Genomic DNA, 72,089 nt, shown 5'->3' on the forward strand with positions numbered 1-72,089 from the left:
TGGCGGCGCGGTGGCTTCACAAGTGTGACGTCATGCGCAGTCCAGTCATTTATATAGATCAGTGGTGGTAACAGACTGTAGCAACAGTATAAAATAAACATAGTGATTGTTTAATGATTGAAACATAATGTCTAAAATATTTTATTACACGATTAAATAAAACATACTAAACCTAAACCAAACTAAACTAAACTAAATCATGATAGGCTTATTCGACTTTATGCGGCGCAGCAAGAATCGACAGCGAATGACGTCAAAGTACCGCGAGAATGATTCGCGAAATCATAAGGAGGAGCTTGCTTTCAAATCGCTCTCGCGGAACTTCGACGTCATCCGGCTGTCGATTCTTGCGGCGCCGCATGAAGTCATTGACATGCTTGTGGGCAAATAGAAATACGTTCTGCTGCAGAGTGGGCGGGACCTAACGCGTGTTGATGTGTTCATGTTCGGTTGCACATTATTATTTACACCCGTTACTAGGCAGCAATACTCGATATGGCGGTAAGAAAACAGTTATTATGAGATTAAATGCGTGCTTCTTTACTCGATTAGCACTGTTCGCATAATCTCGAGATGTATTTGTATTCTCAGCGGTTTGTCTCTTGCTCAGGGACATCTTTATTTCCTACGTTGACGGATTACAGATGCACGTTGCTTGCGTATTGCACTTTTAACTATTTATCGTTTACTATTTCTTCAGAAGCTTTCTTTAGACAGCTTTTTAACGTTTTAATACAGTCTGAGCATGAACTTCGCGTAAAGTGTGTCTGATGATCTGACATGAAGTCAATGCAACTCTGAATAATCTCAATCCATGGCCACCAAAATGTCATCGCCCAGGTATTTTTACAGTTTCTACTGCGGTGAGGATTTGATACAGCTGAAATAATAAAATGTGAGTAAACGCGTGTGTTTGTCTTTAGTGATGTACGGGAGAAGATAAAGAAGAAGCGGAGAGCATTGCAGGAGTCAATGGGAAGAGTCAGAGATGATAAGGAGGTATAAACAACACAAAACGACAATGACTGCTTTCATAAAGACTACACTAGTTTTGTACACTTGCTCAAGAGTCTAGTATACAGTCCGATAAAGTGTTGTATATCGTTGTACAGTACACTACATCATGGGACTGCAGACTATATCCAAGCACTGCTTTTCAATAAAAACTGTAGGCCAGCACATATATGCCATCGGACATTACAGTGCATTATAGCGTTGCATACTTTACAAACAAGGACTGCATTCCAGATAAATCATATTAGATTGTTTACTTGCCAAAGAGTCCAGTACAGCATGGGAAATTGTTGTATAGTAGCACAGCACAGTACAGTATAGTATTGCATACTACAGTATACACATAAAGTCTGCTATTTCTGATTACTACTGTGTGCATAATTATTATTTTGATCACATTTTTCCAAGCATATTTTATCAATTCCAAACCACATCAATACTAATATTCCATATTTTTAGTGATATATTGTTAATCATGGCTGGAAGTAAAACTCACCTTATATTCAGGTGTGCATAATTATTACGCAGGTTTTCATTCACAGTAAAATGAGTAAAAAAAAATATATATATAAAAACGTAACTCCCAAGTCATTAAATTCCTATGAGAAAGATGCAATGCTATAAAAATTGCAAAACTGGCGTGGCCATTTGACAAAAAATGCTAAATGGGGCAACAGGGTCACAAAACTAGGAATTAAAAGTTATTAATAAGTGCAAAAGATTTTTTTTAAAGTGAAATAAGATGATGAATTAGTTCAGGATTCTTTTGGTCTCAAGTACCACCGCTTTTCAGAACTGCAACCTTTGCTGGAGTTGCATAATAGTTATGCACAGTGTATACCAGTACTGCATACTTGCTTAAAAGCCCAGTTTACAGTAAAGTATTGTAGTACATTATAGTTTTATTAAATACTGTACATACCTAAAGGATTATTAGGAACACCATACTAATACTGTGTTTGACCCCCTTTCGCCTTCAGAACTGCCTTAATTTTACGTAACATTGATTCAACAAAGTGCTGAAAGCATTCTTTAGAAATGTTGGCCCATATTGATAGGATAGCATCTTGCAGTTGATGAAGATTTGTGGGATGCACATCCAGGGCATGAAGCTCCCGTTCCACCACATCCCAAAGATGCTCTATTGGGTTGAGATCTGGTGACTGTGGTTGGCCATTTTAGTACAGTGAACTCATTGTCATGTTCAAGAAACCAATCTGAAATGATTCCAGCTTTGTGACATGGTGCATTATCCTGCTGGAAGTAGCCATCAGAGGATGGGTACATGGTGGTCATAAAGGGATGGACATGGTCAGAAACAATGCTCAAGCAGGCTGTGGCATTTAAACAATGCCCAATTGGAATTAAGGGGCCTAAAGTGTGACAAGAAAACACCCCCACACCATTACACCACCACCAGCCTGCACAGTGGTAACAAGGCATGATGGATCCATGTTCTCATTCTGTTTACACCAAATTCTGACTCTACCATCTGAATGTCTCAACAGAAATCGAGACTCATCAGACCAGGCAACATTTTTCCAGTCTTCAACTGTTTAATTTTGGTGAGCTTGTGCAAATTGTAACCTCTTTTTCCTATTTGAAGTGGAGATTAGTGGTGCCCGGTAGGGTCTTCTGCTGTTGTAGCCCATCCGCCTCAAGGTTGTGCGTGTTGTGGCTTCACAAATGCTTTGCTGCATACCTCGGTTGTAACGAGTGGTTATTTCAGTCAAGTTGCTGTTCTATCAGCTTGAATCATTCGGCCCATTCTCCTCTGACCCTTTAGCATCAACAAGGCATTTTCATCCACAGGACTGATGCATACTGGATGTTTTTCCCTTTTCGCACCATTCTTTTTAAACCATAGAAATGGTTGTGCGTGAAAATCCCAGTAACTGAGCAGATTGTAAAATACTCAGACTGGCCCGTCTTGCACCAACAACCATGTCACTCTCAAAATTGCTTAAATCACCTTTTTTCTCATTTTGACATTCAGTTTGGGGTTCAGGAGATTGTCTTGACCAGGACCACACCCCTAAATGCACTGAAGCAACTGCCATGTGATTGGTTGATTAGATAATTGCATTAATGAGAAATTGAACAGGTTTTCCTAATAATCCTTTAGGTGAATGTACATACTGTATAGTGACTGCTTTCCATATCAACCTAACTAGTATTGTATACTTGCTAAAAAGGCAATGTAAAACTAGTTAATTATTTTGTAGCATAGTGCAGTGCCATAGTATTGCATAATATACACGACTGGCTTCAGTAAGATTATAAGCTGTCAGTATAGCATAATTTACTGTATTGCTGTATATATATTGTGTTTCATAAAATGTTTAATCGCTTTTTAAAAAAAATGTAAAACTTAGGGATACCTGCAATAGACATTTGTATTTGCATTTGTGCCTATCTGACGTTACTAGATATGTGAAATTAGCAATTTGTCACACAGAAGATGTGGTATAGAATAAATTATACCACACACACACACACACACACACACACACACACACACACACACACACACACACACACACACACACACACACACACACACACACACCTGTGATGGCTTGCATATGAAGGCTGTGCTGATCTGCTGTAGGCTTTGGTTCCATCAGACTGGGGTTTGTCTAAGGAGAATGATCACACTACGGTGGAGGTTGGTTCTGTTTTCACAATTTCAGTTTCCTTTAACCTTCTAACCAAATATACCAAACTTATTTCTGCTGCATGAGTCTTTTCTTGAATGTTGCACACGTTTTCTGTGATGTTCTGAGGTGATAAAAATGAAAATTTTGTCATCATGATGTTTGATACAAACATCTCTTTTCCAATATTTTTCAATAAAAATAATATGGATTTGTACTGTCCAGTTTAAATAAGAAAGCTCCATGAAAGTGTCATTAAAGTAGCATATACTGTATGTGCTATATTCCAAGCTTAATGGCTTTGGGAACACAGTTTGAATATACAGTACAGTATTCAGACCTGCCACAATGGCCACGTCACCAAATGAATGAAGCAATTTAAAAGCTTCAGTGGGATTGAAATGCATAATGACTTCAGTCTGGTATATTTCACAATAGCAAAAAGTTGTTTGGAGCTTGACATCATACAGTACATCATCACACATAAGAAGCTGTTTGTGATTCACAGAATACAGAAAATAATTCAAACAACAATAAAGATAAATAAACAATGGCAAAATGCTTATTTTTGAGTGAACTACCTTTCTTTTGTGCTAAAGTCTGCTGCATCTACATCATTTTTCCTATAGCATGTCTTTAGTTTGGGTGTTTGTTTTATGTAATCTTATATAATCTAAGACGTAAGTATTCTTTTGAATATTTAATAGTCTTTGTCATTCTTCTTGTCAAGCATTAATGTCCAGATAACAACAAACTGATTTTAACCACTGGGAAAAGTAATGTGTTGTCATTTCAACTCTTCAGCTTTCAACTAGGAATTTCAACGTTACACCCTATACCACCTTGAAAGTTTTATTTCCTTTTTTTAACTTTATGCAAAACTTTCATAAATAGACAACACTAGTGAAACTGACAACACGTAATACCGTTCAAAATATGACAGTATGTTTGTTATGCTGTTCATTATTTATGGCAAATTATGTGAGCATATGTTTTTATCAGTGTGTTGTTTAAATGGTGATATTAGGAGCTGGCAGATGGAGAAGATCCCGGTGAGACACTCAGACGTTCGATTAAAGCAAAGCACATGAAGAGAAAAAAGAAGGTCAGCACTGTAGTAACTGTACACATTTATATGCATCTTTTAGTATCAATAGGCCTGTGTTAACGTTTGAAAGTCCTTTATAGACATTTATTGACTATTTAACAATCAAAATCTTACCAACACAAGTTTGCATACTAACATGTGATTGCATAAATGAACCATTTCATACTTGGCTTTCTGAGTGTCATGACTTGTGTGTTCCAGCTGCTAAAGGAAATGGCCCTGGAGTCTCCTCCAGATGAAGTAAAGATGTTGGATGAGGTGACGGCAGTACAAGAGGAGAAAGAAGAGGCTGCAGTGCGATCTCCTAGAGGTGAGAGTGTGCCATTACTGTACAGGTCAGAAAACTTTCATTTTACTTTGGCAACTAGTTTCGGACTGATTTATACAACTCTTTCTAGCATTTTCTCTGCTTATTAAGAAGCTGTTTTTAAACAGAATCCACTCTGGAGGCTGGACCATTGTGTGTGTTAGGGTGTTTTTTCACACCCAAGCCTTTGTTCTGGAACCTGGTGCGTTTTCTCACTTTGTTCGGTTTGTTTAGGCCAGAGGTGCCCAGACTAGGGCCAAAGTTGGCCCGCAATTAGTCTTGCGTGCTTTTTCTGGACAAAGCCCGCCCATGAGCTGTTTGACCGACATGTCAAACAACCAATCACAGTTTGTTTCATCTAGCGTCACGTTTCGGACTCCCCACAATAACGAGCCGGCTGGCAACAAGTCAGTTATTAAAATAACCAGCCGCAACCGAATAGCATCTAAATAAACAACATTACTCACCATAGGACAACGTTGTGCACTTCATCAACAGCCACACCAATGAGACGCTCCCGTTAAACATCTGTTTGAAGCATATCTCTCCACTTTTTAACACATACAAGCAATTCAGGAGAACCAAACTTTTTGACTCCACTAACTACCTCAAGCTAAACTCTTGGACGTCTTTTAGAGAGTCGATGCTGCGAACTTTGCATATTTTTGAGAATCCAATGTTTAGCTGATCATGATAACTGCTCATTATTATCCACGTGAACACTCTCTTCCTCAATGGAATGTCAGAGCTTTGTTTTCCAGGCACCGAAACTAATCGCGAGATTCGCGACACTCGCGTCTCCTGGAAATCCGTTTTTTTCAACCAATCAAAGACGACTTTAACATTCTCACAGGGTTTCCAGAAAAGTGTACGAAAATAATCAGACGTTCAGCCAACAGTTTGTGGGCGTGACGTCTGAGGCTGAGACTAGCCCGCAATGACCTTTAATTTTGCCCGTCATGCCATGTGAGATGGGAAAAGGAAAAAAGATTAATGTCATTGATGCAGATGTTTATATTTCTAATTAAACATTTTCTAGAATGTCTCATTTTATTTGTATATTACAAATTATGATGCAAGGAATTAAAGTCATTTTTTTAATGTACATTTATACTTGAATGTGTATAGCATGCATCACGAAACTCAACAGACTTGGGTACCATAGGCTAATAATGGAGAGGTCGAGGCAGTGGCACAAAGTGATTTCAAAATGATTTCTTTTTTACAACAGTTACCTTTGAAAATAAACTGCATTAGTTATGCATAAACAGAGTAATGTTTACTTATTTATTTTTAAATATTAGAAAATTATAAATTAAGAGAATCAGGACACCGCAATATTTACTTTTGACCCATGGCCCTCAGTCAGGTTTGATTTTCGGCCCTTAAGTAGGAAAGGTTTGGGCACTACTGGTTTATGCATATGTGTGAACACAGCAATCACGCTCAGATCCGCAGCAAAACAATCGCTCTGAGAACGCCTGAACGAGGTGGTCTCAGCACGATGCAAGCAAACTCTGGAGCGGTTCAGTATAAGTGTAAAATCAGTCTGACCTAATGGACCAATGAACAGGGTTATTGTTTTATTAAAGGAAAACACCACCGTTGTTCAATATTTTACTATGTTCTAACCTCAACTTAGACAAATTAATACATACCTATCTTTTTTTAATGCGTGCACTTAATCTTTGTACAACTTGTCGTGAATGTGTTAGCATTTAGCTTAGCCCCATTCCTTCCTTAGGATCCAAACAGGGATGAATTTAGAAGCCACCAAACACTTCCATGTTTTCCCTATTTAAAGACAGTTACATGAGTAGTTAAAACCAAAGTCTGCTTTTTCCTTTAAACATTTTTTATTTGCTCTTCTGCGCATAGGTACATGGTAAGAATGTTGTCCCGCCTAAGTTTAGCTTCCTACTCAAAATGAGGAAGTAATAACAGCAGTTATTAAAAACCCAAAATAATCCTGCAAAGCAGCTGTCTGTCCATCCTGGCGGATGACGACTTTGAGCGAAATCACGAAAAATAAACAGATGCACTCTGACCAATAAAAGGAGAGTTTACTCGCATGTGGCTTGTATTAACAAAGTTTGGTCTGTTTGGAAATAATATAGCCTTGTGAATGCAAACCCAACCAAGATAAAATTGCAACGTTGTAGCCGTTTAACCCTTGGTTTCGAAACAAAGCAATTGATCTGCAGGTCTGAAAACACCCTAGGAAGACCCTAGCTGGCAGGGTGGGTGGAAGAAAATATGTTGGAGAGACAGTCCAAAATGTTGTTGTCACTCCAGTAAAAAAAAAATTAAATCATTGTGAACAGGAAAGGATTATGCAATTATGAATATTTTAGACTTATAGCACTTACAGACCACAACACTGTAATTTTCACACTTTCTCTAGACCTTCCTCCTCGTCCAGTCATAAGGCCGGGCTCCAGCCAATCAGAGACCTCAATGAGGCAGAGGATGACTGAGAAGCTGAGAGCAGCCAAGGTGAAGCTTATACAGTACTGTATGATCAATGCAAAGAATAAGCAAACTTTTATGTAAAGAATAATTGATGAGAATTCTGCTGCACACCCAAGGAGTGTGCATTATTTTCAAATAATTCAAAGGACCGGAGTCAATTATTCTGCTTATACCACAGTTACTACAGACATTGCTAGGACATTGCTCTGGTGGTTATTTTAAGACATTTGACAGGTTAGGTGTTTATACATACATGTGGCACTTTTTTCAACCAACCAGAATAAAGCATTCAACAGCCCCATGGTATAATTCATTATAATTAAATTTCACTGTTGTGTCTTTCCTTTAGTCTAAAGCTGCTAGTCTTCTAGAGCAAGAAACCATTACTGAGCCTGTCAGTCGCCTGCAGAGTCTACGAGACAGAGAAACCCTCACTAGATTCGACAGAGATGTAAGTACAAAGATGTACTGAAGTTTTTAGTCTATCTTAGTTTCTTCTCATGTAAAGTCTCTGTAGTCATAAACCAAATATTGTAACTACACCTTGATGTTTGTTTCACAGCAAATAGATGTGATAATCACAGACATTTGCTTACATTCTGTTTCATTGTGTCTTCTTCCAGACTGATCTAGATGTACGAGTTGATGAAGACTCATCCTTTGCTGCCAGGTTGACGTTTCGGGATGCGGCCAGGCGTGCAGCAAAAGAAAAAAGAGTAAAAATTTCCTCTTTATTGCCGCTATGTATATTGAGATGCAATAGTAAAAACCTCTTGTTCTCCAGGACTTCAACAGTCATCCATTGATTTTAGACAGATTTGGATGAATTTTTTTCCTTGAATCGATTGTGTTTTGGAAACTGTACAGGCTGATGCTGGTTTGCCGACAGCTGAAGAGGCATACAACTTCTTCACCTTTAACTTTGACCCCGAGCCGCCAGAGAGACAGCACCATAAGAGAAGACCGGCAGAAGAGGACGAAGAGGCTGAATCAGGGGAAGACGAGGAGGAAGATGAGGAAGAGGGTGAAACAGAGAGAGAGCACGATGGAGAGCAGTCAGAAGCCAGGGTAATATGGAGTTTTGCATACATTTAAAGAATAATCCTTAAAAACAAGTATATCATATCCATAGACAGAAAGTCAGTTACATACTTATTCATCATGCATCTAGGATGAAGATGCCCCACTAGTCAGAGATGAGGAAGAGGACTTGTTCATCATCGACCAATCAGAACAAGATTTCCTGGAAGTGAGGAGGGCAGAGTATATGGGGTACAGCAGGCAGTTGCAGAGGGAGAGAGAGATTTTCTTTGTTCCGAGCATGAGGCCAGGTACAGCCAATCAGCACTTAGAGCCTACAGAACACACAACCTTCCTAAAACATGAGAAGATGATTATTATAGTTTGTGTTTGTGTGACTGTGTTACAGTTCCTGCTTCTGATAAGTTGCCAGAGAATGTGCGACCTCGCTATCTGGAGGAGGAGGGGCTGTATGTGGGAGAGAGGCCATCTGTCTCCCTGACCAATCAGAACATTTTGGAAAATCGCATCGTGAAGCAGGCCGAGGTAATTTATTTGAGTAAGGATGTTTCCACTAAGGTAGCGTGCACACCAAAGCGTTTATGCAGACGTTGTATGTTTTCTATTGTTGAGCGCCGCACTTTTCATAATCGCCAACAGTTGGCAGTGTTCAACTTTGGGTGAAACGCAAACAAATCCTAACCTAACCCTGGCCAACACAAATATCACAACAACCAACCGGCCCATTGTTTAACGACTGATAAACAAAGCAGAAGTGTCAAAGCAACCAAAACGCTTACCCGCCAAAGGCAAGTGCCTACATTGTGCGTCCGCCTGGTGTTTTCAGCTTTTTTTTAAAGGACAAGATAGAAGAGGTGTGTTCGACTTCATGTGGCGTCACAAGAACTTACAAGCGCATTACACTAAATACTGCGAGAGCGATTGGGGAGTAGACTGCTCTGTGTGCTTTAGAGTCACTTTTGCTATATTTAGATGTTATCTACATGACGGTCTGCGTGGTGCCACATGAAGTCGAACGTTTTTGAAATGACTTATCGTGAGACAACAAAGTTAGTCTGATAAAATTATTTGTAAAAAACAATAAACTATAAAACACTATAAAAATCTAAGACAAAAGTGGTCTCAGACTTTTCAACACCACTGTATTTTCTACTGAATTTTGATACAAAATGCCCCAAAGCTACAAAAATGTATTAAGCTACTAAATGAAAATCATGAATGAAAATGAAAATTTGCTGTAATTTACAACCTCAAGCCATTCAAAATAAAGGTGACATTTTCTTCAGTTGAACATTAAAGAAGATTTTAGATTTCATGAACTGCAAGTCTTTAGGTGCCGTTTCTTTGACTGTCAAAAAAGCACATGCAACACAAAATTAATTAATTAATTAATTACCTGCGACTCCCAACGATACATTGAGGGCTTAAATAATTCGCTATATTTCTCTTTTGATTAAAATGAACAATTTTACTTAAAAACATTTTGTAATTATTTTTGTATGCCTGAATTTTAGTTGTCCTAACTGAGCAAAATGTGATTTGTATTAAGTATTTGAGATTCATTGTGATTTTTGCACCAGGGCAGGAAGTGGTTTGGAGATGATGGGCGTATCATGGCTCTGCCTGACCCAATCAAAGAGTCCTCCTCCAGACCTCCTCTCCTCCACCTGGAGAATGCGCTTGATCCAGCTCTGCAGACCGTCTTCAGAAAGGTGAGGAATCTTATTTGACCTCACAGTTGCTTAGAATTAAACAAAAAATGAGCTTTTCCAAGTTACAACAAGATCCAATTTGATTGGCTGGCTGAGAGTTTACAGGCTTTTATTGAAGATTTGGCTGAATTTCCACTGCCTAATCCACAGATGTGATATTCTGGCACACCTCCAGTTTTTTTTAGATGTGTTTTATGGGAATCAAACCCACAAGCTTTTGTGATGCAATGACCTTGACCATTTACAGTAAAAGACTGAGGGTCCCAAGCAATATCTAGAGACCAGAATATCATAAAGACTGTTTAGATCTTATCATTAAGGGATGTTTAGACTTATGCTTGTAAAAAAATGCCCTAACAATTTTTCAGAACAGCCCAGCACCTGCATAGCAATGCATAAACATCTACGAATTGGATGTATTTAGATATAGCTCACTAGATATCACATAAATTTTGGATTCAGAATCACATTTTACAGATAAAACATCCAGTCTCTACCAGACATCTGTGCAAAAAGCTAAATTGGTTGCCAGTGTAAAATGTAGCCCTTATAAACTTGCCAAACTGTTACATAAAGCACTTTGGGGAAGACATAGTCACTGGATTTAGAAATGTTTATGTGATTCATGCCATTTAAACAAAATATAACTCACAAGAAACAGACATAATTCAGTATAAAACCTTTTCATTGTCATGAAATATCTTAGAATTTTACTATTTTGTGTTTAATATATTTTTAATATGTTATAATGTGTGGTTTAATGTGTTTTACTTATTGTGTTACGCTCTAAAATTTACTCTTAAGTGCACTTTAAAAAGCGTCTATAAATGTTTTTATTTTCTAGTGCAGAAATCACAGTTAGCTGTTAAAGTCATAAAACAAATTAAAATTAATTTGTCAAAAGCTGTGGGAACACTTGAATTCTTGATAACTGGAATGTTTTCATATTGTAAAACACACCATGGCGCCGTACTCACTTTACACTATCCAGGACTAAAATGCAATACTTTTGCCAAGCGATATGAGCAGCCAGTAATATTCAGGGCGATATGAGGTGTGAGAACCGAGATCTGTTTCAGATATGTGGTGATGTCACAAGATTCTGGTGAGAAACCGGGCCGAAGGGCGTATCATGTTTTACTGAAAGCTTCATACACACTGATCATAATGGAGAGATGGGACACACATAACATTGTGTAAAGTCAGACGTGATTGGTGCTGTAAAGTAAATCCAATAATCAGATTGTTAAAGCACTTAAAGACACATGGAACTGATTGAAGCTGCCTTTTCGGGTTATGCAAACCAAATTTAACATAACTAGAGAAACTAAAAACAAAACATCACAAAAATGTGAAACATCAGATAGACTTTAGCTGTATCTGGCCAATAACCAGAGAGAAACCAGAGGAGTCCTGATGTACGTAAGGCAGTACAGTACTAGTTTTGATTGCATTTCATAAACATACAATCTAATCCGTATATAAATATGTCTTTTCATAACATATATGACATTATATTTACAAATGATTAAACTAAATAGTGTGCTCATGACATTTGAACAAAAACGGGTTTTCCTCGCATGAGGTCTGCCATCGTTTAATATGAACAAGTAAAACCTTTCAAATTAATTTTTAATGTTCCTTACCTTAATTTTAAGGTAAATAGCTGTGTAATTATCGGGATAGTTTACAGACAGATGGTTGTTATTGCAAAACATTTCTGCGATTACAACCTGCTGCCTATACATTACCCCTTACATGTAAACGATCTGCACAAGCCTACGCTAAAGTGAGTTATCGTCTTTAACAGAAATCACATTTCTTGGACTTTAGCGAATGGCTAAGCTGTAGTCCTTCAGTTACTTAGTAACATGTTGATGTGGACATATAACACATTTGCATAATGGCTGCCTATTGGCTAATTGTTGATTTAGTCTTTTGCTGCGGGCTCACGTAGCGCATTGACATGATCTGTTTAGTGTCTTCTTTGATTGAATATTTAAAAAGGCAAGGCCTCAAAACACGTGCAGATGATGAACTATGTGACTGTGAAGCACTGGCCAGTTTTACAGCAAGTAACAGTTCTGTCAACTAGCCCCGAGCATCATTCACGCTGACCCCGGGCCATCTGACTATCCTTACTGTCGAACCCTGGCTGTGAAAGTTATTATGTGTAATACACAGTTTACAGCTGAGAAGCTACAGTGCCCTCCTCCTCACAAGTGGCAGGACATTTCTGTTACATGTTTTATGTGGGCTCAGGAAAAGTGCGCATCAAGGGTGCATATTGACCGAAAAGAGGGTGCCCATAAGTATGGTTGCAAAGAGGCGGAAAGTTCTCAAAATTTTGCAACCCTACCCATAAGCACCTAAAATGACAAACACCCTCCAGTCTTGCAGATTTAATGGACATGCGTATTTCCATGACATGAAAAAGTTTCATTTTCAAGCTTATTTGGCATGATATTTATAGAAAGTTTAAATACATAATTGATATGTATGAGAATTGCAACATAATTACTTACACTTTCTTGATTTCTTTGCATCTTTCTCAGGCTTTGAAGTCTAAGCATGTGAACCGTTACATTGCGGGAACAGATGATCTCCCAACAGACTACCAGCTGGATGTAGACGTATCTGGTCTCATTTTCTCCCATCACCCTCTTTTTAGCCGTGAGCATGTGTTGGGAGCCCGTCTCGCCCAGCTGTACGATCAACACCTAACCACACAGCACAAAAATCTCACACAACTCTTGACTGATAAGGTTACCCAGAGGAGTCACATCATAACTTAGTTTACTGCTCCTGACATTCGTTCTGAATGTGTCTGTTTGCTGTATTTTCAGCTGAATGGCTTAAGGAGCACGATTCTTAATATGATGGAGCTCCACAGGGGCGAGGCTCTCAGTCAGGTGACCCAACAGAGGATAGCAGAGTACAAACAGGAAGTGAGGTAAAGCAATTTTGACTGTACATCCTGTAAGTTTCAAAACTGAAAATCTAACCACCGCAAACTTTTTTTGCCATGAACAAAGCTGATACTGTTTGTCAAAGCACCACAAAACACTTTTTGCACTGATATATGAAGCAATACTTTTGTAGATGACCCATTTTATCAAACACTATCGAATACAATAATATGTATAGTGTGTTAATGATAGTAGATACATTTCTATATTTTCTATGACGCATGACTTAACACATTTATAACGTATTTGTATCTTCAGACACACTCGTCAACAGCGTGATCTGGAGCAAGAAAAGGACAGAGCGCTCCTCAAAAACATCATCCGAGTGTGGAAAGAGCTGAAAGCTTTGAGAGACTTTCAGAGATTCACCAACACGCCTTACAAACTCTTCATCAGGAGGTAAAGCTTCTGTCATTTGCTTTTGCCCGCTTCATTTTGTAAACTAAGCAACTATGTGTTACCTTCACAGAGAGCAGGTGGAGACGGAGCGAGACAAACTGAAGTTTGAGAATGAGATTGTGGCGGAAATGTCAGAACTGCAGGAGGAGGCAGAGGAAGACTATCAGAGAAAGATGAGAGAGTACAGGAGACAACACGAAGAATGGAAATCCTGGAGGAGAAGACAGGTACTACTGTGTTACTCTACAGCTCATAATAAATTACACATTCACACAAACAGATTCAAGCTGCTGTCTTGGTTCATAAATGAAACATGAAATGAACCATTTGAGTGAACAAAATGATTGGAGAAAGTTGGAAAAGTTTGGGGTGTTGCAGCTCTTCGACTTGTTTGAATAGCTTGAAATGCTACAGATAGTAGATGTTTGCAACAGGTTTGGATTTTTTCAGAAAGCCCTCAAGAAAAAACAAAAAATGAAAAGACAGCAGGAGGATGAAGATGAGGATGAGGAGAGTGAAGAAGAGCTGGGTGAGGAGCCAGAGAAGCCAGACCCTCCGGAGAAACCTGACATGACCGCTGTGGAAGCGCAGGTACGGGAGAAGGCTGCCAGGATTCGCAGGAAACCCGGAGAACCGGTTCTGACTCCAGAACTCACTGTTTCAGGGCCCGTCACCCCCAATGAGCAGTGTCCCCGGTAAATGAACACAACATACAGTACACATGGATATACAGAGCTCAGACCTTTATTTCGCGACTGAAGAGAGATCTCAAGAGAGATCAAGATCATAATTAAATCCGCATGCAACACCCTAGAGGTTTTTCAGGAAAAGTAACGCGTATTGCGTGTTGTTTTTGTCCCGTGTAGTGGTGAATTTACTCGTAGAGAGGAGGTGGCCAAGCGTGCCCTCTTCATTAAGGTCCTCTACAATGATAAAGAAGTTTCTAGAACAGACAGTCGAAACCTCAACATGGATTTCAGGGTTCACTTTGGTCAGATCTTTAATTTGAAGATAGTGAACTGGCCAGAGAGCATCAAACTGCAGGTACAATGTTTGTTTACACATAAAATGTATTAATAAGACTTTAAACATTTTATATTTGAACACATGTTATTTTCTCAAAGATATTCGAAACTATCGGCTCGTCTTTCACCCAGCTGGCCGAGGTGTGTGTCCCGGTTCCAGAAACGTCTGTTCTCACCGGCAGCGCACCATTTGAGGAGATGGAGTTTAGCAGCAACCAGAGAGTCACGTTCAACCATGAGGGTGTTGGCAGTGGTAAACAAACATTCATGCACAGACCTACACATAAACTGTGTCACAACCTAAACTGCTGCAGACTAAGACAGCACAGCTAATTGAATTGTAATACACGTACAACATTGTGAGATCAATCGAGTAACCCGAAATTTGCCTTGTGATAGGTGTGCCGTTCTCTTTCGAAGCTGACGGCACTAACACACAGACCCTCCTGACCTCAGGGAAGATCTCCTGCTGCGTGTCTTGGGCCGTAGGGGAGGACGATGCTCCCCTCGCTCCTCCGTCCAATCATCCAGGAGGGGGCATGTACAGGTGAGAGACCCATTAGAAAGATCTAGCTCTCCACTTTGTACATTTACGTGATGCACAGTGCAGAGTTTGAACTTATTAAGGGTTATTGAATTAATAACTGACTCACAAAATGAACCACCGGACATTCAAAACCATCAAAGAATTCTCTTCCTTTGGTATCATGAGACTTAAATGAGGTTTGGCAAATATCTCTAATTTTATTTTCAAAAAATGATTTTGATAAAACAATAATTGAAGACCTAAGGACATAATACAGTTATACAGATAAATTAAAATTACATTGACATTTTTTGTGTTATAAATGTAATTGTTTGTCCAGCTGTGATGTGTTTGTGATGTCTTTTGATCTTTAGTGGTTTCAGGCAGATGGATGCAATTGCATGTATCGGTGCATCTAGTTTGAACGACATGAAGAAATTGGGAAAGTGGGTGACTGAGTCTCGTCTTGACCCCAATGACCCCAACAACGCTTACATCATGCAGCTGCTTTCAGTATGTTTCCCAAAATTCTCTACATTGTACTTCACAGATGAAATGACCTCATGTCTTTCAAGGTAACTCTTTCTTTTTCTGTCTCTAAAGGTGGCGAGTGGTGGAGAGGTGGCGGTTCCTGAGTATTTCCGTCTGGAGCAACTTCAGGAGGAGTTTAATTTCCTGTCTGAAGAGGAGCTTCAGTGTTCCCGTCGTTTCCGTCTGCTGAGGCTCAGGAGTCAGGAGGTGCCGGAGTTCCGTAACTTTAAATGTGTCCCGTCTGTGGAGCGTGAGATTTCTGATAAAGTTTTCCAGGTGAGATCACTTAAAGATCACATAACACACACAGTTTCTGCCAATCTCATGTTAATCTTGAGTACCTGTAGAATAGTATTACATTCTTCATATGTCCATAGAGTCTTCCTTGTTGTCAGATTTATAAAAGACAGAACAGAAAAAGGCCTAACTTGTGGAAGCGTATGGTGGGCGGAGATAAAGAGTTACGAGTACAGCACAGCTATATGTTGTGTTGTTTACATTAAATGCACTTGTGCGTAGGGTTGCCGCGGTGACGTAATTTTCCCACCGGTTAATCAGCGCGTCACAAACCCGGTGATACCGGTGTCACCGTGTGGGAGGGGCTTATGAATGCGCATGCAGACGTGCACATTTTACTTTCACTTTTGAATTACGCAACTGTTTAAATGCAGTGCTTGCGTACGCTGCGTTAAATTGCGTATGAATTTGCATGCAATGCGAGCGCAACAGCTGGTTTTCTTAAGTGCTTGAGTCAATGTGCGCAGGACAGGTAATTCTCAAAGAACCAGCCAGTCCCAAGCAGAGCAACCGGCTACTTCTACATAAAGCGCTGCTTGAATGATGGGTTTATTATTTTTCACAACAAAACAATCTCGCTTATATTAAACATCATATATTATAACAAAAACGATTAAGCACGCGGCTTCTGCCTTCATCTGGTCAGTCAGCTCGCCTCGCAAACTCTGACAGGAATAAATGAAATCTGACACCTGCTGCCCTGTGACGTGAGGCGCGTTCAGCTCCACTGAATTCAGGCACCAGACACATTCAGTTTGCTCTCTCTAATGAAACTTAATGATTAAATTACACAAAAATATTAAAACGACGGTAAAGACGGTGTCGCGGTGGGCAAGTGATCTAACCGGTGAGAGGCTGAAGCACCGGTTATCACCGTTTCACCGACTATCGCGGCAAGCCTACTTGTGCGTCGATTCCCAACAAAACACTTGAGATTAGATTTCTTACCGCCGGTGGTTCAGACTCCTGAATGGAGAACCATGACGATTGGCAAATCCAGTGTCAAACAGGGTCTAGTTTATCATGAGAAATACAACTCTTAAACTGGGTTAATAAGTCAGAATGCCTTTTAAAATAAAAGTTCACAAAAATAAAAATTCATCAGGAACTCACTCTCATCTTATTTTAACCCATATGACCTTTTTCAGTAGAACAAAGATACTTTGCATAAGGAAAAGTAAATGAGGACTGCAGCAGTATTATTAAAGGGCACATATTATGCAAAACCCACTTTTACAAGGTGTTTAGACTAGCCTGGATAAAACCAGATCATTCTCAGTAGTACCTGAATTATGGTCTGGCAAAGCTTAATTGACGAATCATTTCCAAAGGGGTGTCACCAACGGAAGTCGCTCAAAAGCCTCTGGGCGCAATTGAATAGACCTAAAACCAATAAGAGCGATGAAGGAGACGTATGCAGAGTAAGAAAGCGTTAAGATCTTTTTTTTAGATATGAACCTAGATAGCATGCAACCATAGAAACAATTATTAAAATCATTGATTTGTCAATGTTAATATCATTGAATCAATATCACGTTTGCACCCTCCATTTATATTTAAATATTAATGAAAAAATATTGAAATTTCAACAAATCACAATTGTTGTGATCAGTGTTTGCTTTAGAGCACCGTCGACTGACACCACGGGTGTTTAAACAGAAACTGTCATGAGAGATAGAGGCTCCGTTAGTGATAAACGCGATGTGCAAACATCTATTTGTGGTGGCCAATTTTACTTTTGTGGCGGACTGATAAATAAATAAATGTATGCGAATGTACAAGGACGCTCTCACTTGTATGATGTCACAGCAGTAGGCAGCGCAAATGTAACGATACGCCTATAATCCCTCCCACTGCGAAGTGATACTAAACTTTCGCGAAGTGAAAGCTAACCACGCTAAAGTGAGGTGAGCTGACCCGATCCAAACTAAACTAAACCGTGGGGTACTATGCGTATGCAATGGAAAAGCGCCATTGGTAAGGGATTGAGGAGCTGTAGCTCATTTGCATTTAAAGGTACACACTGCTTTTTTGCTCCCCTTTTTTGTAGCCCAATTGGTAGAACGTTGCATTAGCAACTCAAAAGGTCATGGGTTTGATTTCCAGTGAAGACAAATATAGATATGGTTGAAATGCACTTCAAGTCACTTTCAATAAAAGCAACATCAGTGAAATCAGTAATGGCAATAAAATCAACATTTTAAATCAGACATTGCAACTTTTCTAGTGAATCCCAATCTTCATTCACTTTCATGGGAAACAAGGAAGGGACTGGAAAAGCTTTTATAATGTTTAGCTGCTGAGGAATGAAAATTTAAAGGTTTGAAAAAAATGAGTAAAAATGACATGATTTTTAATAAATTGTTGTTGTGACCTCTGTCTTGTGTCTATCAGCAGTATAGCACAATGTATTGACTGCCAATGCTAAACCTTCAGGAATTTAACTTTTTTACTTCTCATATTACCTCAGATTACCTAATCCCTGCCTCTGATCACACTCACAGAGGGGATTCAGATGACTTTATTTAATTAGTTTGGGCGTATACAGTAACAGTAATCAGATCAATTGACACTCATCAGGGTCCAAGCAGATGGAAAAAGTGACGAAAACAAGCCATGGCTGCCAAATGAAAGTATATCGTTTCATTCAGTTTCTGTGAACAGACAGTTGCACAATTATCAGGTTTATATTTTAGCCATAGGACGTCAATAATGGGAGTTTGGCATGTGTACTCAAATTGTGCCAGTTTCTTTAGGTGAAATGCTCAGACTGTTAGGCAGAAATGACAAAAACACACACTAAACAGTGAAGTAAATGTCTGTAGTGATAGCTGCCCACTGCTCTGTGTGTGTTTACGACTTGCAGTTTGTTTGTTCACTACTCATTGGGATGGGTTAAATACAGAGGTCACATGCATTCCATACTTGACAAAGATGTCACTTTCACTTTATAAACGCAGTGTTTGTGTGTTCCAGGATTATGAGAGGAGAATAAAGGAGGGAGAGATCATTGATACACAGGAGCACATTGATGCACATCGAGCTCTCGTTGCCAAATATCTGCAGAAAGTAAGTGACGCACACGGTCTTATGCTTCCCTTCTGTCATCTTATCTCATGTCATTGTCTCTCTTGCTTTCTATCTAACGTTTATTCAGTGACATTGGACAGGGGTAATGTGTTTGACAATAGCCCTCATTTATGAAGCGAGGGTACGACAGAAAACTGTACTTACGGTTCTTGCCACGCAAGACTTGGCATTTACAAATGGATGTGAGCGGTAGCTACGATCAAATCTCACATCAGGTTTCACCTTGTGTACGCAAGTGAAGATGTGTGTTAACTCGTTTGATATCCTATTTGAAAAGGAAGATTGAGAAAAGTTAGAAATAGTGTTTTCATTCAGTTTGGACGCAAGACCGGGAAAACGGCCGTCTTTGAACCTCTCTCACTGTACGACATAGGACCACAGATTAAGAGCCACTATCACAGAATTTGCGACAATTGTCTGGGACAGCCAAAAATCGTGCAGTGTATCCCGGGCTTAAAAGAGGTAGACCTAAAGGGAATTACGCCGTCCTCTCTCTGAGAAGATCATGTAGATGTGTTGTTTGAATTTTTTCTGCTTAATAAAATTACTAAGTGGTGATGGAGCTTATCCATTTAAAATCTTAAACATTAAGCAGGTATCGTTGTATTTTTTTTAGACTTTCCCAGTCAAGAATATTATATCTACCCAAAATAAAGTACAGAGTTTTCAATAAACTAAATCTCTGTTTTTTCTTTTCTGTTTCAGGTGCGAGAGTCCGTCATTAATCGTTTCCTCATAGCGAAGCATCATTTTATCCTGTCTGACGTGGTTTCAGAGGACGAGGTTCCCAGTATCGGGTAAATGGCCCTATTTCTAATATATCTTATATCTTATGCTGTCTTTAACAGAGCCATACTGGAGACTCAACCTTTACTTATCTTAAGCCTTCTACCCACTTTTACATATAGATATGGATTTAAATATGCAAAAGTAATCATATAACAATACATATTAAATGACTATTAAATAAAAACTTCTCAATTTACTCAATAACTATTAAATTCTATAAACTAAAGGTTTTGGGGGTTTAGAAGGTGGATTAATGACAGTTTGGACTATTAAGCCACATTTCCACCGTACATGACAAACGAGAGCCGACAAACAGGAAGTCATTCTGCGAATGCATAATTTTTGGATTCAATTTGAGCTTTAAATGCATACAAGATTTAACTTGTGCTACTCTCTATGAACTTCTCTCACATGTTGGCACAAATTTATGAATGAACAGAAATACTATTACAACTGCCACTAGGGGGCATAACTTCAACAGTCATGTCCAAATGTCGTGCACAGTGGAAAGGTGGCTTTAAATGTTTAATCAGCTCTGCACCTCTATCAGTTTTATTAGCTTTCAGCTAAGTAAATATTTGACGGTTTTTGCTTTTATTTCTCTTTTTGTCTTTTATGTTTGTATATTTAGTGGTGCAGGTTCTGGGTACGTTTTCAGGATTTTTCTGTTCTTTAAAGTCCTGTGTATTCCTTTATTTCCCTGGTGTTCCCGCCCTCTGATCCATGTGTTCATGAGCTGTTAATTATGGTGTGTGAGATTTATGACTCCAGTCCCCAGTGTGTGTGTGTGTGTGTTTGTGTGCGCACTTGTGTGTGCGCGTGATTGTGTGTGTGTTAGTGTGGAAATCACACACTCATAAAGAGTGTTTGATCTGTCGTAAGGTGAGTTTGATGTCACATAAAGCAACAGGAAGGCCCACAAATCACTCAGTAGTTATTATATATACATTTATAATATATAGACATCTTTATATGATATTAGGATTAAACTGCAGCAAATAAGAGCTTAATAGCTAATATTAACCAAAATCCAAATTAGTTATTTACTAAAAGTTACTTACAATCAATGTTTATGCCAAAAGCAGAACTGGATTATTTCAAATGTGTTATGTGCTTATGGTTCTGGTGCAACATCAATCACAATCAAAGCATTTTGGATTGTATGATCATCTTTCAAGGTGCTGTATTTGTTTTGTATGCTTTAGTTATAAAAGAAACGGAATCTTGAATAACAAATAAACCAAAAGTAAAGATCAGGTGACAAAAGTAGCTCTGTGTTTGTTTAGTAGTATCAGCCTGTGTTTCTGTCAATTAATGTTTGTTCTGGGTAGAGAAGTGAAGCAAATTAGTTTCATTGGTATATGTAAGACTGTGCTGTCTCTCAGTGTCAAGTTAAATAAAGTATACCTGACCAATACTCCAGTGAATTATGTGTATCTCCATACTGACTCTCTGCTGAACCCTCTTTCAGAGTTTTGGGCTTGAACTTGTTCAAACTGGCTGAACCCAAACGACCCCTGAAGCCTTGTAGGAAGGAGAGGAAGAAGGTGACGGCTCAGAATCTCTCAGATGGAGACATCAAGGTCCTGGTGAACATCATCAGAGGATACGACATCCCAATCCGCAGACCTTACGCCAGGTACAAACCATAGACTGTAAAAAATATGGACATAGTGTCCGTGACGTTACCCATAGGTTTGTGAAAAGCTTTTCTGAAGCCAATACGGCATATAGACCAAAACCACTTGTACTAGACTGTAAGCACTTTAATTGTTGTTTATATGTCAAAGTGGTGTTTTGCTTTATGATAAACTATGTGTAAATGAATCATTCAACACCATTGCTGAGAATTTTCACCATAACATTTTTTAAAGACGGTCTCAGAACCACAGTTTGAAATTGATTCGGGGTCCTATGTCACAAAAATTCTATCAGTTACATCATTACAGTTGATGAGTGGATATTACGTATGGTTGCCCATACCGCACACATTCTCTGTATAAAATATAAAAATTAAACTAGTTATGTATTGTATTTTCAGCAAACCACCTGCACCGGCAAAGTCATCACGACCTTTCACAGAGACATTTACAGCACCGTCCCAGACCCCCGTACAGGGCAGTGAGTGGCCCCTCGGACAGGTAACACCCCTCAGACATGACAATATGATCAGCTGAACATTTCCTCTCAGTTTACTACATTTTGTGGTTATTGTTTTTTAATAAATGTTAAAGAGGTTTATTTTATTTTAAAGGTGACAGGGAATGAAAAAAAACTTGTCTTAGTTTAATAACGGTAGTCTACCCGCATTTACGGACATACGAAAAGTGCTAGACATTCTGAACATCTCCATTTCATAGAAATTCCTCTTTTAGAAATATCCGCCAGAAAATGGCCCAATCTGAACAATGGATACATGTTACGTAAAATGCATCTCACGCCCCCCACTCTCATTCAATTCCCTCCCCTTCAAAATAATTTGCATATATCCGGCCTCTCGCCTCCAACGGGAAGTAAATTGCAGCAGTGTTCGCGAAGTTCAAGGCGAAATGTTGAGTCGTGTTCTGAGGTGTGCTTTTCTATCTGTAACATTTTGGTCTGTCCGTGTTCTGAAGACGGCGAAGTTTACATTCTTTTGAGTGGCAGCAAAGGCAGCCAATCAGTGTCAAGTGCTTACATTTCATATTGAGGTTGCCAGTTAAGCACAAAGAGGTGCAAAATCACGTGTTTAAAATCCCCCACCCTAATATAGCTTTGTGAGAGAGTTTTTTAAGAAGGTTTTACAGACCCAACCAAAATTTTGTTCTCTGCATGCCACATCACAGATCAAGGATAAATACCCCATTCAATCATTCTATGTCACCTTTAATAATTATTGTTGTAAAACAGTAATAATAATAGTGAAGTTGTTTGTTGTCAGCTGCAAATCTGTACACTATCATCTGTGCAGGATTAAAAGCACTAATAGAAAGGAAGTAAAATAACAGAAGTATATTTTTAATATCAAATGAATTGTTAACTTTTATCATGGGGGGATCAGGCGTTTCTAAGGTTCGATTGTGTTTATGGGATATACTGTAACGTGATTGTATTATGTTTAAAAAAAACATTATTTTTCATATATTTTATCTTAATTCTGCACCGATGTTTCCATCCTCATTAAAATAGGCTGTTAGTTCCTGGGTCTATGAAGCCCCTCCCTCAGAAATGCTCAATATGTTGAGATTGGTTCGCTGTCCCAGTATGTTGTTTTGAAAAGCCCCCCTTGCTGCGTGTTCCCAGGGCAGGGTTTATGTAAATTTTGGGGTTTGTGATGTCACTAACCCAGGAAGAGGCTTAGTTGTAGGCAAATATTGAACTTTGAGCATTGTAACTTTACAGATTTTGTTTGTGCTCAGACAAAAACATTACACACTAACTGCAGTTAAACAAGTGGATTCAGAATCAACTTCACTTTTAAACAATGCAACAAACTTGGTGACGTAAGGAGTCTTTTTATTTCAGAAGTTAACCTTTACTGACCGGTGTATGTGTTTGTGTTATATAGCCTCTGATCCGGCCCTTTGTGGAGGTGTCTTTCCAGCGTTCAGTCCTCCAGACGTCTACTGCTGAGGGTCCAAACCCCTGTTGGAATGAAGAGATTGTACTGCCATTCAGGTCAGTTTTATCTTCAAGCAATCTGACGTCAGGTCTCACAATGACAAATAAACACAAACACTGTAATTCTGTTTCAAAACCTTGTGAGTTATGCATTATAACTGCATGCATGACATAGGACAGTGCTAATCACAGGATTTTTAGCATGTTGCTAACCTTAAAAATACACATCACACATTGATACTGAGTAAAATAATACATTCTCCTTTACTGAATAGATTTTTTTACCATGCTTGCCAAACTGCATTCTAGGATTGCATTTGTGAACCCAAAATAATATCAGTGTTTTTACATGATTCATGCCATGTTAAACTGTTTCTATATCTCAGTGCTCCGAATGGAGACTACAGCTCCACCAGTCTTCAGTCGGTTAGAGATGAAGTCTTCATCAACCTCTTCGATGAGCTTCTCTGTGATGTAGTGGAGGTGAGGAACATTTAGATGTTCACCATTTTACAGACCCTCTTGTTTAGTTCAATGTAACTTACATACAGCATCTGTTTTCAGGATGAGAGAGAGAGAGGAAACACGATTCACACTCGGATAGAGAGACACTGGCTCGGTTCCATCAAGATTCCCTTTAGCACCATCTACCTGCAGTCTCGGGTAAGAGTCTTGCTCATTTATTCAATCTTGATTCAGAGATTTTTACCCAAATCTTAACATTGAGTTGATGATGATGATACTCATTACGTGATCAGTGATTAATATTAGGTTCATATGTTGTATGGTTAGGTTGATGGAACGTTTAAGGTGTCCAGTCCTCCTGTTTTGCTGGGATACAGTAAGGAGAGGAGTTTAGGCAGTGAAGGTGGATACGATGCTATCCGCAGTCTGAGTGAAGGAACTTATCTCAGTCTCTTCATCACCATTGAGCCCCAGCTGGTGCCAGGAGACACCATTAGAGAAAAGGTACACCATCATTATGTTTTATGTTTTTATCTTTAAGTTTAACAGTTTTATACAGAACAAAGTGTGAAGCACAGTTTCAGTACCGCATAACCAGATGTAATCACCACTTTGAGACCGCTCAAACACTTAAATACAGGAATACAAGATTAAACGGGTCATGCACACTATGGACAATAAAAATACAAGGAAATATATAATTGGGATCACTTTCAAAGTGATTTTTTTTGCTGATGATCAATAAAACATTGACAGCCAATAAAATATTTTTGGCTTTAAAATGCTCACATATTAGAAATGACTGACGACACTATGGAGAAGCTCATCGTCGAGGTCCAGAGAAACCCAGCACTGAATAATAAAACAAAGATGGTTTAGAGAAAAAATAGACATCTGGAAAAGAGCTGATATTACACTTGGAATAAATAGTGAGTATTAATAGAGATGAGATCAATAAAATCTAAATCAATGTCAGACTGCAAACTGTAACATGAAATGACCTCAGCTATCCAGTTATAGCTGCTGTAAATGCATCAAGATCAGTATATTTACATGTTTACTGAAAAAGCAAAAGTTTTTCTTTCCAACTTTACAAAATAAGTTAATTCCATTAATAGTAAGCAATGTGTGCAAATACTGTGGCGTGCAAGATAATTAATATATTGTTATAGTCTGGTGGTGTGTACGCTAATATAGTTATTGTTATAGTTGACGTTATACTTGTTAAAGATAAAATGTGACCGGCCCTGACATCTTTTAACCTTTAATGTTTTAGCAGCATCTAGTGGTAAGAATGGCAGTCTTCCCTTTCGAAACACATAGAGCATGGTTCCCACGGGTCCTTGAAATGCTTGAAAGTTTGTGAATCTGGGGAAAATAATTCAAGCCCCTGTGAAGTTTTTGAAAATATACATACATAGATAAAGGTCATTGATAGTGCTTGATTCATACCAAAATGCTTTTTTGCATAGTCTTAGGTTATGTATTTAACTGTTGTTTCCTGAGAAGGGAACGAGACGCTGCGTCTCCCTTGACATACTTCTTGCATCCCTGTAACGCCATATTTGACAATATTTCAGATAGCGATATACTTCCTGGCTCCGCGTCACCCTGTCTTTGTTGTTATGCCTCACCATTGGTTGAATTTGATATACACATTTAGACCCACTTTTCCCTGGAAGTTTCCTTAAAGTGTCATTGCAGTGACGCAGCGCGAGTTCCCTCGAAAGGGAACTGTAACAATGTATTTTAAAAATTAACACAATGTAACCTTGCTCTCACTTGAAATGTGTCCCCACATTTAGCCCTTGAATTTAAAGGTTATTGGACCTGGAAAGTCCTTGAAAGATCCTTGAATTTGAAGTTAACTAAAGTGTGGGAGCCCTGATAGAGAAGCTAGTGTTGCTGCCACAGTACAAACATGCAGTCGTCTAAGACAATGTTGTAACAAAACGCGGGCCAGCTGAAAGCAGGCCAGCTTCTTTCACATTTTCCGGAGACCCCCCGGCTTGGCTATGTGCCCAAGGCTCCTGCCCACCCCCCTTTGGGACCAGGTAGCAAGGCCTGTTGATGTAATCCAGGCCTGTCGATGCTCCTATCTATCCCATTTCGGCTCCTATCTTGGTATTAGAGTGATTGGACTCCCAAGGTTGAACCCCTAGTGTCACATCATCGACACAACGTCTCATTCTCTCCATCAGGAGAGCATAACCAAGATGTTGTTTTAATTTTAAAGGGGCCATGGCATGAAAATCTGACTTTTTCCATGTTTAAGTGCTATGATTGGGTCCCCAGTGCTTCTATTAGCCTTGAAAATGTGAAAAAGATCAACCCAATAACTTAGTTTTGGTAAACCATTCTCTACAAGCACATGAAAAAATAGGTTGTTGAAATTTGTCTCTCCTTGTGATGTCATAAGGAGCTCTTATTAGAATAATACCACCCCTTAATCTGCACTATCCAAATCACAGCACTGCCATTTAGTGCAGAGAAAAAGAGAGGGAGAGAAAATAATTACATTTCAATAGCAAAAAAACACCATCATTGTGATCAGTGTTTGCACTTCATCCGCTTATTTGCATTATAAAGGAAACGGCACATTTTTGCTCACACCTGCAAAGTGGCGATTTAAACATGCTATAATAAAATATCTATATGGTATTTTGAGCTAAAACTTCACATATGTGCTCTGGGGACAGCAAAGATTTATTTAACATCTTAAAAAAGTCTTGTGCCATGGCCCCTTTAATTTTGGATTCATGCTTACAACAATAACAATATTATATATTTGAACAAATATAAATGATATAGCCACTGTAATTCTTCATCAAAAACGTTCAGACATTAAATCATGTTAACTCAATAAGGGTTTTAAACTGCTGAGACGCTGTACATGTTAATGAACACTAGATAAACACAACTTTTTGACTTCCTAAACAAACATTAGTAGAACCTTAAAAAAAGCAGTAAAAGACATAATATAAAGCATGCACTGTTAAAGGTTTTGCCACAAACTTTATGCTGATATCACAAGACAACATTTCACCTCCAGAAATCCTGTGACATTTTTAATCTTGCAAGATTTTGTCACAGAAGATCTCGTCACAATTCGGCAAATTCAGCTTGTGTAGGAACTCATGGCATGTGAGCATCATAGAGAGTCGACTTGAATTAAACTATTAAACATTTCTTGGTCTGTTGTCTGTTTAGTGAAGTTCTGTATGGAGCAGTGTGTTTTCCTAAGAGTTGATCTAATTATTAGCTACAGATTAAAGTAACATTTTTACTGACTATTACTGTATTTACTGATTTTTAATTTTTTGAGTTCTATATTTTAATTTATATTGTATGTACAGCACTTTGGTAAACACCTGCTGTTTTTAAAAAGGGATTTATAAATAAACTTTGATTTGATTTGAAAACGCTGTATTAAATGACTTCTAAATCTCTCTCTCTTTCTCTCTCTCTGTTAGTTTGACAGTCAGGAGTCAGAGCGATTGCTGACAGCATGTGATGTCTTTGAGAAGGAGGCCAGTCATCGATTCCCTGACCGTCCCTGTCTCACCACGGTCATCGACATCAGCGGTAAAACTGTCTTTGTCACACGATTCATTCGACCTCTGAATCCACCGCAGGAGCTGATGGATGCTTTTCCAAACAACCCTCAGGAAACCATGGTACATCTACACACTGTCAGTTAGCAAAACTCACAGTATACAACACACCAACCTCATTTTCTAAGTAAAATGAAAATCACCTTAAATAATATACACTGCCTTATGGTAAAATGCTTCAAACGGGTTGTGGCAATTCGTTTTTTAATACATTTACTTATTTTATCTATTTACTTTTATACAGGAATATCAAAAATGTAAACAAAGAAACAAAATCATAGCTACTGAAATCTGTAACTACATGATGTTATTGTTATACATACAGTTATAGTGAGTGAGATTTCACAGTGGGCGACCCCAGTCACAGAAATAAATTTATTGGACCAAAATCTCAGGTCCATAATAGCTTCATATTAAACGAGTGTTGCGATTAAAGGCAATCACACAATGTTTTTGCTTAGTGTGGACAGACAAATGACTTATAACTTTAGGCTATGGGTGTTAAATAATAAACAGTAGAAACCAACTGATTGTTGAGGCTGATTAGGCCAAAAACGAAGATTAAGATATTATTTATTACTCAACACTTGACACACCCAGTATAGCAGATCTAACCATGTATTAACACGTCTCTCAATCAGCTGTTTAACTGTTGGATTGAATTAAAGTATATCCATAATGAAGACAGCAACATGTATTTACAACTGCTCCTTAGATTTCCCCACTAGTTTATCTGTCTTTATCTCTTATCGTTTATTGTTTTTCTGTTTATCTCTCTTTAGGAGTTAGTTGCACGATATGTGTCGCTCATCCCGTCTCTTCCAGACAGCGCGTCTTTCGCAGGAGTCTGTGATTTATGGAGCACGTGTGATGTCAGTACAAATTCTTCTCTAACATTCGTTATAGTTGGATTTAGATTATTTAGATTTTTTTTCTTTTTTTAGCAATTCTTGACGCTGCTAGCAGGAGATGAGGAAGAACACGCTGTATTACTCTGCAACTATTTTCTGTCTATGGGAAAGAAGGCGTGGCTTATCATAGGCACAGCCATTCCTGAGGTGAGTGATGGCCCATTAAAAAACAGAAAGAATAAAGGTGGCTCCCTTGAATTTCATGTCTGGTTTTCTGTCTGTCGTCTAGGGCCCTACAGCATACGTGTTGACGTATGAGCAGAATCGCTACCTGATCTGGAATCCCAGTACAGGACAACATTATGGACAGTATGACACATTCTGCCCTCTACAGACTATCGGCTGCCTTATTAATACTGATAATGTAAGCAAAGACAGAAATGAAAATTCAGTCATGTATTATTGTCAGTGGGTTTTGTCAGGTTCTGAGAAAAGCTGGATATTTTCAACATAGCAATGAAAATATTTTGTTTCCTAATAATGTTTTCTAGAGGAAACGTGTATAACGAGAAGAGGAAAGGGCCTAGAACTGATCCCTGTGGCACGACATATTACAAACCTTTAAAAATATGTACTTGTTAAGCAAAATTTGGTCACTGATGCCGTACATTATTTGTCATATGTTTTGCATATGGTCTTTATGATGTCTTCATGTTATGTTGTATATTCATGTCACTCAGGTATGGTTTAACATCCAGCCGTACACTGCACCAGTGAGAATGAGTTTTGACGTCTCTAGGCCAAAACTTTGGAAAGGGTTTTTCTCACGAGCGTTCCCTGATCCCGGGCTCTCCAGTGTGCAGGTTAGCATTACACGAACCAATCACAGGCCTCTTTTTAATAGGGTTGCCCTTCAAAGTCTTTTTTCTATGGTTTTTGCCTTTTTAATTTTGGGCCAGATTATATTGTCAAAATTGATTATAAATGTTGTCTTTTCAGCCGGAGTCTCTGGCGTACAGACAGGCTGACAGAGCAGCTGCCGCTGAGTTACAAGACAGGTTGGTTATTCATTTATATAAAGAAGGTCCATTGTGCTTTCCAATAAGTTGCATTATATAATTTTGCCATAATACTGTAGGTCATTCACATAAAGTTATCTTTGTGCCTCTGCTAAACTTGAATTTCGTGTTTTGGGTTGTGTGATGTAGGATCGAGAAGATTTTAAGAGAGAAGATCATGGAATGGCGTCCGCGTCACCCCACGCGCTGGAATCGGTTCTGCATATCTACATTACGACAGTTTTTGCCTAAACTGGAGCTGAGTGGAGGACGTGAGGTGGCTGAAGAACATCGTCTCGAGCTGCAAAGCCTTCTGGGAGAATACAGGGTTAGTGCTCCAAACAAAAAATCCAATTACTCTTTACACAAGCACACGCATCTGATCATCAGGGGCCTCATTTATAAAACTTTGCGTAGGATTTGCGTCAGAAGTGGCGTACGGATGAAACATAGGACGTGCGTACGCACAGAAATATTCGGATTTATAAAACCGTGCGCACGCACATCCTACACATTTTTCCCTTAATAAATCACAATCAATTCTAAATGTAGCGCAGCTTTTGCGGCTTCATGACACGCCCATAGTTGCCCATAAATAGTCCGTGAAACGCCCACAAGTTAATATGCATTGATTGCGAAATCATGGCAAACACATAGAGGAAATAAAAAAAAACGTAAATTCACTCAATGTGAAGTAGAAGTTATCGTTGGCGAGGTGGAAAAGAGGAGGAAAACGTTGTTTGGAGGGCACAGTGTGGGCATTACGCATTGTGATGGGGCATTTTTATTTCCATTCATTTAATTGCATCTGACAAGCTACAGATGTCGGTAATAATCGACGTGGAAATGGGACATTGTTCAGCGCAAATGTTATTTCTTGTTGCTTCCTGAATGGTTGAGACATACGCTATACATTGTTTTATCAAAAATAAACACAATAAAGGCATATGCATGAATACCATAATTCCGTAGATTATGAAGATATGGCTTACTATAAAAACAACTTTCCCCAGTGGACAATTAATACATCTATCTATTTATTTATCTATCTATCTAACTATATATCTCCTTAATTATCTATCTATCTGTCTATGTAATTGCATCTATATATGCTCCGCCAGACGGACACATTGACAAGAATATCAGTTTTGTACATTATTTCGTTCTGTTAACTATATTCTTTATGAGGATGAATTGCACAACATGCCAATATTATTGCAGAACATATTTCACTTTTCTTTTAGCAAATATGTGTTCATTTGAATTTCTGTTGTAATTTTCGATATCTTTATTTTTTTGTTTCACTGCTGATCGATCAAACGGGTGTTCGTGTAGGCTGTTAATTGTAAGACTTGCTTTGTGAAGTGTTGTGTCGAACTCAGTTCCCCCTATGTTTCCCTTCAGTGTAGTGCCTTTATAGCGCCTTCATCACGTTACATTTAGAAAGATTAAAGATTTTAATTGGTTATACTAAAAAGGCATAATATCATGTATTTTATAATACAATTTATTAAATATTTCATACATTTGACAGTTTTCTATTAGGGTATTTCTTTTAAAATATAGCCTGTCTTTTTCTTTTTTTTCCTTTACTGGTCGTTTTAAAAATGTAATGTTTGCATACATAGTTAAATAAATATTATACATATAATATGATTCATACTGTAAAAATAATTGACTTACCATTAAGAACAATACAGATACATTACAGAAATGCACACATATACATCTCAGTAGCCATTAAAACTTTAAATATATAAATAATAAAACCTATAACGTGATAAAAACGCCAGAAAAACACTACACTGAAGGGAAAAATAGGGGGAACATAGTGGCAACAGACTTCGACACAACAGAAGTCTTCATGTTATTCATGAGAGGTAGTGTTGTCATTTTTACTTTCACTTTCACGTGTTCCTTCCATCTGCCGTCGGTGTCGCCATTTCTCATTTCACCCGTTTTTGTGCGTACGCCTGGGTCCGAGCTTGCGTGACGGACCGCACATTTTCCCGTCAAGTTTGCTTTTTATAAATAACAACTATTGCGTAGAGAGTGGCGTACGCCGCCTTTTGTGCGTACGCAACGTTTATAAATGAGGCCCCAGGTCATTTATGTGATTCTTCTGTTTTAGATATCTGGGTTTCCCCTGCATCTGCCTTTCTCAGAGATTCGGCCAATAATTGAAGCCGTTCACAGCACAGGAGTCCATAATGCGGATGCCCCAAACACAGAGTTTGCCCTGGCGGTCTACGTGCATGCGTATCCCAGTAACGTGCTGGCGGTGTGGGTGTACATCGCCTCTTTGGTCAGCGCACATTAGATCTCAGCACACAGCAGGACATTATTACCTCATAAACAATAATGACCCTTGAATTAAAATATATATATTTTTAAGTTAGAAAAAAATATTTTTCTTAGAAAAAAATCTGTTATATTTGTATATTTTTAAAAAGTTTTAGCACCTTTTTATAGATGTGTAAAATGGAGTAAAGTTTGTAAATGTAGCATTATGTAAAATACTTTTTTCATATAGTAGAAGATATTTTGTAAACAATATTATTTGTAGTTTTGCAAATAAAAAAAATTACTAAACCGGAGTCTGTTATTGGTTAAGCACAACTAAATGCTTTTAGTAAAATACCATATGAATGGGTTTCACTGTATTTGTTTTTCTTGTGAAATTTGAAATCTTTAAGACACACAAACACATAGCAGAGATGTTATCTCTGATCTAACTGATGGTTCAGACAGAAACTAATCAGATCTGTCAGCAGCTATAAGCTCAGTTTGCTTTTGGTCTTGTGACGGACTTGTCAGGTCTTGCATGTGTTTTTATTGTTGACATCAGTAAGGCCTGGGACACACTGGACGATTTTTACATCTTAAACGATTTTTAAATCCATGGGTGACCACAGTAAGGACAGTTTGAAGTGATTTAAAAAAAAAAAATTGGCCGTGGTAAAACACCAATAGACCCCTTTACAGTTCACGTCACAGGCGGTTCCCAGTGCGCATGTCGGGGTCAGAAAAGTCATTACAGCAGATTGAGTTGCGTATTATTCAGGATCATCAAAAATGCCTACTTACGTCGTGGGCTGTGAAAATCGCACCAGGTCTGCCATTAAGTTTTTCGGGATTCCTACAGAATCTCAAAAACAAAAAACAACAACATCTGTGGCGGCAAGCAATTAAACATGCAGATTGGGAAAGTGCAAAGATCAAAGAGGCTTGTGTTTATAGTGCTCACTTCATTTCAGGTAAGTCATCATTTTTCAGCCCTGTTAGATTAAACTAGAAAGCCTAAATGGTATGAACAGTTTGACCCCATGCTGCGCCCGCACCCGATAGTAATTCAATGTTTACAAACCTTGAAGGAGTCTGGCTTTATGCCCAGCTGCACTACTTCCTGAACTTCAGCCAGCTCTTTATTTCCTATCTGCCATTATTGGACAAACTGATTAATCCAGGTGTGTCTGATTATTGTTGTTGTGACTAGGTCAGGCAAACCTGGATTAATCAGTTTGTCCAATAATGGCAGACAGGAAACAAGGAGCTGGCTGAAGTTCAGGATGTAGTGCAGCTGGGCATAAAGCCTATTAGGTCACGCAACCCTTCCGATCGCCAAATGTGCAAATCGGATTAAAATCTTCACGTGTGGTCAGCCTAAGTTAACTTCAGACAGCTGAATCTGGTCTAGTGGACTGACATTACATATACCTAGAAAACGCACAGCCCAGACATCTAGGCTAAAACAAGGCAAAATTTAAGTCAGTGAAAATTTAATAGACATTTAATCATAGCCCAAAAATAAATACAATTAAATAAAAAAAATGAAACCAAACACCTTGTAATCACTGTTGACGTTGCTTATTTTGGCTAGAACCGGTGTTGTGTCGAAGTCTGTTCCCCCTATTTTTCCCTTCAGTGTAGTGTTTTTATGGCGTTTTTATCACGTTATAGGTTTTATTATTTATATATTTAAGGTTTTAATGGCTACTGAGATGTATATGTGTGCATTTCTGTAATGTATCTGTATTGTTCTTAATGGTAAGTCAATTATTTTTACAGTACGAATCATATTATATGTATAATATTTATTTAATTATGTATGCAAACATTACATTTTTAAAACAACCAGTTAAGGAAAAAAAATTAAAAGACAGGCTATATTTTAAAAGAAATACCCTAATAGAAAACTGTCAAAGTATGAAATGTTTAATAAATTGTATTATAAAATACATGATATTATGCCTTTTTAGTATAACCAATTCAAATCTTTAATCTTTCTAAATGTAACGTGATGAAAACGCTATAAAAGCACGACTACACTAAAGGGAAACATAGGGGGAACTGAGTTCGACACAACACCTGGTTACTCATAGCCAGACTATGCCGTAATTCCTATAGGGGACCTAGACATTTTCAGGACATTTTATTTAATCCTGTGGGGAAATTGGATTTTATTACTATGCGGTATACTGTACATATTCATAATATTAAACACTACACAATAATTTGCACATTTATCGTAGTGAATAATGCAAAACCATCATCTCTGGTAATAATCAAGGTTTTTAGCCCACAGATTTTTGCACATTGCCGAAATCTTGCTACAACCCATAGTTCTGTATAAGCAATAGTAGTAATGATGCTTGACTTAGCTTTCAGTTGTGTAAATGTAATGCGTGTGCTTACCACACGATGGCTCCTCTTTACCATATGGATCTAATCTGTCCAGCTCAGAAGTGTTTTCGATATTTAAGGCCACGACTGCAGGCGGTGTCTGATCAGATCACAGCTGTATTAGATCAGGACCTACAGACAGCAGACTTCAAAGATCTTCAAACATCTGCAACACACAGAATAGGCTTTAAAAATAGCTTTCTCATTTAAAAAACATATGAGCCAAATAAGCCTCAGAGAATATGAAAGCATAGTTGTCCCACCGCAACAGGCTCGAGTCGAGTCCACTGGAAATTTGCATACAAAGAAAACAGACAAATGTTTGCCTTGCGTAATACATGTAGTATATAAAAATAATTTCTGCATGCGTGTAATATATATCATTAGACCGCACACAGTCAAAGTTGAATATTGCATAAAAAACCTAGTACAGCCAACCAGGCACAACACATGATTAATTTTCCAATAAAAAGAAAATAATGTGTAATTGACAGTTATGCGTAAATCTTGTAAATACTTGGCATTCTGCTAACAGAATTTTGAAACTGTTGGTTAACTGGATACTTTTCGACATTTAATATGTAGAAATAGATTTTAGACCAATAGAATTTGACTGTGGGTGGGGCTACCCAGTGTGACACCACAGAAATGAAAACCAAGTGACTCAAAATATCCTCCTGTTGCTTGTAGTCACAGCTGGTGTTGAAGAAACTCAAGGGCAGCACTTATACTGATGGCATTTAAAATGCTGGAGGTCAAAAAGCCATCCTATGGATGACTATAGGCTCAAACAATCTCTGTTGTGTCTCAACATGCATGAATTGTTTCAAACAGATGATTACAGTGCATTATTTCCATTTCCTGGGAATGCGACAAATAACTTGCATTGATAGCCCTGCCGCTAGGGCTACATGAAAGCTTATGGGATACGGCGTTAGCTTTGGGACAGTTCAATTCAGTCATATGAAGACTTGATCCTAAAGCTGTTGCATGACAAACGTTTGTCAAAATGTCCTTTGGGTCTCAGACACAGGGTTTTCTGCCACCTGATCAAACTCAAAATAATGAAACTGCAATAAAACCGTTGCTGCCATTATTCTGGAAAACAACAAGCAGTATACAACAACAGGGATTTGTTTTCTTCTTTTATGTGTATTTGGACACAAATAAGTGTATTGTTAATGGTAACTGTTTGGTATTTCCTTCATAATTGTACAAGTGGGGTACAGTCGTTGGGTCTAGACATCCATGTCAGGGAGAAGGGAACAAAATCATGTTTGAAAAACAGCCGCTGGGTGAAGTTTTCTGTTTTGACCTGAAACTAATGATCCTAACACACATCCTGACCGTAGCCAAATAACCATACAGTTCCTGGTGGAATCTGTTGACTTTTCTCTGAGAATATTTTTTGTGCAAAAATCAGCAGAATTAAACATGGTAAAATATTCTCACCTGAAAGCATTACCATCTGTGGTGCCATTTATTTAAGGGGAAATAGCCATGGCCATGGGTTTAGAGCAGAGAAATTACTAACTTCTGAAAATTAAACAGTCAGAGGTACATGGATTGGTATTTATGGTTTTCTAGAAATCTGTAGAGCTTTATACTGAGGTCTGTGCATGGCAAGATAAAGAAATACGTCACCCACAACTGAAAAGTCACTTAATTTACCCCCATGCCATCCCAGACATATATGACTTTCTTTTCTTAGCTGAGTTTTTAATTTCTATTTTGATTAAAGTCCCAAAACATTGAAGCCCTAAAAGCACATACAGTTTGTCCATCATTAAAGTAATCCAAATGACTCCAGTGTGGTTCGTAAATGTCTGAAGTGAAATGATGAATGCGTAAGAAAAAACAATTAACATTTACAATTGACTTATCTGAAATAAAATAATGATGACGCATTGATAAGTTATAATCTCATTGGTTCCTGTTTGTGTCTTCTGACAAAATATTATACGACAACAAGAAATTAAAAAAAAGTTATTGACATTTACACATAGCCGGGTATTTTGAGAAACGAATACTTTCCCACCTCCGTTTTCAATAATAACATCGTGCACACAACATCGTTTTCAAAAAAACGTTCCATTTACATCATCCCGCATAAATACGCCGTCGAGCGGCATAATAACTATGCCAAAGCTGTGGGAGGCAGTGTAGGAAGGGGAATACAGCCATGCAAGCCAATCAAAATCGTCAGAATCGACACCAACGAAGAACACGAGCGACTTCCTGTTCCTTTCATAACATCAAACATGGGCTGAATTCCAAACCGCCTACTTCCATACTATATAGTATGTAAAAAGCGCTACTTTGCGTACTATATAGTATGGAAGTAGGCGGTTTGGGATTCAGCCATGATAAACCTGATTGATCAGTAGCCAAACAAACTGTAAGGGCGCTCTCATGACGTTAAAGATTTTCTGGCGCAAAATGTGACGTTTAAGAACCTAAAACCCCGTTTCTCCCAGTTGACACGGCAACACATAACCGGGGGTAATCAGAAATATCCACTTTGGCCGGAGGTTTTAGAAATAACCGTTTTCTGTAATAAAAACGCGGTTTTCGTGTAAATGACAGGCCAAACCGCAGGGAAATATATGCGTCTTTCCTTCGTGTAAACGGGGTATAAAAGGCCAGACATATTTGGGTCAGCTGTAACTTTTAACATGTATGCAATAGTTAAGCTGTGTGTACACTGCCAACATTAACAATGGCAGAGCAATGCAATCTCGTTAATTTCAATGGACAACAAGTTCCAACCCAGTTTGTCACATATTGACGTTTGGTCAGCACCCTATTGTCTTCACTTTTTTAAACACAGGGAACCCCTTTGGCGTCTTTTATTAACGTGCAGGGGACTTAATTGAATTTGTTTGTTAATTGAATTTATGTGTCAGATCAACATGCAGTTAATTCTTTGCAGTCAAAATAAGGCAAATAAATTACAGTCAAACACATTTATTGCAAAAACTGACTAAAACAGTATTAAAAGCAACTGGTGTTGTCTTCTACAGCCATGCGATTGCCTTGTTTAAAGAATAGTGTACTATTCAATCGCTGAAAACGATCCCGCTCCACAAACGTTCAGTCATATAACATTCACAAAAAAATACACCTGAATGACACCCAGTGCATGATGCAACCAGATTACTCCAATGGGCCGCTGACCAAACGTCAATATGTGACAAGTTAGAAGTGAGAACGTATTGCAATGAAAGCTTAGTGACTTCCAGTGACACAAGCGACAGTGAAAGTTGGCGACAGGAAGTGGGCATGTCCAGCTACACGACAGAGTTGAGAAAAGTTCAACTTTATGCAAATAAGGAGTAACTTTTGGGAAAGACTACCAATGGGAGCATTGATTCACTGAGAGTTCACGTCATCCACAGGTGTGTTCGAGTTAATGTAGCACAGACCGATCGGCGAGGTTTGCAGCTTCCAGTCGAGGGAGTAGCTGAAGACGGAGCCGTCAAGTCGGACACCTGCTGCTTGCCGTAGTAATGTGCGCGCCATGTTATAAAGTAAATTAGATGGTGAATTTGTTAAAAGCAAATCTTTTAATCAAAGTTACAACCAGAAACCCATAATATTAAGTATTTCAGTTGCTGTTTATACTGTATGCCTGGGGAAATAGCGGGAAACATAAGCCTAGATTATTAAAATACTAATAGAGTTTGGTCTTTCGCTTCTTTTCATTTTTCTTTTTTTACATGACACAATATAACACATTCGGGTATATTAGCAAATTTTACCTGTTATAAAAACATGAATTTATAATGGTTGAATTAAACATAAAACGCATGTGATCTTTGTTATCAGTGAGGCGACCAATCACGAAGAGCTGTGTCATCATCAGAACTCTGTGCAGCCTCTCTGGAGAGGCGAAACGCTCTCGCGGTATATCATACCTCACAGTAACATGCCTTCAGCTCATGTCGGATAAAATTTCTAACCAGATTGCACTGCTTCAAGTCAGCCGCCAATCTTTCTGCACAGCACTACATGAACTGGAACACACCTCATCTCTTTTAGTTATATAGATGTTGTTTACTTTTTGGTTTATAATTGTTACTAAGACCACAAGAATTAGGGATGCCTCCTAATGACCTTATTGAACGAGACGGGCCACACGCAGCAACAAAGTCGCTGGCGGTGTGCATGCAGCTTTAGACTTAACAGATTGTGTGTGAAACAGAAGTGTAAATATAAATGAGTGATCTTCTCTGGGTCATAGTGCAGAGAGCAAGACTGTTTTTGTTGTCTGTCATCATGTTGTCTATCTGTCATTGTGTTAAAGAGTTTCAGGTAGAACTGGGTTGTTGGATCCTAAACTAGGTCAAATATCACACAAACACACCATTACTTTTTACACACCGTTCATCATACTGCACAATACTTCATCAACAGATTCAAACGTGAGCACACACACACACATTTTACATTGCAGATAAACACACATTCATCTGTGACATTCACACAATGTCAGTTGTCATATAGACAGTTACATTTCAAGTCGCATGATGCATTAAAGATGCTTTGATCATCTCTACTGAAAGTCAATAACAAATGGGACTTTATAATTATTTATATTCAGGTTTGAAATTAACTTTTTCATTCACCAGCCAATGTGGCCATTAAGAACTTTACTAGCCAAAAGAAAAAGGAAGAAAATAACAAAATTAACCCTTTACACGTATTTATTTATAAACATGTATTTTTATTTATTATAAAATAAGAATTTCATATTATTCAAACAAAATTCTGTCATCCGGCCATCTCCTCCCTTTCTCATCCATTCTTGTCATCTGTACCACATGAAACTGATTTTTTTCTTCTTTTAACTGGTTAAAGAACAGTATGAAAAACACTTAAGTCAGAGAGATGTCGTTTCTGCATGTTGCTTATAAATATCAGTGGTGACGTCTTGTTATAATAAGCACGTCAATGATAAATAAATCATCAAGTGTCCCAATGTATAGTGATCCAGTGCCCTTGCCCCAAATATCGTCACATTATTATGTTCAAGTCTAGCATGCCGTTGTTTGTTGTGTAGTGACGATGTGTTCAAGTAAGCCAGAGATGCGCAGATGCTGCACAATAATGTTGTATTAAGTATGATTAATCGTCCATGCGCTAAAACTGTGCAGATTTGGCTAACATAAGATTTACCCAGAAATTTAAAATCAAACATAATTTATAAAAAGTAACCCGCCAAATTGGCTAGTGATTATTGCCTGCCACAGCTGATTTTTACCCGCTTTTGGCAGGTGTTCATTTCAAACCCTGTTTATATTGCAAAATTATAGTCAGATGTAGGCAGCAAAACAAGCTGTACAGTATAAGAGCAGAAGAGCAGTTCTTAATCATAATTCATTTCAAAGGTGCCACATTCGCATGAGACAAGTGTGTGTACAAGTAAGTGTATGAGGTTGTAGATTATCCTGTTGAAGGCGTCATTCAGATCTTGCAGCCATGCGTGAAGTCAGATGGTGAAAGCCAGCATTGTGTGAGACCAGCCTGAATCTCTGACTCTAAATGTGGGTTTAAGGAGGAACAAACTTGCCAAACAGACGGCTACGGTCAGGTCAAACTGGACATGACCGAACTCTACACCACAGCAAACTGTGACAAGAGAGAGATAAAGACAATGCAGCATAGTGGATTAGTTGTGCTGTGTTTGGGAAAGTCCCTCTGGCTAATGGAGAGAGATCATTCAATTCAAATCTAATCAGAGGATATAAGATGACTGAAAGTTTAAAAGACTGAAAGAGTTTAAAGCTCAGGATATCATCAGAAATGTTACACGTTGTAACGAAATGTAATCAGGTTACTTAATGTAACAAAAAACACATTTCATTACAAACACAGCAACAAGAAAAACAGACGAGGCATGGCAAAAATTAAACAGGGCTCAAACACACAACAATACGGGACACAGCTTCACAAAATAGATACGTAAAACAGCATGGATTATATATAAGCTGTATCTGAAATGACATACTATACATTATGCACTTAAACTATGCACTATGTACTCACCCTTTTAGAAAAGTAGTATTCTTCAAAATGGCACACTTAATGTTTTTTTTTTACAAGCCGAAAACATAAGACGAAAGTAAATGATGTCAAACGCCTAGTACAATAGAAGTTTCTGTTATTTAATTAAAGCTGTGGGCATGAAGTGTCCATGGCTGCACATTTCAAATTTTCGGTCAAATGATTCATCATCCGGTTACTTAAAGTACACTTTTTTTCAGGCTGCGTCCAAATACCCACACACTAGCGGTCTTTGCACTTGACTACTTACATGAAGTATTTTCCTATATTTGGCCCAAGTGTTCTAGTGGGCATGAAGATCCCAAGCAGGCATGCAGAATTATTCACCTAATGGGATACACTACACTTAGCAAGTGTAAAAATGTCAATCCAGGTGGCAGTAATTTGCACCAAAACATATTCGTTTTTTTATTTACTTTTAATTTAGCTTAATTTAGAATACTGCTCCAAAGCGATATTCGAGATGGGCCCTGTCCCAAATGGCACACTGCAGACTTATGGACCTCCTCAGAGTCCACACTTTGATGACATCATGTAGTGCAGACCTTAGGGATCCTGGAAGGCGCACCGGAGACGTGTTGTGGGACAGACTCAAGCTTCACACTGGAAATAGGAAGAGAAGTTGCCCATCAGTGTGAACTCCTTCCTTCCGTTGTCTGATTGCTCTTTCGCAAGGACTTTTGGGTTGGTAGAGTGCATGAAGCCTGCTGCAGTGCGGGCTTCGCTGAAGACCACATCAAGGTTGCAAAGGGGGTGCTGATGTGCACTTTGGAACATAAAAATGACAGATGGGACACCCTACGGACTCGTAAGGTGTTTTTCAATGTCAAGGAAGGATCCTCGGAAGCCAGAATTTCGAGGATGCTACGTCATCAACATCCGTCGAAGGACTGTTCCAATGATGAGGATCCTCGGAAGGACTGAGTCCTTCATTTGAGAAATATCCCATATACAGGAAAGATGCATATGTGTAGCCTTCATGCTCTGAAATCACCCACAATCATATGCGCGCAGCACTGAAACACACCTTTTCACTGACGTAATGACGCAATGACGTGCACTTTCTAGCCTGTTCCATTTATGTGTTCTCCGAAGCCTCGCCTAGCCTCTGAAGGAAGTGACTTGTAAGGACCAGTCCTGCCAAGGAAGTATCCATGACATTGAGGAACACCTGTTGACTAAGCGAGCACACGCAATTTAAGGCCACCGAAAGTCACATGAAGTGCACCATTTGGGACAAGGCCATAGTGTGGGTTAAGTGTGAGTTAAGGGCACTGCACTTTGCCAGTTTTAAGACATGGGACAATCTTGTGCACCTACTTCCTGTTGTGTGCGCACACTCTCAAGTGGCCAAGACCGTAAGTGTTGGTATTTGCACGCAGCCTCAGTCTGAACACTTGCAGTATTTGTACTAGAAAATGACGTAGAACAGTACACAAGTGTGAAATTTGGGGCGCACCTAAAGATAACAGACAGGAAGTGTAGCATAAAGGAAGTGGATTGGGATAGTATTTGGAAGATGGCTCCCTCTGGTGATTGGATGAATAGGTGGCAGATGCAGGTGTCATACACACACAAGGTCCCAGAGAAAAACGTGATTTATGGTTCTTCTCAAAGTCTGTGGCCTCCTGGGTGTTCTGGTGACCAGGCCGTGGTCTCGCAGATATAATCCCCCCCTAGATCACTGCTCCCATAATAAAGCACAACGCTCATCTTTGTGCCTGTGATTTATGGAGCACCATCTGTTCTTACTGCATCTATTCAGGACCAGGTATGTACGTTTATGTATGGAAAAGAGATATCATTACAAAACACAAGTGTATGTTTATTGTGTTAAATGTTTAGTTTGCTGTATAAAAAGCTATTTAAATATAGCTTCCATAAAAAACAGGCCGAAGCCCGTTAGAAAATTTTGTTGATATTTTTTATATACTTCTGGATTGGGGCTAACATTTGCAGGTTGGGGAATTCTCCTCGGATAGGAAACCAAATATGCTCTATCATAATAAACAAAAGTTTTGCCTGAGTGACACTGATTCCTAACATGGCGTACGGTTTCAGTTACCATAGTGAATGAGAGAGAGAGAGTCACTGATCAAAATGAAGAGATCGGTAGAGGACAAGAGAACTGACATACTGTATGAGTATTGATAAAGCTATCAGAGGCTCATCTGTTAAATGTACAATGTAGTCTCTGGACAAATATATACTTCAGATCTTATCAGCAGACTTTGTGGTTCTAGCCCTGCTGAAAAAACCAGCATCACACCAGCATGGACCAGCATGGGAATTATGCTGGTCTATGCTGGTTTAGCTGGTGGTCACCAGCATACCAGCACCAAAACACAACATATGCTGGTATGACCAGCATGGGATGCTGGTGCTAATGCTGGTTTAGCTGGTGCTAATGCTGGTTTGATGCTGGTTTAGCTGGTGCTAATGCTGGTTTGATGCTGGTTTAGCTGGTGCTAATGCTGGTGCTGATGCTGGTTTAGCTGGTTTTCACTAGCAAACCAGCACCAAAACACAACATATGCTGGTCTTGCTGGTATGCTGGTTTTTTCAGCAGGGAGGTGCAGAGAACCGGAGATCTGTGAAGCAGAGAGCAAATAGAAATATTATCAAACTATTGTGGAATTGTTGATGAATCTGATGCGGTAACATATGATCTGTGTAGTGTTATTTAGTGATGTTTTAGTGTTAACTTATTGTTTATACACATATATGGTGTTAGTGGGACAATCTAGCTGTTACATATGAGGTATCTGTTGATGTCTTGTTTTAGATGAGAAAGCAGGTGGTGTATCACTGCCATTGGTTGGACTCGTTAGCCTGTGTGCTAATTACAGTGCTAACTTTAGCACAGCCATCAGCGTGGGTTTAAACTGGGCCGGGCCGCAGGACAGTCTGTCCCTGAGTGTGTTTGACGTACTCGCCCAGTTTATTAAGATCTAGTTTTATTATCAGGGGATTCTGCTGTGCAGAATTTATAACTTTTTTGAAATGCTTTTTTCTCTCACTGTTGAAATAAACCTACCATTAAAATTATACCTATAATTTTTTTTGTCAGTGGGCAAACTTACAAAGTCAGCACAGGGGATCAAATAAATGTTTCCTTTATTGTATGTATACTAAGGTTGCAAGGTGTGCCGAATCAATACTACAGTGGCAACGCAATGCTAGGCTTTAAAATACTGGTGATGCCACTGTATTTCCTAAAAGGTAGTATTATAGTACTGTGTCTATGCTGTGACTGTCCTATGGGGTAAAAAAAGTCCCCATAGGTTGTTAGAGCAAACACCTTATATACGGCCTAGTTATGTTTTAAGGATATGCGCCCTCCAGCTGCAAGCAGCCTATTATGACCTATGGTTACATTTCAAGGTTGTTTGCATTATTGTCAGATCAAGACACATTTAATTTTCTGCATTTGTAAAAGCAAAAATGGTTTCATAAACATTTACTGTTTTAAAGATATTTTGGAGCATCTTACCCCACCCCTACCCTAAACCCAACCACTTCTCATATATGTAGAGATTAATGAAACTTAATTTACCTTAGGCTGGCCAAACACATGAAGATTTTAAGCCTGATTTGCCCCCAATGCGATCAAAGTTCTCAAGAGTTAGGGGCAGTTTTCCGGACAGGGTTTATCCCCAGACTAAAATGCATGTTTGAGCTGTCTTTATTTTATAAACATCTTGCACTGACACATTTAAATATATATATCAGTACCATTGTTTTGTCTCAAGATGCACACCAATATTGTTTTTTGTAAGGTTTCTTTGTAAATACTACATAAATGTCCTATTATAACTAGGATTCAACGGTTTAAAGGTAGGGTAACACATTTTGAAAAATGCTAACGGTAGCCGCCTAGCAATGAAATCACGATCCCACCCTCAAGTCAAACCGCCATCCAAAGTCACGCCTCTTCCAAAACACATGAACACGCACAGATCAGACGGTCACATCTCATGTCTCATTCAGCAGTGAGAAAACTTTGCAGTACAAAGTGAATAACACTTCCAAAATAACCAACATAAACAACTGGTTTACATCAGAATTAGTTTAAGCACACGTTCGGTTGTGTAGACGTAGTAACTATTACGTTACGCTAATCCGTAAACGAACACAAGTTTCATAAGCAACACAATGTTTCATCAAAGTAGAATATCTGAATCCATCTCAATACAAACATATCGCGTACCTACCTTACCAAAATAAACAGTGCAACGACCCTTTCAGACCCTTTGCCTCCTACAGCTGTTTACATCTCGTGGTAAAGCAGTAAAGTTACCGATGTTCATTTGGGGTTTTGCTCTTGCTGATCCAGGCAGTTTTTGCTGTTGTTGTTATAAAAGATGCCTTTAGTTTTGTGCCTCCTGTGTAGGTTGTCAATTTAGCAGAAAAGTTTGCTGTTCTCACTGTTTACAGGCAGGAGGTGAGCGCACGTGAACGCGCTGATGACGTATGGTGTCTGCGTGGACTCGCTGCGCGGTGGGCATTCAAATTATGCTTACGTATGAGGGACAAAAATGGAAACGCCTGTTCGGACCGAAATCTGTGATTTGTTGAACATTTTTTGGTCCTACGCCTTTCACAGATGACATAAATTTCTACAAATACATTTAAACAACTTAACACAGTGATTGCTATCAGGATGTAAGGAGACTTTTAACCACAAAAAATGTTTCAGGATCAAATCTGTTACCCTACCTTTAAACTACAGTAGGTATAGCTCCTGAAGTTTGTTTAGCTTCAGATGATAAAATGAGTTGTGCAGACTAGAGAGAAGGTACAAATGTTGAAAGCTCTGTGATTTAAAGCAGTGTAAGTGAATGGCTATGTGCCAGCCAGAAACTCCTGATGGATGAAGAAACCAAAAGAAATTTCATCAGCTGATGAGAAAAACAGAAAATAAATGGGAATGAAAGAAAATGGGGAATTTCACTGATAAGAGACAAGAGAGGTAAAATCAGGAGAGGACGGGGTAAATTAGTCAAAGTTTTGTTCCTTCCTGTTGTTGAATGGGGTGATGTCAACCTTCAAGGACAATTGTCCTCATCCTCGGATATAAAGAGACAAGCGATGCCAAAATTCCCTTCCAGTTTAAGCTATAAGATGCTTTCAAGATGTTCATCTCAAATATAATCTCCAACATCTCTGATCCAAAATTACCATTAAACCACTTTAAAGATGTGTTAGTTGAGCATTATTTAAAAAGAGTTTAAAAATCTTAAACGAGGTTTTCTCCTGACAGGAAATAAATTGGGTAGCAAAAAAAGTACATCTGGGAAATAATGAAGAGAGTTTATGAATTGATGTACTGTATCAGATTTGGCTTTCCTGTATCTCAGCTGGTGAAACATGCTAGCGATCCTAAGGTTATTGGTTTCCTGGGAACAAATGTCATAATAAAATGCCTGATTTTACTCTACATCTTTTTGGATAATAGCGTCTGCTAAATGGATAAATGTTATGGGAAAAGAATTTGGGATAAATGAGTGTTTTATTATTTATGCATTTGGCAGCCGCTTTTATCCAAAACGACTTACAGCTATAGATGTTTTTTTATCAGTACTTGTGTTCCCTGGTTTGAACCCATGACCTCTTGCACTGCATGCAATGCTCTACCACTGATCTATACAGGAACGCTTACGGTAGCTCCTCTTTATTACTCTATTTTGTAGCAGGAGAGTAAATGTCTTTAAACTATATGATATTTAATGAAGTTCATAAACCTTAGTTAAGGAAGAGTATAAACTGTATATTAAATCTGGTTGCAGATGTTCTGACATCAATACACCTCCACAAATCAACATAACATTGAAGAAAAGACACGTCTGGCACCTTAAACCTGAAGGTCTTAAACCAGGAACCGGTAATATCAGTAGACCGGTGGAAAGATCTGAAAGAAAATCTTATTTACAACATTGATTGATTGTTATTTACTTCTGTTATTGATCTCTATGTTTTTTAGATATATTTTTAAAGATTATAATTGACCATTACATTTAAGCCACAATAAAGATGCTCAGTTAAAAACACTTTGGATGTGGCAGTACAAGACTTCCAAACAAAGACTTCGATGTGTCTTGTTTGTTTGTGGACAGATTATGTAAATTATGTCTTTTTTAAAGTCATTTTGGGGGGCATTTTTCTCCTACAATTGACAGACTGTACGGTTTGCCAAAAAATTGATAAAACAAATACAAAAAGACCTTGCGTGCCATTTTCATATACTCATGTGGGATGTTTTTCAAATTCATGAAAATATATTAGGAAACACAGGCTTGTATGGATTATTCAGTGTATGAAAAGATTTCTTGCAACTGTTGAAACAAAATATGGATAGGAATTTAATAAAACAATTATGGAATGCACTCCTTCTTTATGCGAGGCATACAAAAACACTTGTTTATAAACATGATATTTAATCAAAAAAATTGCAAAAGGCAATGCACAATGTACTCTGAATATAACAATAAACAGGCTACATATGCCTACTTAGACTAAGAAAATATTCTGCGTTGATTATGGATTTCTGGCAGCTTTTAGGCTTTCTTGTATCTTCCTGTATCACCAACTTTCCTGTATCTTGGGAGTTCCTCTCGATCCTAATAATGGAAGTTTCTGCTGTCTTATTCTCAATGTTAATATTTCTTGGACTTATTTTTTGACTATCCTGTAAAATTAAACGACATTTTTATTTAGCCGTTTTCATGCTGAAATAAACTATTGGGAGAGGACAGCTTTTAAATTGTTCTGGCAGTACACTGATGTCATAGGCTAATCATTCTGCGCACCATGAAGCCAATCACACTCACTGTTTGTAAACTTGATTCTGATTGGCCAGTGCGACATGCACACGTCATGCAATCGACACGCATGTTCACCTTTTAGTCTTGCAGTTTGCGTAATGCGTTAGCTTCTTTTGTCCAGTGAGAGAAACAAAGGTATGAAGTTTAACTGATAGAACAATATAATAACATTTAATAACTTTGAACATATCCACTGGCCCATATAAAGCCCACTGCCCAATGGGAATCACCAGGTTGAAAAAGCCAGGCATGGATTTAAACGGGATCATGGGATAACCTAGACACACTGTCACATTTAGTAGATGCTTTCATTCAAAGCGACTTACTGTACAAAGATTAGGAAACAATAAAAGCGATGTGTCATAAGAAGCAATAGTACAAAAGTTGAATGGATGGGTTGTGCTGAAGCGTGGTTTGTGATGGAAAAACAAGCAGCTCTTTTTAGCGAGGTTCAGTTGGAGGTGGTTTTTCATTATCCAAGCTGAGATGTCTTCTAAGCAGGATATAATACATTCTGCTACTGTGGGATCATCAGGGTGAAATGAGAAGAAGATCTGGGTGTCATTAGCAAAGCAGTGGTAGGAGAAGCCACATGCCTGGATGATAGGTCCTAAGGATGTTGTGTAGAAGGAGAAAAAAAGTGGACCAAGCACTGATCCCTGAGGGACCCCAGCGACTGGGGAGCTGTGGATTGCGCACCCTTCCACGACACCCTGAAGGATCTCTCGGAGAGATAAAATTATCACTGGAGCAGAACACCGACAGCGATACTAATTTTACTGTTGTTTGCACTATTGCGTAGCAGCTTTTTACTTATATTTACTTATATTAAACTATATTGATTTTATGCCTTTTGATGACCATTAATCACTAAAAACCAGGATGGGTAACTAGATTATGGTTTGGGGACTGGAAATGTTTGAGACCATGGATTAGGTCATATGGCTACATTAGCAGGCCAAGCTTTGGGGCTCATCTACTAGATGATGAGAGCATAGCCTCAAGCTCAAACAGATTTTCAGATTTTAAGACACCTCCGTTTTACAGTGGCATACACAAATCATGAGCAATGTAACACATTTTAGTTCTCTTAAGATATCTGCCCTCAGGTGTGCGTGTACCTCCATCCTTAAACTTCAAAGACTCTTTTGTAATAACAAATAATCACTGTCTATCCCAAACCGTATCCTCATAAGACCATAATGGTTGTCAATGGTTACATAACACAGAAGGTGAGAGGACATTCCACAAACCTTAATCCAAATGTTGGACTTTGTGGTCCATTAAAAACATGACAAGATAATGACAGTCTTTACACTTTTCCCCTAATCTCCCCCAAGGGATTTCCTCTGTCAGTTTAGGATTTATTTAAAGTTTACTCACATGATCCAAACCAAACTGTGTTTGACCCCCAAAACCTGGTTTGTTTGACTAGTGTGATCGCTCCTCACCATGTCTTTGGTTAATGGCTAGGTCAAGATGCAGGCTCAGGCGTGGAACATACAGTGTGAGCGCAAATTCTGCCAGAGTGTGAGTTATGCTTAACTAATTAGTAAAACTCGTTTTCAGATGCGTTCTGAAAATGTTGTTCAATTTGTTTTCATCCACAGCCATTATACATCATGCATCCAGTGCTGTCTTCTAGCTCACGCCATTGAGTAAAAGACCGAGTGGGACTCTTGTCCGGTTCCTAACGCAGTCAGATTCTCTTTTCCTTTTCCAACTCTCTTCCGAACACGCTTTCTTAACTTTTAAATCGTTTAGCCTCACGTCTCAAATTTGCGTGTGCCATTTTTGTTATAGGCTTTATCGACTTCATGCAGTGCTGTAAGAACCGACAGCCGTATTACGTCAAAGTGCCGTCTCGGATCATTCTCGCGGTACTTTGACGTCATCCGGCGGTCGGTTCTTGCGGTTCTCTCAAGCTTGCATTGCTGGTTTTGCTAGCGGCGTCCTCCCCGAGCTTTGACAGGAGGATGATTCGCCCTACTATGACTTTGTTTACCACCGAAATAACTTTGAAGCTACTGTATGGTTTCTGTATCCCATGACTTTCCCATGTTGGTTTGTTTTTGCCAGTGTAGTTTTTCTTTCCATTTAACATGTATAACCCTCCTCCACACCCGCTCTTATCAATAAACAGAGAGTGTATAAAAAGACATTAGAGATGGCATTACACACCCACTGTGGCATTTCCTCCATTTCCTGTATCTCTCTCTCTCTCTGTGTGTGAACTGGTTGTCATTACCATCTGAAGACTTTCTCACACAATAAAGATGATAGACAGAAGTGTTTGTGAAAGACATAACTGCCAGTAACAACAACAGTGCATTTATTTATTTATTTCACAGTAATAACTTTACTAATATTTCACAGAACTTTACATTACAAAAATTATTCAATATACATTTAATATATTTGTCAGATTTGAAGCCTGAGAGTAACACATCACAAATACCACATAGACACAACAATAATAATTGTGACAACTGTGTCTGTCTTTCATAATTGGGCGTCTTTTAATTTCATGTTATATCAGCGGCTTCATCGAATCAATTTAATCACATTTTATTGTTTAAGCCATCAGCTTATACAGTTACTCTGTCTGTATGTGATGCTTAAAATGATAAACTACAAAGATTTATATTTTCTAATTTACAAGAAGCCATCGCTGACACATCTGCTCCACTTAAAACCTCATTACAACTATAAATATTTAAGAAGAGAATTTTCACATGCTAAAATATTTAGACTGTGCTCAACAGCGATTCCCCCGATAATATACATCCATTACAAACCACGATTACAGACACTGGCTAAAAATGAAACCGTAACCAAAAATAAAAGGCCACATTACAAGACCGATGAATGTAAACACTCATTCCAAATGTTTTTAACCCTTTCACACACATGTTGGATAAGAGCTCATGAGCTTTCTGTTTTAAGACAGCACAGCATCTGGCTACCCTCGTAAAAATAAAGGATTGAAAAAAAACGACCTTTTCTGTCACTGGGATGGTACCTTCAAAAGTTCATATATGTACCTTTATGGGTATACAACGCATTGAAATGTTATACCTTTGGGGTACAATATTACACACTAAGGAAATATTGTACCAGTTAAATGTTACAAAAACCTTTAAAAGGTACCCAGTAATGTACCCAAAAAGGTACAACATTGTTTTATGTTTTATATACCTGAAAAGGTATAAAATAGAAAGTTAGGGTACCAACCCAGCGACAGAAATAGGTAGGCAACCATTTGTTTCTGACAGTGTATATTTACATAATTTAAGCACCTTTTTTTGATATAAACAAAATTCAGATGTTAACAGCGTGAAGCACCTTTATTTTTAAGAGTGTCGGTTTTGGATAAGATCCAAATAATGAATACACACAAACACATAAACATGCATTCCCATTCAGGAAGTGTTTATCCCACAGACAGGAAGTCATCATTAGTGAGCCACAAAAACATGATAAATACAAAAAACAGCATTTGTACCTTCATCACTTTCATATTCTTTTCATCTCATTTCCATATTTTTTTTATTTTATTCATTGTGGAGCTGGATGTGTTATGGTTTCTTTTCTTTTTTATATATCTTGCACAAAAAATAGCCTGTTACTTTTGTCCCGCTGCTAATACTGTTGCATATATTTTTGCTTTAAGTGGCCCAAAAGAGGTGCCGGTATTCTATTTTTTTTTATTTTTTTTTTTTGCTGACTCGACTCCTCCTATATTGAAGGGGTTTTATATTCAGCAGTCAACAGATGACCTTGTAAAAATAATAAATCCTTTTATAAGTTTGTGGATTTAGAAATAGCTAAAAATAGAAATAGCTACTGAACATAAATGTGCAAAAGGATTGTGCAAAAGGATTTTGAAAAAATACCCTTAGAAAGAGCTACCGTAGAAAGAGCTATTGAACATAAAATTTGCATTTTTAACGGTTAAATGATAAAACTAGTTGTTCAGATAGAAAGAGCTTGAAAAAAACTTTAAAATGACACCAAGACCATGTCTATGGGCTCAAAAATAACAAAATACTGGCCATTTGAAACTCGAAAGTCATCACTTTATTTTGTTCCATTGTTTTCCATTTTGCGGGTGGTAAAACTCCTGTATAATGTTTTTACTCTGCACATCGCCTGAGGAAATCTGAAGTTGCGTCGAGGGAACCAAACTGACAGCCGCGACAGCGGAGATTGTCACGTACCTACAAAAGGGTATTGGAAAAAGCTTTCGTCTGATCTGCAGCTATCATTCTGGCTTGGTGGGATGTCAGCCAGCGAGTCCTCTGATTCTGACCTTGTTCTTTTACTACTCAGAGTCTAAAACCAGGAGGGCATATTAAGTGTTCATTGTATTTTCATTTTAAGCGAGCAGATATGGTTGCTTGTTTCACACACAAACACACACCTTTTGTTTCAAGAATAGCACAGTTTACAGGAAATGTCATCTTAGCTATAAAAATAACATATTGTGCATTTTCCAACATTGCAGGTCTTTTTCAAACACACACCTCTTCAGACCACGTTGACACTGACTGACAGCAGCAAAAGTGAAGCATGCGCTTTTAACTTTTTTTTAACTAACGCAAGGGTGTATGGGTAATGTAGTCTCTGCTCTCGGTGGGACGAATTAGGAAGTGTACATTGCGAAGGACATTCTGAAAAGCGACAACCAAAGGATTAAATTAAACCTCCGATTTAAACAGATGTGCAAATGAGCGTTTTGGTACACTAAAAGCACGCTCTGGGCGCACAGAGAAGTGGTGGTACGCTCAAAAACTATATTCGGAAGTGGCGGTACTGAGTACCGGCGCGTACAGGCCCAGTTAAAGCACTGCTGTCGGGTTGCTTTTGAAACATTTCATGAAACCTCAAATTTTAATATTCAAAGTTACATATTAACAAGGTCATATTCAATAAAAACAAGTGTAATTCAAAAAATCTATCTTGTACTGTGTGTGTTACTTTCAACCCAGCTGACGGGTAACAATGTGCAACTTATGTTCAAAGTAAAACTACACTGATGTCATTTTACATTTGTTTAAAATTTCATCTGGTATTGATAGACCACACTTGTGAGTTACTGACCACAGCAACATTATGGGGCAGTTTACCAGACAGGGATTAGATTAGTCCTAGACTAAAATAAATATAAGAGCTGTCCAAACTGAAAACAACTTGCACTGACGTATCTCAAAAAACATCAGTGCCCTTTGTTTTGCCTCAAAATGCACACAAGTAATGTTTGTTTAATCTAGTTATATTTCCTAATTAAACTAAGGCCTAGTCCTGGCTTAAGCTAATCTCTGTCAAGGAAACCACCCTTATCTGTCTAAAACATTATTTTTCAAAATTAAGTTTTCCTGAGAAAATTTCACCCCGCTCTTCCCTACTTCACGAAATCTTGAAAAATGACCAGTTTTTGGTTTCAGATAATGACATCAGCACAGCCAGGGGCGGGGCTACCTGTACTGTCTGACCAATAGCCGACAGAGGGATTAACATTGTGATCATTTAGTAACACACTGCAGATTTAATATGTGCCTTCCAGCTTTCAAATTATTCCTACATTCCTGGATCAAATCTTTGTTTGGCAAAACTCTGACTAATTGAGATTTAGTTTCTCTCTTACGCATAAACAAAGAGAAGGTTTTGTTGAAGACTTCTCAGATTTTTCTCCTCTTGATTTTTTTCTCAATAAAGTCTTAAACTGTGCTTAGATTTGCCAACATTTCAACATCTGAGTTCTAACATCAAAATGCTTTGCTCATCTGTGTTTTTCGCAAGGAATTAAAAACATTTGAGATGAAGTTGATAATTATATAAAGTGAAAATCTGTTTAAGTCTCGTGTGCTGTAAACTTTCAAGGTGGTTTCGGTTCTGCTGATCTCTGTGAGGTTGCTGACAGACAGACACACCCTTTACACTGCACGCATGACATCACTGTTAGTACAAGAAAGCGGAGATTCTGGGGAAAGTCTGGGAATAAAGAGCAATCCCAGTGGGCTGATCAGTCACCGGTCTACATGACTGACCTCAGATCAGTGGTGTGTATTGTCACAATAAACTCCATTATTGTTCAGTGGGTGGTGGAGCTGATATCAGATTAGCCTTTCTGTATGAATGCAAAGCACAGAAGAGGCAGACTTCAGGTTTTTGTGGTGCACAGAGATGTTATCTGGTCACTGTCAGGTTATAGACACTCTTCAATACTATAGATCTTTAGTAAAATATGTCTATTGTGGATTTTTGGCACAGCTTGTAGTGATAAAGTTACCAGTATAGTGTATCGTTTTTGTGGCACAGTTGGCACCAAATACAATCCTGCAAACAATAGATCAACCAATAGTGTGAGTTAGGGATGTGATCTGTACTGGCACTAATGGGGTGAAAGGTGAGACCAGTCCAAAGACACCCACACAAAAACTTCTGCAATGGAGATTGATCAAAAGTCTTCTTCTCTAGTCTGAATTAACCTACAATACTGAGGTCTTTACACATTACGCTTCAATGACAAAAAGTATTTTAACATGGAAAAAATTATTCACATTTGTTTTAACATATGAGCTATTCCAGCATCATCATTTATAACTCTCACTCTCTTCTGGTCTCCCACTCTCGCTATCTCTCTCTCCTTCATCTCTCTTCCTCTTTCTCAGTATCTGCATTGTCTTCTGAGGAGGAATAATTAGAAGCCCACCCGATGACATTTCAATGACTTGCCGTGACCTACACACAAGCTTAGTGATCAGAATGTGTGCTAGATCATCTCAGGACACAGTCAGACTGGTCACAACACTCAATCATCAAACCAAATCACTTTTTAACAGTTTACAATCTAGAATATCACATACGGTATATCTAAAATGATCAGCATATGTATCATTAATGGTGCTTAAAGGGGCACTCCACTTTTTTGAAAATATGCTCATTTTCCAGCTCTCCTAGAGTTAAACATTTGATTCTTACCGTTTTGGAAGCCATTCAGCGATCTCCGGGTCAGGCAGTACCACTTTTAGCATAGCTTAGCATAATCCATTGAATCTGATTAGACCATTAGCGTCACGCTCAAAAATACAAAGAGTTTGGATATTTAAAACTTGACTATTCTGTATTACATCGTGTACTAAGACCGACTGAAAATTAAAAGTTGCAATTTTCTAGTCAGATATGGCTAGGAACTATACTCTTATTCTGCCGTAATAATCAAGGACTTTGCTGCTGTAACATGGCTGCAGGAGGCGCAATGATATTACCCACTGCCTGAAAATAGTCCCCTTAGTATCTTTCAATAGCAGGGGACTATTTTCGAGCACTACGTGATATCATTGCGCCTGCTGCTGCAGACATGTTACATCAGCAAAGTCAAAACTGTGTCTACCGCGCCTAGTTTGCTGCTTGAACAGTTTGAACGCATTCGCGCGGTAGAGAGAAGTAGACGCGTGGAAAAAGCAAGCATTTGAGGCAAACTCTGCTTCTTGTGGGAGGGGCAAGTGCTATGCGGTTGTCTGTTTGCAAGATGACTGATGTTGATGGTGCATTTATCGAGAGAGTTACCAGTTTGTATTTGGTAACCTTACTGTAGGGGGAAAATAAACGGCGTGGGCAGAGCATGTGAGCGGTGCGGAGCGGGAGCGGAGCGTTGAGCGGTGCGGTAATATTTCCATCAGAGCGCAGAGCGCATATCCGAAAATTCCGCTCCGCTCGCTCAATACGCTCAGCACCGCTCGCTCATCCCAGAATGCCCTTTGGTAATTTGCTAGTTCGAGAATCTGTAAAAACGGCTAGCAATAAGTTATGGAGTTCAAATATTGTTTTAAGGAAGTCCCCAGCCTTATATATAAATGAAAGAAATGAAACTAAGATGACAGAATAACTGTAGCATCGTCTGCATCTAGATGCAGTTTTAAAGATTAAAATAACTTTAATCCAACTGATCAACACAAATACAAATATATTTGTACATAATATAACTGATTGCTTACCAGCATTAAAACCACTTAAAATAAAAACATTTATAGTTCTTTGTGTATGTACAGCGGCCACTCCGTGGATGAAGCTGTAGCCAAAAACGCCGGTGCCTTTAGTATTAACTGACTGAACACTTGACTTACCTGGACATTTAGATATTAAATTGTTTCATCAACAGTATCTGCGTGCAACATTATAAACATTGATGATAATCTGCCGACTCGACTGATTCAGCACGTCCTCTATTTTACAGAGAGTTCGCTTAATTAACGGCTTTTCGTTCGTTCCGCGTGACCTAAACATTTTTGTTCTGTAATTTGTTCTCATATAGGCTATATTTCTACATATTTTCGACCATGTAACATTTGGGATAAAATGTTAAATTGTTATAGATAGCATTTAAGCTTGTTCTTGTTCTGACATGATGAAATGTTTAGTCTGACAAAAATGATCTATCCAGATTAATTTAGCCAAAATAATGATTTATTCGTTATATAGATACATGTTAATTTATCTACTAATATACTATTGAAAATGCCATAAATAAATATTCTGTATTGCATTCGTTTTGTACATTTACAGGTTCATAAATACTGTCTAATTTTAATTTCTTTAAGACACTGTGTTCTGTTTTTACCGATGCAATGTAAATTCGCACTTAAAAACCTTCTTGTTAAGAAATTGTTCTTCAATTTATTTTAGTTTTTTCAAATAATATATTTATATAATATTATCGTTTGTTATAATATTTCGTAATTACTTATTACATTTATTATAACTTAAAATTGTGAATAAGTAAAACATGTGGATGTCGTGGAAACAAATTGTTAATTTGAATTATATCCGTATCAGTTAAACTAGGTCTAATAGCCAACACACAACTCTAAATAACTGCGATTTATCAGCTAATACTTTAATTAAATGCAATTATCCAAGAATGTCAGTACAGAAAACAACTAGGCTTACTAAATATTTTTTTTATGTCGGAGCGGGATCTGAGCGGGAATTGGTTTATTTGCGAGCGTGAGCGGAAAGTTAACGGAGCGCTTGCTTGGGCGATGAGCGACTGAGTGGAGCGCTTGAACAGTAGAGCGGAATATTTAGCGGAGCGTCACACCGCTCTGCACCGCTCACATGCTCTGGCGTGGGTCGATAAACGTCACGTGACTCAAAAGTGAAATGTGTATTTACAACTTACCAGGTTGCCAGATGTCCTCACTGACACTCTTCCAAGTGAGGTCCTTTTTATTCCGGACAATATCAAGCATTCCTTCATGTTGAATGATTGACTCCGGGCGGGCAAGTAGGCTCCTGATTGGTGGCGCGAAATTCCGCCAAAGCTCACATTTTTCAACTCGGGCGTCAGCCGGCAATTTGCGTCAAACACAAAATGCACAAAAAGCACCATTTGCACGTACCGCGCCAGGCGCTCAATTCGCGTGAACTAGACGCGAGTACAGGGCGGACACGTGTCTTACGCACCGCGCCAATTACCTCATCCGCGCCGCGAGACCCCCAGACGCGCGTCAGCGTGTCTTCACATTGACTTAACATTGAAATCACTGGCGCTTCACGCCTCTACCGCGGTTGGGGTAAACGCAGCATAAGAGTATAGTTCCTAACCATATCGGCATAGAAAATCAAAACTTTTAATGTAAGTTAGTACATAATGTAACTACAGAAGAGTCAAGTTTTAAAATATTGAAAATCTTTGGTTATCTTTAGGCGCGATGCTAAATGGTCTAATCAGATTCAATGGCTTATGCTAAGCTACAGTATGCTAAACGTGATAGTGCCAGACCCAGAGATCGGCTGAATGGATTATAAAATGGTAAACATCTCTAGGGGCGGTTTCCCGGACTAGGATTAGCGTAATCCAGGACTAGGCCTTAGTTTAATTAGGAAATATAACTAGTTTTAACAAACATGCCTTACTAAAACATTACCTGTGTGCATTTTGAGGTAAAACAAAGGGTACTGATGTATTTTAAGATGTCAGTGCAAGTTGTTTTCAGTTTGGAGAGCTCTTAAAAGTGTTTAAGTCTAGGACTAGTCTAATCCCTGTCCGGGAAACCGCCCCATAATGTTTAACTCTAGGAGAGCCTGAAAATGAGCATATTTTCCCTTTAATGAATTATTTAGGGAATGTTTATGTTACTGAAATTTGGTAGTGAGCTTTATTGAATTAGAACTGCTAGCAACCATCCCAAGCATTTGAAATTCTTATGGGAAAGATACAAATCTATAGAAAGCTGTAATTATTGCAAATAATAATTATACATATTTTATTCTAAGTGAACTCTGAAAGTTCCCAGACTATCATAAGAAAATCTTTTTGAAGTTCTGGTGGTTATTTGCTGTAAAAAAAAACATAACGAAACGATGGCCCTTTCATAGTAAACCCGCTCAGATCTCTGAGGAATTCCCTTCTCGTTTATTAAACTGCAGTCCTGTAGTCTGCCCACAGAGTTTGGCTGCTCCTCAGCTCCGCTCAATAGCAGCTTTTCAAGAACTTTAAAGACGGCTTATTCATCGGCCGCGTCCCACAGCGGTACAGCCCAACTGAAAACAAACCTCACAGCACTCCAACGGATGAGATACTGACAACATGATGATATAAAATAACAGCTCATATCACTGTATTACTCATCTCTAACCATTGGCCAAACAAGACTAATGTTTACCAGACATTTTATTGTCTTGTATTTAAAGCTTTGTATTAAGGATCTTTATATAAATATCCTTACAGTGACCCTGAAAAGAATTTGGACACTTCAGTTTTACTAGGGGCACGGGAATTATGGGTACTGCAACACTTTCACAAGATTGTAAATGCAAAACAAATCTGAGTTCATTTATTAGTTCAAAGTGTCTGTTTCAGTATTTTAAGATATTATCACTTTGCAATATATCAGTCAGCAATTAAAACGGCAATAAAAATCTCTCTCTCTCTCTCTCTCTCTCTCTCTCTCTCTCTCTCTCTCTCTCTCTCTCTCTCTCTCTTTCTCTCTCTCTGCATGTGTACACTAAATGTTGACATGCTGAGTTTCTTTGTAATTGTTACATAAGCGCTCATAAGAGTTATAATAAAATATCATGCTGAGTGAATTATTAGGAAAGCTCTGCATGTCAGCTTAACATAAACAGCCTGTAATCAAAAGCTCATGTCTAGACACCTCTCATACTATTCTGCCTTCCTGACATATGCAGTTAACTGTATGCTGCTTTTCATAAATGCACACACGCACACACACACAGGCATGCACGCACGCACGCACACACGCGCACACACACACACACACACACTCCAGCCAAATATCACAATTACCCCATTATTTACACCCCCCCAGGCAATACACTTTATAATAACTACCTTCTAGCACCATCTTGAACTCATGCAAAAGTTTTAGTGTAGCAAGCATTGTTGCCATGGATACGTTGTGCAGTGACTCCAAGATGGCATCATTACCGGAAGCTAGTTATTATAGTTTATACAGTTTAAAATATGGATATTTTTCTTACAATATTGCATCGATTACTGACAGAAGACCCTTATAAAGCCATTGGAGCTGTGTGGATTACCTGTGTGAAGGATGGATGCACTATTTTGGGCTTTAAAATCAGAAGTTGTTCTCTAATTCCTGTTTTCTACGATTATAAAGCTTAAAGGGACAATAAGTAGGATCCCCCCCATCTAGTGGTGAAATTGTGTTTTGCATTCAAACGAATAGTGCTCTCTAGCGCCTCGATTTTCAAAATTTGTGTTGCAACTATGGTAGCCGTTATGTAATCACTGATCTCCTTGGGTTCACGTGTTCTGAGCGAAAACGCCTTGCGATAGGCTAGTGCTTTGCCCCTTTCTGCTATTATAGTTTTTCAATATGGCGGAATGACATGGAAGCTTTCTTGGACTTTTCCCGTTCAATGTAAGTAAAGAGAAGAAATTCTAAGCTTACAGAGAAAAGTCAGATCACTGGCAAAGGTCATTTGACACCAATGAGGACATATTTATGAATAAAGACATTGATTTTGACTAATAAAATACTTAAAAAACGACACATTGTCCCTTTAAAAGAGCAAGGACATTTACTAATAACTCCAAATGTGTTTGTCTGAAAGATGATGGACATATGCATCTTACATTGCTTGAGTTTGAATATATCATGGAGTAATTTTGATATTTGGCTGGAGTATCGCTTTAAGACAATCATGCTATATATCCATTGCATGTTTAAATTAGTTATGGGGAGATATTCAGTGTAGATCTGTAGAAGGAATAAAGAGAGGATAGGCCCTGTGTTAACATTATTACTACTGTTTATGTTTTTTTTGTCATGTGCACAAAGATGTTCGATGTAACAAAAACTGGTCTTCACTGGTAATTTAGCATTAAGAGATCAAGTGTAAACAGGACCTTTTTAAAAATAGGTCAAATCTTAAACACTGGTCTATAAATAACGTTTTATTGTGGCACAACAATAGTTTTCTGGTTAAATGTTCAGCTCAAGTCTAGAAGGCCCAACAAGTCATGGTGCCAAACATGAATCAGAATAAGTTCAGGTATTGCACATCTTTAGCAGACCACCCAAAAATCCACTAGAATGCAGGAACATCTACTTAATCCAAAATATCTTTGGGGTGGACCTTCAGCTATGTCTGCCTCACAGAATGTAACCAGAATTGTCCATCTCCAGAAGGCTGCCCCTATCAACGGCTTTGGGCCTCCCCACAAACCACCAGAATGCAGCGTACCCTACTGAAAAATCCAGCTAAGACCAGCATAAGCTGGTGAGCATGGTTTTAGCTGGTCCCCAGCTTGCTTTTAGCTGGTTTTGCTGGTGTAGGAAGCTGGTTTTGGTCACATTTTAAGCTGGTCTAGCTGGACTTAGCTGGTCATGCTGGAATACCAGCTGGCCCAACAGCATGACCAGCTTTGTCAGGCTGGGAGGACCAGCGTAAACCACCTTAAACCAGCTACAACCAGCTACCAGCTTATGCTGGTTTTAGCTGGATTTTTCAGTAGGGTACAACATCAAATTAATTCCAATTCTCTGATATCCGAGCCACCAACTTGTGTGGCTGCATGCGCGGCATAATTTTGATCACCCCTGACAAAATCTTATTTCAAGGTTTTTTTTTTAAAAGTTGGCGACTATGCTATCATTTCGGCAGATTACCCACATCCTTCGCATACTATTGTTTCAGATGAGGGTTGTGAAAATCTTTTCTCCTAGAGTTCAGTCTGATGTTATATAATATGAAGCTGCTTGGTTAAGAGCAACTGCACAACTGTTAGCATTTGCCACAGAAATGAAAACAACAAAAATACACCCTGCGACGTTAGGATATAAACTGGCTTCACCGTGCAGTGCTTTAGAGAAAACCTTTCTGACAGAGTTTACTCTTATTTTAGTACTGATCTGTGAATGAAACAGTATCTTACCGGTAAAAAGACAGAAAGTTTTGTGTAAACAGCACAGTTGTGTATCTCTTTCCCCATTGTTGATGAGTTATCTTGTCAATTAAAAGAAAACACTTCCCTGCCATGACGAGTTTTTACGGAAATCCATATTTCTGCTATTATCCACTACATGGCATTCTTACCACAAAACCCTAAAGTACCCACTGATCCAAAAACAGTAAAAAACTTTGTGTATTTTCTGATCATCGTTCTGAATATGATCTCTAACAAAAATGCAATTATCTCAGCTTTTTGCTCAAAAATGTGTATTTTTTAAGAAACCTAGCCATATTTGAGAGGTGATAAAAAGAGAACAAATGAAGATAAGAATTAAACTTTTGTGAAAACATAAAAAATCCTGGTACTGGCTGGCAACTGTGAAAGAGGAATTCACTGGTAAAGTAAATCTGGTAATTTTATGGTAATTTACTTGAATTACTGTTTGAAAGAGGCTTAAATGAAATAAAAGTTGCAAAATGATTTATGTCATTGGCACAAATGCTGTTTAATGGGGCATAGTTTCTCTCTCCATATGTTTCAATGTGAATGTGGACATAGGAAAGCTGTGATTGGCTGTCACATGAGTTTTCTTTTAAGCGGATTGGCTGATTTTTGTGTATTCCCGGCCGTTGTATGTGAGAAGTGTGTGAGCAATGTTCTTCACCCTGCAGGGTTCACCTGTGACCCTCTTTCACACCCTCAGAGCACCAGTAGAGCTTTACGCACAGGTCACGACCTTTCACCTGTCCCTTACAAACCACCAACAGGGAGGTCACATTTCAGGAGAGAGAAAGAGAGAGAGAGAGAGATGAGAGAAAGAGAGGGAGTTTGTCTTTTGTTTCTTCTCTGATCCTGGAGCAGCCCAACTCTGCTATAGTATTCTCTGGCCTTTTCTTTGCACATTTTATTTCATTTTCTTTATAATTTATTATTCTTCTGACACAGCTGATGTACATTTGAGTATAGATGCTATGTGTGCCTACGGTCTACATAGAGCACTCAAACCGATAAATCAACCAATACGTGCAGTCATTACAGTTTTGACTGAATGCAATTGAATCAATGTGTGTCGTTTGTAAAAATTTTAACAGAAAAGCATGTAGAAACTAAATGAACTGTTATTGGGGATGATGTTAAACAAATAAGTTTATTTAGCTATAGGGGTGGTTTCCCAGACAGGGATTAGACTAGTCCTAGACTAAAATAAATGTAAGAGCTGTCCAAACTGAAAACATCTTGCACTGACATATCTTAAAATACATCAGTGCCCTTTGTTTTACCTCAAAATGCACACAAGTAATGTTTTAGTAAGGCATGTCTGTTAAAACTAGTTATATTTCCTAATTAAACTGAGACCTAGTCCTGGTTTAAGCTAATCCCTGTCCGGGAAACCACCCCATAAAGAGTTTAATTCAAGTGGTAGACTGAACAAGAGCCAAAGTCCCCTGTTTGTTATTTTTTCTAAATTTTTTTATAATATAACATTTGTAAACTGAAGTTTACACCGTTTCTGGATTTAAGGTTTATTCATAAGCATAAATCTCAATACACATTTCACGGGAATATGTACAGTTGGCTAATTTGTATAAATTCGTAAGAAGTGAATCATACAAAAACGTATGATTATTGTAGAAAAACAATGATGAAAGCCCACCCCTAACCCCAACATTACAGGAATTAAACAAAATTGTACAAAAACATAAGAAAGCGGTCATACGAATTAAAGAACCACTATTATCCAATTCATGATTTTACATTTCCTTTGGTGTGTAAGTGTGTATTAGTACATGTTAATGATATTTAAAAGGTACAAACCGCAAAGTAAACAATGACGCGAGTCTTTAACTAAATTTTCTTATCTTGGACTAAAACAAACACACGGATTGTAGGCAACAGTTTACTTCCTGGGCCTGTTGACAAGGAAATAATGGTCATTATCATAACTCCGCCCAGTTCTGACTCACAGCCTGTAAGTAGTATATGTTTTTATATTTAAAATATTTACTACTGACTAAACCATGATTCAAACATGAGTTTTGAGCAGTGCAGAGTAGCGCTTGTTGTTTGTCGTTTCTAACAAATGCAGACATGGTTTTAATGTTTTAGTATCATTACCTTACCAATCTGTTACATTCTGCTTATGCTGTGCTGTTAAATTGAGTGATTGTTAAGTAGCAACAATAATGTACTGTATGTGGAAAATAATGTGTTTTTTGAACCATTAACCACGCGAACACATTGTATTATACCAAAAACACAAAATAACGTTGTTTTTTTACCAAACGTAATGATACAAATGATCTACCTCATAAAATATGTACAAATAGCTATGGATTGTGTTGGTTGAACCATTTGTCAGCTCTCATTAAAAAAATCTCTATCAATTTAGATTGCACTTGTCATGAATTATCATTAGAATAATTTCTGAATGTTTGAGGCAGAGATGCACACAGTGTGTTTTGTTGAGTTGATCAATTTAAAAGAATATGTTTTCACAGTGGCACCTGAGAGGAAGATGGACGTCCTGTCCAGCTCTTTACAGTAAAGGAAATCCAGAGGATGTCAGCTGTGTTGGCAGCCGCAGACGTGCTTCAGTGCCAACAGGGTAAACGTGCCTTCCTCTCAGATTTATTTAGGTTTTTGGGGGTAAGACTGTTTTCCAAACCTCTGTCTTCTAGTCACATCTGGTTTCCATCATAAGTGTGACATGTATAACCAAAATGTTAAAAACTGTTGTTTATTAATGCATTCTGTCTAAAGTCACTTACAGTACAGTTATTACTGGGAAGGTTCTGTGGGATCAACTGGTGGTTAATAGTTTATAGTTTTCCCTATTTATCCCTAGTGTATAGCAGAGCTTACATTAAACTTTTCAGCTAACAGCTCCACCCCCTTTTCACCTGTAGGTCTACCACAAAATCTGGTACACACACACAAACACACACACACACACACACACACACACACACACACACACACACACACACACAAACACACACACACACACACACACACACACACACACACACACACACACACACACACACACACACATATATATTAACCATATAGTATAACAAGTATTAGTGTAATATATTCTTTGTGTTACCCAGTACTTATCTAGAGTTACATAATAACTACCAAGTATGTACCACTGGTAAGTACAGTAATGATACCAGTTAATTACCATGTAGATACCTAAAAGTAAGTACCACAAATTGGTCTGTAAGTTCAACTTATTTACATACTATAAAATAAAGTGCTACCAAATATATAGAGCTTGTACATTGCATTCTGGGTTTGCCTTTTAAGCAAAAGATGATCGGTATGCTCTCTTAGAAATTTGACAAATACAAACAAAATGTGGACCTCTTATGAGGCATGTTTAAAAAAGTCTTCACATCAAAAGTGCACCAATGCCACCTTAAAAATTGCCATCAAGGCAGTGCGTGGAAAGTACATGCATTAGAAAACATTGAGACAGGACACTCCACAAACAATTACACAAAGGCAATAGACAGCATTTGCACCCACACTTTCGTTTTTCTTCTTTTGTTTTTACTTTTTCCAAGAGCAGAAAGCTGTGGAGCATTTTGTCACCATAATGTTTTGTTTCATGTACTTTGTTTTCTAGTTTTGTTTGCAATGGTGGATCGGCTATACTTTTCTTCACCTATCCTACATTTTTTAAGTACCGTAAAAGAGTAATGGTAGAGTAATAATTTGAATAAGAAATAATTTGTATTTTGTACGTTTTGAACACGGCCATCTGCGCGTTCCCGTGGTGAGTATACTTTAAAAGCTGTGCTTACACGTGCGCACGAGCCAGACATGGACGCGGAAAAAAGGTATAACCGGCTCTTATGGCAGACAGTTGTTATCACAGACATAAACCCAAACAGTGAGATCAGGCATGAAGCGGAGGGTCTTGTATCACACTAAAGGGGTTTTATGTAAGGAATAGTTGACGATGGGTCGTTGAATTTTTGGAAAATAATGCACACCCAAGTTGATAATTGCATTGTGCCGTTACACTGTGAGTGTGCATTATTTTCTAATAATTCAAAGGAATGGAGTCAATCATTCCTCTTATACCACGGTTACCACAGACATTGCTAAGACATTGCTCTGGTGGTTCTTTTTTAGACATTTGACAGGTTTATCAAAAAATAATCAACAACACCCATAGAACATTTCTTGCATTCAACAGCCCTGTGGTAAAATTCACGATAACAACCTGCTGCCTGCACATTATCCCGCTTATTACACAGGAATTTTCCCTTATAAGTAAGGTGAGGAACATTAAATATTGATTTAAAAGGTTTTATTATTTTTAACGAATGTAGACCTTCCGCTAAGAAAACCTATTTACTTTCGGTTTAAAGACAAGACGTTCAAATGTCACGAACACACTATCATTTGTAAATATAATGTTATATATGTTATTAAAAGGCATATTTATATTTATTTTTTTGTTTAATATTAAATTGTCTGGGAATAAGAAACCTGCAAATGACGTGACTGGCCAGTCAGAATCAAGCATTCCAATGAGCCGTGCAATAAAAAATATTTAACTCACTTGTATGGTTGTTGCTTTTAACCTTTTTCTCACACTAGGCCAAAATGAGTTTTTTGAGATCTTAGCATTAGAATCTGGAGTAAAATCTCTTGTCTCACTTTCTGTGTCATTCTGAATGAAGAGTGAAGGAGTGAAACTTCTGAGTAAAGCCTAATAGTTATATATAAGTGATTATGATGTGAATAACAGCTAATCTTAATTTACAAATGTACATACAAATGTTTCAATGAACAATTTACACTGAAATTCATGAATGAGTGTGTGCGTGTGCGTTAAAAACAGTAACAGGAAAGACATGGAAAACCAGCTGTTCAGAAGGCTGCTGTCTATCATTACCTCATCAATCTGATAACTCTCTCTCTCACACACACACACACACACACACACACACACACACACACACACACACACACACACACGCACGCACACGCTATATAGCATGGCACATAGTTACATACACAATAATACGATAATGATGAAACACTTGACATAATATGTTTCTCATCATCTTAAAAATCTTTTAAATTTAAGTGTTTATGTTTACATGTTTGAAATTACTTTCGGTGTATAATTATGCCAGCATATTCTTTATTTTCATTAAAAAACTAAACATTCTGTGTGCGTGTGTTTACTTTCTGACATACACACAGGTGTGAGTTTTGTGTGTCAAGACTATATCCAGGGGCTGTGGGCCAGGGCCAGATCACCTCTGTTATATTTTTGCTGTGTATGCATGAGTTCCCGTGTGTGTGTCTGTCATCCACCTTTCCATCCTGTTGAGTTGAGTGTTTTTACCAAGAGAGTCTGCTGCTAAAGTTCACTGAGTTTATGCATACTATAATAATAATGGAGTATCCAGATCTAATTGTGGACTAAACCTTTGGTTCTTGTGGTTGGATGATGGCGAGGTAATGTTTTGTCAGTATTTATTACTTCCACTTCAGTGTCTATTTTCTATCTGTTCTGACACAAGTGTGCATGGATCTGTGCGACAATGTGCAAGTTCTTCAGTACTGTACCTGACCCTTATCTCATGCTGTCCTGTAAGGTCAGGGTTGGAAGGAGGTCAGGACACATACTGTGTTCACTGATATGTGCGTAGAGGTCAAAGGTTACATTAGACAAGATGACCCACAGTCTGGTGTCTGCATTGAATAAAGGCTGTGATGTCACAGGTTAAAGGGTCAAAGTTCAGGGCTAATGGTAGGCAGGATAATGTGCAACCATGCATGCATGCACTGACATTTCTACAGTTTGATGTCACAGTATGGTGACCAAAGGTGTCCTAGTTTCAGCTACAATGACTTGAATGCAGTACCCACATTCCGCTGGGTCTTTTTATGGCCAACAATTATTTTAGCCATTTCATTCTCAGGACATTTTAATAGTCAAGAAAACATGAACATCCATTTTGAGATATTTAAGGGTACAATAAATACCAAAATATAAAGGAACAGTGTAAGTATAAAGGAACATGGGAAACCTTTTTTTAAGGGTTGGGGTAAATGTTCCTCTATGCTTTGGGTTCAGACTAAATGTGGGAGCTGCCAGGGTCTCTTTACATTGGCAGAAAGTTTTGTTTGTTTTTGGTTTGGCTGACAACCAGTTGAGTGCAGTTTAATGGCATGTAAAACCAGTGATGGAACATCTGAATCTTTACCAACTCAAAAACCCCATTAGTAAAAACTAATACTAAACTAACACCTTCGCATAATCGAGTTGCTTTAGTTGGAATTGATCTTTAACAACTTACAAAACAATGTTATTTCTGCTGCATGTATGCAATATAGTGCTTGTAACACAGAGATCATGGGTTTGATTCCCAGCAAATGCAATGTAGACGGAAAACAGATCACACATCAACCTGTACGGGTTTTTCCAGAATTTCCCATCATAAAGTGATTATCAGTTTTGCTTTCACGCAAATTGTCCTTCAGAACGAAATTACAAAAACAACGCTTCTCTGATGCTGACAGGAAGTAAACACTTTAATCTGAAGCAATGACAAATGACTGTTTCCTGTCTGAGGGAGGAAGGAATGTCCTTCAACCAAAATGCTAAAATCTCCCTCAGCAGCCGCAGTTTTCTGTAATCTGTGTGTGTTTGTGTGTTATCATGGTTATGTGTTTAGGAATGCTTGCCTCAGGCATCACTTAATAGCTGCTTTTGACTCCAAATGCGTATCTTTGTGTGAGAAAGAGAGACATATTGTGTGATACTGATCTTATTTACAAGTTCAGTCAGCCATTTTGAGACCTTTCAGCTTCAGGAAATGAGGGCACATGGGGGTTGACAATATTTCAGAGGATATGTGTGGGTATTAGTGTGTATCTACACGTGCATGTGTCTCGAGGAAGCTTTTAAGAGCTTAACCTGTCAGTCCTTTTCTTCAGTCATCTTTAGCCGAACAGAATGACCGGACAGGTCATTTTTAATCCCTTCTCTGCTGAAAAATTCAAGCTTAAACCAGCATAAGCTTTGTTTTAGCTGGTTTTGCTGGTCTAGCTGTGTTTTGATCACTTTTTGCTTGACCAGCTTTGCCAGGCGTTGAGGACCAGCTTAAACCAGCTATAGGGTTAAGATCTATGCACACTGTAGTCCGAAATTGGGTATGGGTTAAATACAGAGGTCACATATCGAGTATGGGCTACCATACCCGACAATTACTTCAGTTTCATCTGTCTTTATATTTCATCTCTTTGTATTCTGCACTTCGTTTGTCATACTTTGAAAAAAAAATGTAACCTGATCTGAATATTTTATAACGGACGGAAGTTTCAGAGGCAGTGTGTAAACATGATTCACACAACACAAGGTTTTATTTATTTTTTAAAGTGCAAAATTTTTAGATGAATATTTTGGACCCATTGTGCAAAGAACTTAAAAATAAAGCTGCTAAAAGGGTTCTTTGCAGCGATAGAAGAACTATTTTTGTTCCACAAAGAACCTTTCAGTCAATGGTTCTAAAAAGAACCATTTTTTAGAGTTTGGTTCCAAAACGGGATAACTCTGTTTTAAAAAGATTTTTCAAAACATGTTTATTTTTATGTTATCATGTTTTTGTTGTTTTATTGTGCTACCTAGCAGTTTTTTTTTATTTATAAAGGCAAAACAAAACAAACCAACTGCATTCTGAATGATATTAATTGGAAACACAAAAAACACAATTTTAGGAGTTATCTCGTTTTGTAACCAAACTCTTAATTTCTTAACCTTTTCACTGTAAAGAACCATTTTAGGAACCTTTTTTTAAGAGTGCTGTGTTGAAGTATCTTAACAATGAATCTTGTGTGTAAGGGTTTAACTATTAGGCCACTACAAAACAGAAACTCATCTGTGAAGATTAATGGAATAATGCATATTAGACACAGGAGAGTAGCCGACATCTTAAAAGTGAGGTACATGTACAAGGACAGTGTACAGTGGTGTAAAAAATGTGTTGGCCCCCTCAACATGTTTTTGCCTGTTTGTCACACTTTAATGTTTCATATTAGCAAACAAATTTAAATATTAGTCAAAGATAACACAAGTGAACACAGCATGCAGTTTTTAAAATATGTTTTTTAATATTAAGGGAAAACAAAATTCAAAACTACATAGCCTTGTGTGAAAAGTGTTTGCCCCCTAAACCTAATAACTGGTTGGGCCACCCTTAGCAGCAAAAACTACAATCAAAATCAAATGTTTTTGATAACTCTCAGACTTGAGTCTGTTTTAGCGCTATGGAGGAGTTTTGGTCCACTCATCTTTGCAGAATTGTTGTGATTCAGCCACATTGGAGGTTTTCTAGCATGAACCGCGTTTTTAAGGTCATGCCACAGCATCTCAATAGGATTGAGGTCAGGACTTTGACTATTCCACTCCAAAGTCTTCATTTTGTTTATCTTCAGCCATTCAGAGGTGGACTTGTTGATGTGTTTTGGATCATTGTTCTGCTGCAGAACCCAAGTTCGCTTCAGCTTGAGGTCACGAACAGATGGCCGGACATTGTCCTTCAGGATTTTTTGGTAGACAGCTGAATTCATGGTTCCATTTATCACAGCAAGTCTTTCAGGTCCTAAAGAATCAAAACACCCCCGGACCACCATATTTTATTGTTGGTATGATGTTCTTTTTCGGAAATGCGGTGTTACTTTTACATCAGATGTAATGGCACTGTTTCACAAAGGGCCATGTGGTTTGGATTTTGTTTTCCCTTCATAATGCAAAAATGTATTTAATAACTGCATGTTGTGTTTACTTGTGTTTTCTTTGATTAATATTTAAATTGGTTTCTTGATTTCTGAAACATTAAAGTGTGACAAACATGCAAAAAAAATTAAAATCAGGAAGGGGGCCAACACTTTTCCCACACCATATTAAAGCAAAACGCCCATCAAATTCCTCATAATGGTAGTCTACCAGTAAATGGTGGTCTACCAGTAAAATTGATAAAAAAATTGGGACCAAAAATTATTTAGACACTTTGACCTGACCATGTTTTGCTTAAGTGCTTCTTATGTTTTTTATGTTCGTCTGTAGAAGCGTAATAAAAGGTAAAATACTGATGTATAGTATTAAGACAGATGGCACACTGCACTATGCCATCTTAAAAGCGCGCGTGTGTGTGTGTGTGTGTGTGTGTGTGTGTGTGTGTGTGTGTGTGTGTGTGTGTGTGTGTGTGTGTGTGGCCTGTCCATTGTACACTGTGACCTACAGCAGATGTGCAGTAAACAATGCAATGGATAAATAAAAGGAAACAGCATATAAATAGCCTCATCTTTGTGCAGCTGCATGGATGTGAAGGCATTTTGACCCATAAAGACATTTCAAACCAACCACATGGCCCTTTTTCTTCTTTTCAACAAGTGTTTGGCATGTGATGTAACCTAAAGATTAAAAGCAATAAGTATGGGCTCGTGTGTTATATATACAGGTGCGTGTGAAGATCTATATGTTAGCAGACGTGGTCAAATCCAAATTTAAATACAGCTCCGATAAGAAGCCCAGAAATAAATCTCTCCCGGTTACAGTGTGCCCACACACACAGAATAATGCTATCAGTCGCTGATAACGTCTGTACTGAACTCACTGATAAAACACAATGCTCACCACTTCTAAAGCCGTGACCTCTTACAACATACAGGAAATGATAATCAGCATCAAAACAAAAGGAAACAAAATGTGGAGAGAGAAAGAGAGAGAGAGAGAGAGAGAGAGAGAGAGAGACCTACATACACATGAGGACAGCAATAGAGTTCATGGTAAACAGGTATGGAGGGGCTTGTCCACTTTGCTGCATATTCTGTCCCACTTAAACCGAATGAGACCAAATGATTGGCAACTGGAGTTGTTCACACTACATGATGTTTGAGGATGGATAGAACAAAAACCATGACACCACAACAATAAATCAAGCAATCATTTGCTCATATAGTAGCACAAACAAAACTCCCACATCCCGACTCATGAAGGTTGCAGAAAGCCAGCCAGTCAGAATAATGCTCAGTTCTGTTTTGTTTTGCAATCCATGAACTAAACATTTGATGGCCAATAAACTAACCACAGCGGCCATCTGACGCAGAGACCATCCATCATCGACCTTCAGCATAATAGCTGGCCTTGTTAATAAAAGAGTACAGACTGAGCTTTTAAATCCAGCTGAAGAGGTTTATTGAGTTTATGGTTGAATCAAAAACATCTCACTTTATTGAAAATGAGAGCACTTATTCTCAGGTACTGGAACCAAATCATGATCTTGTTCACTCTCAGTCTTTCGTCCTAGTTTTCTGTATTCTGTGACAGCACCTTGGGGAGTTGGGGAGGATGAGGGATAGAGACTGTACAGGTTGTTTTAGTCACTAAAGGTTCAGCTGTCCTATATTAGTGACACACTTGAGCCGAAAAATGAGACCTGCGGCAGGACTGATCGTAAACGGTTTGAAGGATGTACTGTATGTATATGTGAGACAGACATGTATATTATAAGATGTGTGTGTTTTATGTGTAAGGGTGAGTGTTTCCTGGTTGAGATTTGGTTTCAAAGGCAGATGTGTTACTGAGACCCCATTATAGATACATACCATCCTTTCTCTGTTTCTATCCTGGGTGTGACTGTGTTTTGTTCAGCCTCAGGGTGCCACGTGAATGTCATCATGACCTTTTGAAACTGAAAGCTGTAATCCTCACAAAATTAAAAGAAACCAATAATACCAGCAGGTTTTGGTTCAGTTAAAAGTGTACTTCACACAAAAGTTAACGTTTGTTTTGCTTTCTGCAAAACACATACAATGCATTTTTAAGAATATTTGGTTACACTTTATTTTACAGTGCCATTGTTACACGTTACATTTAATTATTATAGTAAGAACAGTAAATTATGTATAGTTGCATGCAACTAACCCTAAACCAAACCCTTACCTCGTAAAGAAATGTTGCTAATTACAAGTACTCTGTATGAATTATTACACTGTAACAGCTGTACAATAAAGTGTAACTGAATATTCTTACCATTCTTTTTTCTGAAAAAGCACCATGAAAGTATAATTAACTCATTCCCTGCCAGAGTTTGTTGAAAAGTTGCCCACCAGCATTTTTTTTTTCAAAAGTTTACAAAATGCCTTCCAGGAAAATTTTCTTCTAAAAATATATAAACATACAAATATATCAAATGAAAGAACAGACCCTCTTCTTTCAAACAACCAATAAACAAACAAACAAAACTGTAAAAAAGTTTCATCCTATCCATATTTTTTTCTGCTTATAAACTGGGTATTTTTCTTCAAATACTTTTTTTTAGCAAAAAGTTGAAATAGTTGCATTTTTGTGAAGGAATTTTGTTAGAGATCAGATTCAGAAAGATTATCAATACATACACGGAGTGTAGGATTAATACTTTTTTTTTTTGCTTCAATTTTTTTATAAATTGTGTAAGAGTGGATAATCACAGTATTACAGATAACCATTAAAATTGATCAGGAACACGT

At 38.2% G+C, this 72,089-nt stretch overlaps 1 protein-coding gene across 2 annotated transcripts; it reads left to right on the plus strand.

The window, feature by feature from the left end:
* Positions 1-426: 426 nt before the first annotated feature.
* On the plus strand, positions 427-32,117 carry cc2d2a (coiled-coil and C2 domain containing 2A). 2 transcript variants are annotated; one of them, XM_055188635.2, is made up of 38 exons: positions 427-840; positions 924-999; positions 3,626-3,682; positions 4,699-4,776; positions 4,981-5,089; positions 7,491-7,582; positions 7,908-8,009; positions 8,182-8,274; positions 8,426-8,626; positions 8,730-8,889; positions 8,988-9,124; positions 10,180-10,311; positions 12,867-13,076; positions 13,158-13,264; positions 13,539-13,679; positions 13,750-13,906; positions 14,130-14,374; positions 14,546-14,723; positions 14,804-14,957; positions 15,104-15,251; positions 15,605-15,743; positions 15,834-16,037; positions 19,035-19,127; positions 19,854-19,945; positions 21,409-21,576; positions 21,979-22,078; positions 23,485-23,594; positions 23,924-24,020; positions 24,102-24,200; positions 24,330-24,506; positions 27,476-27,679; positions 28,399-28,488; positions 28,561-28,674; positions 28,757-28,891; positions 29,208-29,330; positions 29,467-29,525; positions 29,676-29,853; positions 31,657-32,117. In XM_055188635.2, exons 1-38 carry the CDS (start codon positions 815-817, stop codon positions 31,843-31,845), a joined length of 4,974 nt encoding a protein of 1,657 aa, XP_055044610.2. In that variant the 5' UTR covers positions 427-814; the 3' UTR covers positions 31,846-32,117. The 2 variants fall into 2 exon arrangements, with proteins under 2 accessions (XP_055044610.2, XP_055044611.2); XM_055188636.2 differs by lacking the exon at positions 3,626-3,682.
* Positions 32,118-72,089: the final 39,972 nt, after the last annotated feature.

The sequence above is a fragment of the Misgurnus anguillicaudatus genome, chromosome 13, assembly GCF_027580225.2.
Source record: "Misgurnus anguillicaudatus chromosome 13, ASM2758022v2, whole genome shotgun sequence".
NCBI lineage: Eukaryota > Metazoa > Chordata > Actinopteri > Cypriniformes > Cobitidae > Misgurnus > Misgurnus anguillicaudatus.

What these genes read in the sequence shown, in the direction of transcription:
- cc2d2a (XM_055188635.2), top strand. Translation starts at nt 815, where the DNA reads ATGGCCACCAAAATGTCATCGCCCAG. An exon ending in ACATCATGCAGCTGCTTTCA is followed by an intron (nt 15,744 to 15,833) that starts GTATGTTTCCCA and finishes CTGTCTCTAAAG; the next exon opens with GTGGCGAGTGGTGGAGAGGT. An exon ending in GAGACACCATTAGAGAAAAG is followed by an intron (nt 24,507 to 27,475) that starts GTACACCATCAT and finishes TCTCTCTGTTAG; the next exon opens with TTTGACAGTCAGGAGTCAGA.